The sequence below is a fragment of the Cryptomeria japonica genome, chromosome 3 (genome assembly GCF_030272615.1).
Source record: "Cryptomeria japonica chromosome 3, Sugi_1.0, whole genome shotgun sequence".
Classification (NCBI taxonomy): domain Eukaryota; kingdom Viridiplantae; phylum Streptophyta; class Pinopsida; order Cupressales; family Cupressaceae; genus Cryptomeria; species Cryptomeria japonica.
Window position 1 is genome coordinate 650543991 of NC_081407.1, and position 72089 is coordinate 650616079.

The following is a 72089-nucleotide window of genomic DNA, read 5'->3' on the forward strand; positions in this document are numbered from 1 at the left end:
TCATCACAAAGTACTTTATCTTGGTACTCACTGTTCATCACAAAGTGCCTTGATCTATCCTAGTCTTCCTAGAGGACCTGTTTGAGTGTATCCTCTCAGCAGCTTATCCAATCGACAGCGTATGTTCATCACAGAACTGCCGATTTGACCTAGAAGATGCAAATTCATACTTTTCAAATGCAAACGCGCTTTCCTGACATAAACGTGCATTTATTACATTACCTAAACATGCATTTATGACAAAACTTGAAATGCGTGAAAGTACGAGGAGGTTTTCGGGTACTTACCGGCTCTCCTGCATCGGCTGGTCGCTGGAATCGGCGAACACAGTCGAATCTATGAATGGAAGCCATCGCTGCTGACTGCTGCTGCTCTTTTCTCACTCTGCACTGTGATCTTGTAAGGGCGTGGATGACAATGAGGATGTCTTTTGCCCGTGGTCTATCTTATAGCCTACCCTAGCCCTCGCCTTCATTTCCCGAGTCAGTATTCTTCATCCTGTGACTTTGTCACTTTATTCGGTCAATCCCTTCTAGCCTTTCTTTCTTATCGAGAGATTGTCTTCAATCTTTTCCGACATTTTCATCCAATCTCTCGAGGGGGCATATCATTCCCATCTTGGGGCAACTCTATATTAGTTCATCTTATCTTCTTTGAAACAACGCGACAAGCCGCATTGTCTCAAAGAGGGGCAAAATGTAGACACCTAAAATTGTCATGTCTAATTAAATAAATATTTTATTTATTTAATTATCTAAGCCTAATTCTTCTATTAATTAAATAAATTTTTATTTATTAATTAATTCATTTATCCTCTTCTAGCCTTATTTCTCATTTAAATAAATACATTTATTTATTTAAATTATCCCTTTCCTAAATTAAATAAATATTTTATTTATTTAATTGTCCTACTTCTTCTATTAATTAAATAAATCTTTATTTATTTAATTAATTCATTATCTTTTTCTACACATGACACATGTCATTCATCTCTTAATTCATACACTACCTACCTCTTTCATTATTTTGGTATTTCTTCTACCTACCCTCTAATCCTAGCCGACCTCTCTTTTTACACCTCTCAATCTTAACCCTCCATTTCTTATTGTGTCTTCTATTTAAGGAGATGCTTTCTTCATTGTCAAACCCTAATGACTAATGACTAATGACTAATGACTGATTTTGGAGTACTTGGCTACACTACGATCCTACTTGCAACCACATTCCGTTCTTTGTTGAGCTCTTGTGCATACAAAAATCTGAGAGCAAGCATATCAAACAAGATCAATGGAGATAGGAAGAATGGAGATCAAAACCCTATTGGACATGTGATGGTATAATCTTTGTGATTTTGAGTTATTTTGCATTGTCTTAGGTTATCTTCATATGTTATGGTGGATCTTTGTTCATTGTTAGGCTAGGGTTTGGTGGTTGAATTCATTTAGCCTTTCAATATTGTTATTATTGTTATCCATTTTCACCATATACAGTCCATATGCGGCAAGCCTCCGATACCTTCGAACACGCTCAAATCGATGTGTAGAATACGGAATAGGCATTTTGTCTTCTCTCCAAAAGTCTCTCTCTCCAAGATCAACAAGCACAAATGAGACAAAACAATGCACTTTTCCCCTTTTATAGGGTAAAATAAAATTAGGGTTAGGGGATTGAGCATGTAATTCGCTCGTGGTCTTCCTCGTACCCTCACACACATCAATATCGGTAGATGAATCAATTTTAGCATTCCACATAGCCAAAATTTTACAATGCAAACACAATTATCAAATCAAATCAAATCTTCCAAATTTTGATTCATCTCCCGAGGGGGCATTATCAAACATCGTTTATCAAATCTGGGGCATCGCGCATCAAATCTGGGCACGACATGAAAATCTAAAAACAACACTAATCATGATCAAATTTTAGCGACACATCATTTTCTTTGAATTAACATGTGCACACACGTCACTTCAAAGAGGGGCAAAATGTAGACATATAAAAATGACCATATTCCTAAATGAATATTTTATGTTCATTCCTCTATTTAATTGTAAGTGATTTAATTAAATCCAATTTAATTAAATCACTTACATTCCTCTATTTAATTAAATAAATTACTCAATTTATTTAAATTAAATTCACCAAGTCTCTTTTACCATTTAATGGGATAAATCATTTTATTCAATTAAATCTCTTCTACCCACTTTTTAATTAAATTCAAATTTAATTAATAGTTTACCCTAAATTGAATAAATCTAGTTTATTCAATTTCCCCAATTGCAACCAAATTGAATTAAATTAACTTTATTTCAATTAAATCCTATTATCTCTCCATCCACTTGCAAAATCCTACATCCCCCACTTGCCTCCTAAACCCTATTCCTAACCCCCTTCTAGACTCTTCTAATCACTTCTAAATTAGCCTAACCCATCTCCTAAATATTGTCACATCCCTAAGCAAGGGGAAGTCACTTCTCAAATCCTCAAAGTCTTTGATAACCATTAAAAGCTTCAAGTCTCCAACAACTTTCTCTTCCAAACCATTAATGGTTAACTCAACCCTCCAGCATGATTAAAGACTTTCTTTAAACTCAACCTCCATGTAACCCAAGGGTCTCATCAAGCATTTATTGCTTTGACCATGGTTAGTCCTTAATCCTTTGCACAAGAGTTTATCCTTTGGCTAAAACCTTTATCCATTGGGTGACCCTAACCTAACCTTAACCTAACCTTAACTCTTACCTCTTAAGGTAACTATGAGGTCTTCTCAAGCATTTAATGCTTCCTACCTCTCTTCTCAACCCAACCTTATGTTGACAATTGTCACCATTTCATTGGTGCAAATTGCAAACATGGATTGAGCAACTTTCAAGCTCAACCCTTGATTAACTCTTTCAATCCTAGCCACCCATTGCCCTATTTTTGCTATCAATAGAGCTCTCATTCCTCCATTTTAAAAAATCCAAGTCTTTAGGATCATACTTATACTCAAATCCATCCAAGCTTAAATATCTCATTTATGCTCATCATTTAGCCTCTCTTTTAAATAGGAATTAATCTAAATATGCATGTTTAGAGTATTTTCCTTATCATTTAGCTTAATCATAGACTAGTATATCATGCTAGGATAGTCTTGCTACTAATCTTGTCATCTTATAATCTAGTTTATTGCATTTGTAAGATCATGCATAGCTTAGGATGAATTTCATAATAAATTCAACCAAAGCATCCCTCATTCTTGCATTTGTCATCCCTAAACCACTTTGCTCAGTGATCTGAGAGCAAAGACATTGGTTTGAGGGACCTTGTGAGATAGAGAACCATAGAACCAACCTTGGGAAGCTGAGTCATCTTTCGTGACTCCATAGCTTGCACCAAGAAGTCCTATGGGTGTGTGGACAAGGCTCCTTAGGCTTCATTTTTCACATTTTAAGTTCTATTGACCCGCTTTTCCCGCACACAGTAATATATGATGTTTAGATGAGGGAAATATGTCTTGAGATTTAAAATAGGGTAGGACTTATGATAAATCGAGATAATTGAAATATAAAGGGCACACCTAAGATTATGGGCTCAAATGAGAGTGTGATGATGTAAAATCAAGAAAGGACTCATATTTAAATTAATTGTTAATTAAGTGCATATGATAGTTCTATAATGCATAATATAATGAGACATAGTAAAATAAGTGCTAACGAAGTGTGGAATTGGACACCCTAAATAAAGGTGCACAATTTACGATGCTACACAACATTACCAAGGTGATTAGTTAGAAGGCTAATCTCTTTGAAGAATCGTTGGATGACCATGTCATCAAGTTGATTCACGTTCAACCAAAATTGAAGTAATATTTTTCCAGTCTTCTAATCCTACTACCTTTTCTATTTTAATGCATTAATAATTATGAGTGAATCTCCTTATATAATGATTTTCTTTGTGCCTTTAATAAATTCCATTTTGGTAATGGAAATTAGAGCCAAGTTTTCACCCTTAAATTATTCATGACCTCCATTAGTTTGTGTTAGGTTGCCACAATGACATCTCTATTATGGTTTGTGACTAGGCAACCTACTTTTAATCTTCCTAGATTTCCATAAGAATATCCATCAAAATTGGACTTCAAATAGCCTCTCAACTTAGGTGAAATTATCTTTTGATCTCGATAATTTTATATCTAAAAACCCATGAATTAGAGATAAATCCTTTAGGAATGACAATTTCTTCATTGTTATAATGTCCTAGAAGGAAAGGGATATATTAAAATGATTTAACCTTGCCAATAAAAATATTATTATAATCAAAATTACAAAATACTTTTAAATAATTAATGATGTTTATATTAAAAATAATATCTTTTTAATTTTTTATAATAATAAAAATAATAAATATTATTTATCACAAAAAATATTTAAATAAAAAATAATAATTTTTATTACAATATAAATATTAATTATACAGATTTAAGAATAATTTTCACAATTCATAATAATAAATTATCATATTTTTAAATCCAATTCAATATATTTTTTCATCTCTAACATTTCAATTCACGATCAAAATAAAATACTTAATATTCATACTCCAATATTCTTTTTCCAGAAATTTTCATTCTGAACTCTTCTTCCTCGAAATGTCTCAGCAATGTCCTCTCGAATCTTTTTAGTGCTGTCAAAATCCGCACATATTTTCTTTGGTGGTCCATATTCTTCTTCTAAGAAATATCTCAGCAATTTCCGTGTAAGACTCTGTGTATTTTTCCCAGGTTGCGTTGGAATATTTAGTCGTAATGATGAGATGTTCGCGGCTTTAAATCTTTTTTTCCAGATTTGTGGGGACCGCTCCCCACTGACATCTTTCAAAGGAAACCGCGTAGAGAAATTTGTGCGGTTAAATCTGAGCCCATCTTTTCTACCCGTAAGAAGAAATTTCCTCTACTTAAATCTTTTTGCCTCTTGTCTTACTCCTTTTCTACCCGTGCGTGGAGAAATTTCCTCTACTTAAATCTTTTTGCCTCCTGTCGTACATCCTTTATTTCTATTAATCAAATCTCTTTCGCCCCGTCTTCCATCCTTCCTACCCCTGCGTTCGATTCACTCCAATGGCAAGCACAGATGAGATTACTAATTCTCCCAAGGCAGAAATTATGGCATCGTCTTCAACTCCAACAAAGATCGTGCGGTACGATGTATTCATAAACCATTGTGGCCCTGACACCAAGCAAATCCTAGCCGCCACAATCTACCGTGCCCTAAAACTCATGGGACTTGAAGTTTTCTTAGATGAACCAGTAGATGAACCAGAGCTCGATCTTGGCGATTCCATACCGTCTCAAATACAACACGCCATCACTACTTCTTTCCTTCATATTGCTATCTTTTCACCCAAATATGCAGAATCCCCTTGGATTCTGGAAGAGTTGTCTCTTATGCTCAAAACTGGCCAGGCAATCATTCCTGTGTTTTACAATGTTGAACCCAGTGATATCCATTGGATTTGTAAAGGAAAAGGAGTCTATGCTGAAGCATTTTTAGAGCTTTAAGCCAAGAAGAGATATACTTCACAAAAGCTTGAGGATTGGAAGTCGGCGCTGCAAAAGTTTTCATATCTTAAAGGCCACATTGTCAACAGTCACGAGTGAGTACTGTTTATTTTTATCACATGTTTTGAAATATAGTTGCTGTTTAGAATGGATTTTCTTCTCTTTTTAACAGAAATCGGAAAGATATATTATCATCGAAATCTGATTTGAAACTTTCCTCTTGGTCTGCCTAATTAAATAGCACTTTTAATAAGGGGCAACCTGTGCATTCTGTCCCAAAATAGCACTTTTAATAAGCGGCGCCCTGTGCATTCTGTCCCATGGACCTTATTATAACATTTTATTAATTTTTTTCATTTACAAGGTTAATGTTAGTGTTTTAGTTATTTCAAATTTATAAAAACCCTTGCGATTCTAAGTAAGTCAGCCAAGGAAAAAAAACCAAACAACCAGTTTTGTAAGGCTTCTCATAACCTTTTTCTTGAAGGACATCCTTTGACGAAGACATGCTCTGAAGAAAAGAGAGACCACAAAAGAGAAGACGACAAACTGATTGGACATCCCTAAATACTTGCAACAATGAAATTACCAAGCCATTCCAACGAACCACAATACAGAAAGATAAAAGAATGGACCAAAGCAAGGATGTCCTCAGGGATTTGAAAGGCAATCCAGAACTTTTTTTTCTTTTTCAAAAGGCCTAAAAAACAGAAGTAATGAAAAACCTCAATAGGTCCAAGAACAAAACCATACACCATTGTATGAAGACCTGCCTCAGAAAGTATATATTTATCCACCATAACACGAACAAAGCAGAGAAGCACCAAGGAAGTACAAATTCAGGAAGAGCCCACCTCCATAGGGCCTCCGAGCAGAGCCGAAACAACAGAACCTAGAGAGTTTAACCTCCATAAAGTAATGGCAATGGAGACCAATCTCTGGATCCCAATCTCTGGATCCCAACGAAACGAACAAGGGGGAGAGGCAAATCCCCAAAACAAGGAAGCTTTGAAGAAACCCACCAAGGAAAAGTGGTGGAAGTTAACAAAGAGCTTGAACTGCCCACAGAGACCAATGGAGCACCACTCCGTAAAACATCTGATGTGGAGGCAGATCAACGAATGAAGGTTCTAAAATGGAAGCAGGGCAGAAAACTGTACCATGGGTAAGGCTGAAACAAACCCCAGGCATCGAACAAGCACTGCAACACCTGGAAATGCTAGCCCAAGGACGGAGGCCATCCAATTGTCGAGGACTCAGGGTGAGGACAGGTCGAAAGGGGAAGCACATGGGCAGCCACACTATAACCCAAAAACAACAACATCCCATCAACCCATAAAGAACCACACACAAGATCCCCCAAAACATAGCGCACAAAAGAGAGTAAAAATCGCACCGCCAGGAACACTTTGCATCCCCAAATTGACACCATCATTGCATCCTTAGAAGACCTTGCACGAGATCTCAACACAAGATCACAGTAGAAGAAAAGGCACCAAGGGCATGTGACAAACCACTTAGAAACGCTCGAAAAGGGAGCGATTTGCATTCGTCCCCAAATAGGGGAGCAAGGAAAATGTAGGCACCACACAAATGAGCAACCCAAAGAATAGGTGTCCCACAAATGGGCCTCACCAAAGGAGAGGAGGCCATCAAAACCATCCTCATCTATTTTTCCATCATAATGGTAAAATAGTGCCACTATAATCCCTCTTCTAGGAAGAGTTTTTTCTATAGAAAAAGCTTATTCATGTTAATTATTTCCCACCTTTTTCTAAAGAGATTTTATGGTGGCTGTTATCTAAAAATTTGGGAGCATTGAATCCTTGAAATAATCTTAGCAAGTTTCAAGATGTTCTATCCAACATGGCCAACCATTTAGTGGCATAGTTATCAATTTATTTCTAGATACTAGAACCAACATATCTTGATCTATAAGAAAGTCCTTCATTTTAACTTACCATAATTCAAAATTAGTTTTTTTGAAATTTTACTCTTTAATCATGTTAAGCTTGTTTTCTTTCCATGAACAAAGACCACGTTTGTGTGTATAGCTACCACTTAAACTAAAACCTAAGATCTAAGTTGATTAGGCTTTGATATTGAATGAAAGGAAGCAAGATGGTGGAAATGTGCCCCACGTTAATCTATGAGGAAACATGATGAAGGTAGGCATGTATTAAAAGTCATTGACTTTTAAATAAAATGTAACTCATACTTAAATAGTTGACATAGTAAATTTTCCCTACAAAAAACCTTTTGAAAAGAAACTTAGCCTCCAAATCTTGAACAAAGTTTACGTATAGCAATTATAATGGCTAGAAAATAATGATAGGCTCAAGCCTTTGGGAGAGAGTAAATACGATAATCTACTCAAGGAAAATTTGATAGCATAATAATATATACAAATACATATGATAAAAGATTCATCAAATGCATCCAATATATAACCAAGATAAAAACCATTAATCACAAATGATTTCTAAAACCATGTACTAAAACGATGGGTTAAATTAGGCATCCAATTCTAACACAACATTCAATGCCCAATAGCATTATTAGTGAAATCATGATAAAATAGGAGTGACTTCTACCCACTTGAGTGCTCCATTTTGGTTGTGTACTTTTTTGGTAACATGCTTATGACATAAAAAGTCTTTCATGTTTTCTCCTAGTCCACACCTAACAAATCCTTTTTTATATGATCTTTCCATTTTAACAACTCTTGCACACCTTACAAGTTTTCATAGTTGTATTTAACAACTTGGACCACGACACTTTATGCCACTCCAATTTACTTATTTACAAATAATAGGTGCTACATAGTGCCACTCAAAATGGGACAACTCAAACATTACCTCTAATTGAAAGAGGTTCGAGATAGTTGATCATCCATGCATGTTGACATGCATACATAGTCAAAGTTGCAATAAATGATCTCCAACATTACCTCTAGAGAAGTCTTTGGATTTAAAGCATTGTCTAATTCTCCATTATTATTATTATGATTCTTCATTGCAATCTTTTTTTGATGTGGTTGTTCTTGCCACAATTCTTATATTTCATTTTTGACCTCCTAGAGGACCTAGATCTAGCTCTATATTTGGATTTCTAGTTCTTGTTCTTTCCCTTTTTTGTTTTGGTTTGACCTTCCATGGGAAACCAACACATCTTTGGTAACTTCAATGGTATTGAGTGAAACCAAGGGCATCAAATATAACTTTCTAGATGGCTTAAGATGGTGATTCAAATTTAGATATATATTTTTATCTCCCAAATCAAATTCTTGATTTTTATTGTCTCCTTTGTCATGAAATTGAATCTGCAATGAGTATCTTTAAAAACCATAACTAAGAACGTGCCAATGAAATGTGTGATAAGTTAGTTTAAAACAATTAGTGAAAGCAGGTGAGAATTTCAGAATTTGAATTTGAATGTTTGAAGGTAAGGAGTTAGACCCATGTAGCTTGTGATTGATCTAGGTCAATCCTATGAACCACAAATCTAATCTATGAGGATAAATAGATGAACATAGAATGAGTGCATGAATATCTAAGAGCTAGCGCACATAGGGGTGTTATAGGACCATATAGTGGTAAAATATGTGTAAGAACACGAGAAAAAATAGACAAGAGTGCACCTATTTAAATCGTTATCTTCTTGTGGAAGACTAAGAGTCACAACTTTGAATTCCATATTAGATGTCACTTTGGGATTTGAACTTTGATCTCCACAATGAGAACTCAATGCTTTAACCAATAGAACACAACCCCTTGGACTATTTTAAGTTTATTTTTAAAGGGCATAAAACATTGCTTGTATGTGAAACATGTCATTTTTTTAGTTTTAACCACATTCTTCACCTTATATGAACAATTGATATTTGTCTATGAGTTAAAAATGTGTTAAATAAATAATATTAATTTTATATATTTTTTTTAGAGAAAACTAATTTGGGTGTTTTTATTGAAAAATGCATTTTTGTACAGTGATCAAGAAGTGTTGAAGATTATTGCAAATCTTGTTCTAAAGAAGATTAAAAAGACTTCATTTGTGGTGGCCAAACATCCTGTTGGTCTTGATAAAACCTTACGGGCCTTTGAAAGAAGTGTGTTGGAATCTTCTAAAAATGTAAAAATTGTGGGGATCATAGGTATGAGTGGCTGTGGAAAAACTACATTGGAAAAAGAACACTACAACAAGATGATACAGTCCTATAGATGTAGTTTTGTTTGTGATGTACGAGATACACCAACTAAATATATGTATGAAAAGCAGAAAAAAAATGTTCCAAGACCTTGGTGGCTCAAAAGATATATCGTTTAATAATGTAGAAGAAGGAAAAGCAAATCTTATCCGAGTATTTGAGTCATGTTCAAGTATTTATTACCTTGGACAATGTAGATCATCAAGATCAATTGGAATCTCTCGTGCCAACAAAAAACAGTCTTATAAAAGATAGTGTTGTTGTGGTTACAAGTCGAGATCCTGGTGTTCTTATATCATGGGGAATCCCTTCTATTTCTATTTATAAGATGAAAGATTTAAATCCTCAACATACTACGGAACTATTTTGTTGGCATGCTTTTGAAAAACCCTCTCCGATATATGAATTTGAATATCTTGTTAAAAAGTTTCTAATAGTCTGCAAGGGATTGCCATTATCCCTTAAGGTTTTAGGAGAGCTTGTGTGTGGAAAGTCCAAGGAAAATTGGAATGGTCAATTAGAGAAGTTCTCCAGATAATTGCACAAAGACATTAAAACCATACTTATGGTGAACTTTGATGCACTAGATGATGAAGAAGAGAAGGAGATATTTTTAGATATATCATGTTTCTTCATAGGAACAGAAAAGGATTTGGCCATCACAGTGTGGGAGGAGTCTGGATGGAGTGGGGCGGGTAGTTTGGGAACACTCATGGATAAGTCTCTGGTTGAGGTGGATGAGAAAAACTGCTTAAGAATGCATGATCTGTTGAGAGATTTGGGAAGGGACATTTCAAAGACAAGGTCACCGTACCGCCTTTGGTCACCAGAGCAAATTACCCATATTCAGCAACAGGGAAAGGTGAGTTTAACATCATGTTTTTTAATTGTATCCGATATTTCAATGAGTAAATGTTCGCACATCATTGTTCTATAAGCTTTCTGATTTTTTAATTTTTCCATTTAGGGAAATGTTCTGATTCGGGGAATTAAAGCCCGAATAGATGAATTTTATGAAGAGTTTGTGGAGCTTGTCAGAGAATCAAGTAGAGGAATCAAGCGGAAGTGGGGTTTAAAAATCTTGGACGTTGAAAAGAATTATTTTACAGAAGAACTAGCAACACTATCAGGAGGCCTTGTCTCGCTGCGATGGGCCAAGTTTCCACATCGAGCTATTCCGTCATGGATTTCATTGAAGAAGTTGAGAGTTTTAAAGCTTTGTGATGCTTCTAAATTAGAAGAATCGTGGAATGAGATTGCTGATGTAAGTATCGTCCTCTTCTTAACTGTTATTTATATTTGTTTGACAACCTTGCCTAATTAAAGAGGAACGTGGGTCCAGCCTCCTGTGCAGGAGTGCTTAATATCATTCATGCTAGAAATTTCCAGAGATTTCCCAAGTCAATAGGATTTCTAAAACATTTCAAAAGATATCCTTTGACGGCAAAGGAGCTCCTATTGAAGGTCTATCAGATGAGTTTTGTTGTCTCCAATCGCTGCAGTGCCTCGAGTTAGTCAGATGTCCTAAGCTAAAATTGTTACCTAGCAACATCGGCGATTTGACAAATCTGGAGCATCTAAGATTGAAAGAATGTAGGGGGATCGAATGTCTTCCGGAAGAGTTTGGCCGCCTCCAATCGCTGGACTACCTTGTGTTAGATGGATGTGATCAGCTAAAATCGCTGCCTAGCAAGATCGGCGATCTAACAAATCTGCGGCGTCTAGAGTTAAGTGGATGTGGGATCGAAGATCTATCGAAAGAGATTGTCCGCCTCCAATCACTGCACTACCTCAAGATAAGTGAATGTCATGAGCTAAAATCGCTGTCGAGCAAGTTTGGCGATTTGGCAAACCTAAAAGAACTAGAATTATTGGAATGCGGGAAGTTGATGATCCCGTCAGAAGCACTTGTGCAGCTTACTAGCCTTTACTGTCTTTATATTGCCGCTTGCCCTGGGCTCACAGAATTTGTAACTCAGCCAGGGTGCCTGTCTTCTTTATTTTGCAGCCTCGAATATCAGGATTTAACAATAATTATGACTTAGTAGAGAGATAGATAGCTTGCAAAATCTATTGATTTACAAATTCTAGTCTAGTCAACTTAGAAAATTGTAGTTCATTAGAGGCGTTGGTATTAGATATTTGTGGTGTGAGAGTTTGAGGAGGGTGAACATCATAGCAGCATGTTGTTGTTTGTAAGTAGGGATGGCGGATTCCAATTGTCCTAGGCAACATTGGAATCCCCCTAAGGGTCTGGTCCCTCCTTTAGCGTGTAGGGCTGAGCCCTCTCTTACGACACACTCTAAACCACACGCCTCATTCTAAAGTGCACCCACAAATAGGACCTACCCTATTTTGTTAAGGCATTTCAATAAAAGGGGAAATTAATAAATAAAAGGTTAAATATAAAAGTGAGGCCGACCTAACTAATCAACCTTGCTCATATAAATGAATATCAAATTCATTTCATTATATACGACAACTTGCCATGCGAAATATATATACATCTGCCCAATGAAGGTTGAAGTAGCGATTACCTATATACATCAGCAAGCATCTTTGAATTCAGCAAATTATATTTAGAAGGTAGCAGATCACCATTAGAAGTCAGCGAACCATTGTAGGTGCACAACGAATTCCCTTGAAGGCTCAACAAACCCTATTGAAGGACTGCGAACTAGTTCAAGGTGCAACAAATATCATTCAAGTGGCAGCAATCATCATCTCTGTGTCAGTGAGATAATCTTGTGGATTGCAACCTCAAATCTGCCATCCTTCTTGTGACAACATCTGTACACCAGATAAGTGTGTATTTATCATATGAATCTAATCCATAATCAGATCTGAGGATCTTTTCTGGCTGTGTTTTTTCTCCTAGGAGGTTTTCCCAGGGTAATTGTGTCTTGTACTAATTGTGTTCTTTTCTTGGTTATGCTTAAATCTGGAAAACTATAAACTATTCATTTAATCAGTTTAGTTAGTAATTAAATTCTGATTTTCTGAGTTTACATTAATCTGAAAGTGTTAAAATCAACATGGTATCAAAGCTATAGGCTAGATCAACTTTCAGTTTTCAGAATTAAGTACTCCTTTATTTCCCGATTGCTGTCTCATTTACAGGTCAGGTTAATGGGGCTGAAAGTTGAAGATAGGCTTGATAGAAATATCAATTTTGCTGCATGGAAGGTTCGAATCATGTTGGCTCTAGAAGAAGAAGACTTTCTCCATTTCATAGAAGCGAAAGAGCTAACCGAACCTACAGATGCTGTTGAGCTAAAACAATTCAAAAAGGATGCTGTCAAGACCAGAAAACTCCTCATTGATTCAGTTAAAGACCACCTTGTCACCTCCATTGCCTCATTTACTAATGCAAGGGAAATGTTCAGCCATCTACAAGGTACATATGAAATTAACAATCTCAGTAGGGCAATTACTTTAAGACAACTACTTAATATCAAAATGTCAAAAGAAGATTCTATTGTGTCTTATTTTATGAGAATTTCATAACTAAAGAATCAACTAGGTACAATTGGTCATAACATGGAAGATAAAGACCTTGTCATGATTGCCCTAAATGGTTTACCACACTCATGGGAGTCATTTATTCAAACCATAAGTGGTAGAACTGAGTTACTTACTCTTGATCGCCTTAAGATTGATTGCATCCAAGAAGAGTCTCGCCTTATCACAAGAGGGCAAACCAAAAGTTTTCATGTAGATGATCAACACATGCTTGTAGCCCAATGCAAGAAAGGTGAAAATTGGAAGAAGCCTTATCTAAAGAGAAATAGGGAATTCAGACCATCTAGTTCTCAGCACTCTTGGAAGAAACCAAGAGATTTCTCTCGTGTTCGATGTTTCAGATGTGACAAGTTTGTTCACTATGCTAAAGAATGTCAGAATGACCTTACGCAAAGAGAAGTCAACCTAAATGAAGTCTCAGAACAAAATGATGACTTCTTATTCATCTATGCTCTATCTAGCAGCATACCTAAAAATAGTAATACATGGTTGATTGACAGTGGTGCTTCCAGACACATCATAGGCTACCGTGATCATCTTTTAGACTTAGTAGAAAAGGATACCAGCCTTCATGTGGTAATTGGTGATGATGCTTGTTATTCGGTAAGAGGTTCTAGCATTTCTTCTTTAAATTTAGACTTTGGTATTTCATTGCACCTTAGTGACATCTTGTTTGTTCTTGGAATTAAAAGAAACTTAATTTCCATTTCTGCTCTAGAAGATAAAGGTTATCAAATTGCATTTTCTGTGCTTGCTTGGCTTAAGAAATCTAGTTTTAAATTTGCTCGTGTAATTGGTAATAGATATGATAGTCTTTATAAGCTCTCTACTAACCCTGTTCAAGCCCTCATTAATAAGGCTCCCGAATGCCGTGAGCTATGGCATAGAAGACTTGGACACTTACACTATCAAGCACTTCCCTCTCTTGAAAAGTTAGTCAAAGGTATGCCTAAACTTAGTCAAATTCATGATAAAACTTGCAAAGGTTGTGCTATAGGTAAAAATGTTAAAAGTCTTTTTCATAAAAGTGAAAATAGAGCTAAAGATAAACTAGAACTTGTTCACTCTGATTTATGTGGTCCTATGTCTATAGTATCTCCTAGTGGATTTCTTTATTACGTAATCTTCATAGATGATTTCTCTAGGAAAACTTGGATCTACTTCTTGAAATCTAAAGAATCTGATGAAGTCTTAAGTAAATTTAAAGAGTTTAAAGCATTAACTGAAAACACCTCTGGTAAAAGAATTAAATGTTTAAGATCTGACAATGGAGGTGAGTACACCTCCGGTAGCTTTTATGATTTTTGTGTTGAGTCAGGAATTAAGAGGCAGTTTTGTGTTCCATACAATCCTCAGCAATATGAAGTTGCTGAAAGGAAGAATAGAATTATTGTTGAGGCTGCAAAGGCTATGATTCATGATCAAGATTTGCAGACCTTTCTATGGGCTGAGTCTTCTAGAACAACAGTATATATCCAGAATAGATGTCCTCATCGTGTTCTAAAGAACATGACCCCTGAAGAAGCCTTCACAGGATCCAAACCAGACATCAGTCACCTCAGAATCTTTGGAAGTCCCGTTTATGTTCATGTGCCCAAGGAAAAGCGAACCAAGTTGGAACCCTCCGGGAAGAAAGGCATGTTAGTCGGATACAGTGAATCCTCCAAGGCATTCAGAATATATATCCCTGGTCAAAGGTATGTTGAGGTAAGTAGAGATGTTACCTTTGAAGAAGATATTGCATTTAAGAAATCAAAAGGTTCTTCTGTTATTGATGAAGCTAATGACAATCCAGACATGAATGTTGATACTAACCCTGAGATTCAGAGGGAGTCTGTTGAACCTCCACCTCAAGAAGAACATAATGATCCACCAAAGCCTATGAATTCCATTGACATTCCTAGTGACATTGTTGTTACCAAAAAGAGGTCACTTTGGGTAAGAAACACCATTCAAAAAGCCGAAAGATTTGCTGCTCCCAGTGGCACCTTCCGTGAAACCAAGAGACTTCAAGTATTCTTCAACTACATTGCATTGATGAACAATCTCATTGAATCTGAACCTTGCAATGTTGAAGAAGCCTTGAACCATCATGCCTGGAAGCTTGCTATGGATGAAGAGTATTAGTCAATCATCAAGAATGATGTTTGGGATATTGTGCCCAGACCCAAAGGTAAATTTGTTGTTTCCTCTAAATGCTTATTTAAAAATTAAACATAATGCTGATGGTAGTATTGAAAAGTATAAGGCTAGATTTGTAGCTCATGGTTTTTCTCAAAAGGAAGGCATAGGCTATGAAGAAACATTTGCTCCTGTTGATAGATATACTTTTATTAGAACTATAATAGCTATTGCTGCTACTAGAGGTTGGAAGCTACATCAAATGGATGTTAAGATTGCCTTCCTTAATGGTGTCATTGAAGAAGAGGTCTATATTGAACAACCTGAGGGTTATGAGATTCAGGATAGAATAACTCATGTGTGCAGGTTGAAGAAAGCTCTGTATGGCCTCAAACAGACTCCTTGTGCTTGGTATGAAAGAATTGATAAATACTTGTTAAGTTTAGGTTTTTGTAAAAATGATGCCGACTCTAACATCTACTTAAAGTTATCCAATAATGAAATGTTAATTCTAGTTCTATATGTGGATGGTTTATTTCTTACTTGTAAAGATGAACTTATCATTAGATGTAAGAAAGAACTAGTTTCAGAATTTGAAATGAAAGACTTAGGTCTAATGCATTATTTTCTAGGTCTAGAAGTATGACAAAGATCTAACGAAATTTTTCCAAGTCAATGAAAGTATACTATTGATATTTTGAAAAGATTTAGAATGGTGGATTGTAAATTTATGTCTACTCCTATGGAATCTAACTTAAAGAAGTTAAGTGTTTCTGCAGCTAACTCTGATTTTGCAGATCCATCAGAGTACAGGCAGTTAATTGGATCACTGATGTATCTAGTTAACACTAGACCAGTCATATGTTTTGCAGTGAATGCTCTCAGTCAGTTTATGAGCAAGCCCAAACATGTTCATCTTGTGGTAGCCAAGCACATCCTAAAATACTTGCGAGGGATAGTTGGTTATGGGCTGAAGTATCCACTTAACACTTCAATAACCTTGGAAGGTTATTCAGATGCAGATTGGGCTGAAAGCATCAAAGACAGAAAAAGCACTTCCGGTATTTGTTTCAGCTTAGAATCTACAGTGATCTCTTGGGCTTGTAGAAAACAATCCTCAGTAGCACTGAGTACTGCTGAAGCTGAGTATATTGCAGCAAGTGTAGCTTCTAGAGAAGCAGTGTGGCTTCATAAGCTTCTTGCTGGGTTGTTTGGTCAGCCTTGGGATCCTACAGTTATTCATTGTGATAATCAGAGTTGTATCAAAATGTCTATCAAGCCAGTGTTTCATGACACATCAAAACATGTGGAAACTCATTATCACTTCATTCGAGATATGATGCAAAGAGACGCCATTCAACTGAAGTATGCCAGCATTGATGAGCAGGTTGCAGATATTCTTACCAAGCCTTTGTCCAAAGTAAAGTTTGTGTACTTCAGGGACAGACTCGATGTTGTGGAAAATGAAACCCTGATTGAGAGGGTGTCTCAACCTCAGTGATACATTGTGTTGTATCAAACCACCCTTTGCGGGCAATGTAAGGTGGTATGGTAATCTTCTCAGGGAGAATAGTAATTGTTAACCATCCTTTGCGGGCAATGTAAGATGGTATTGTAATCTTCTCAGGGAGAAGAGTAATTGTTAACCATCCTCTGCGGGCAATGTAAGATGGTAGAAAAGATCCTCTCCACCCTCTACGAGCAATGTAAGGTGGATCCAGTCTATGCTTGTGTGCGAGCTGGAATATTATATTATGTAGCTCCATTATATGCTTGTGTGCAAGATGGAAGACTACAATGTTCTGATTATGTAATCCATTCTTTGCTTGAGTGCAAGATGGAAGATTATGGTTATGATTCTCCTCCCTAATTAAGAGGGAGTGTTGTTTGTAATTAGGGATGACGGATTCCAATTGCCTTAGGCAACATTGGAATCCGCCTAAGGGTCTGGTCCCTCCTTTAGCATGTAGGGCTGAGCCCTCTCTCTGTTGGTGTAGCGACTATATACACGATGAGATCCCTCTCAACCAATAGTACGTGCTTTTGGTGTGATGGCAAAATCTACATGGTATCAGAGCGCTGGTCATCGATTCGAGTCCCTCGAGCCCTAGACCCTTCATCCACGTAAGCTTGGCTTATCGACGTGGTACGTAGTGGGTATGAATCCTACATGGTACGTGGTTGTATCCGGCTCTATCGTGTGGGGGGGTGTTGGCGTAGCGACTATATACACGATGAGATCCCTCTCAACCAATAGTACGTGTTTTTGGTGTGATGGCAAAATCTACAAAAATGTCTATCAAGCCAGTGTTTCATGACAGAATATTAAAATATGTTAATTTTAGTATTAATGCTCATTCAGTGTACATTCTATTTTAGAAAGATCGTCTTCGATCTTCTCAGCAGTTTCTTTTTAGAAACTTGCTATTCTTGTAAATAACTTGTATTATTTATGAGCGTTTTGCTCATTCTGTTCATTCAATCAATTCTTTGAAATCCATTGCGTGTTTTCGCATTGTTTTATGGTATCAGAGCCACAGGAATTTTTTTCGAAAATTTTTTAATCCTAGTGGAAATTTTCGAAATTATTTGTTTGAAAAATTTATCACTGTTTTTCTTGGCTGGGGCGGAATCGTCGATTTTTTTTTTTCGATTTTTTGGCGTTCGCATTGTGTTAGCGGCGGAATCGTCGAATTTTTTCGGCGTTCGCACTGTGTTCACGGCTCTGTGCAACAACTGGGCGCGTTTTTGACTTCGGCTCCCGCGACCTCCGCCTGCAACGTCACCTGTTCGCGTGATCTGTTCGCGTCGTGACTGTTCGGCTCCCGCGACCTCCGCCTGCAACGTCACCTGTTCGCGCGATCTGTTCGCGTCGTGACTGTTCGGCTCGGTGACTAGTTGCAGGGAAACGAACTTGTTTTCTTTCTGCTCGCCTCGGTGACTGCTCGGCTCGGTGACCTGCAACTCGTCATTTTTGCATTATACCTTCTGTCTGCAAACAATGGCATCGCCGTCTGCAAACTTCGATTGAAGTTCTTACCTTCAATTTTCATCGCAGTTCAGTTTTTCTTGCAGAATCGTGGTGGGTTTTTCAAACTCTCATTTGGGTTGTTGTCCATTTTTTCTGGGTGCCTCGATTTTCGTGCCTCAATTTTCGAGCCCGCGAATCCAGATTTTGATAGGAGAATCCTTCTGGGTTTTTTGCACACTTTTCTGGGTTGTTGTTGGTTTTTTTTTTTGGGTCAGCCAGGAATTTTTTCTTGGGAAACGTGCAAATGGCTTCTCTCACAAATCTGATGTTAGAAGGCAGTCAACGCTTTAATGGTCACAACTACAACATCTGGAAACAGCGTATGTTGACCATTTTTGAATATAGGCGTCTTGACCAGCTTGTTTTGGGCAAAGAACTCAGTCCTGGTACACCTGGTGCAGATCAAGATAAGTTTGATGAACGCAATCGGGAGGTAGTCATGCTTCTCAAACTCTCAGTAACTGATGATCAGTTACCGCAGATTCCTTCCGGCAAGACAGCTTCTGACATCTGGAAGCATCTGAAGGAATTGCATGAGACATCCGACAAGAGCCGAGCATTCTTTCTGAAGAATCAGTTGTTCTCCATTATGATGGACGAACGTATGTCCTTACAGGAGCACCTCACGAGGATTAAGGACATTCGAGATCAACTCGAAGCTATTGGTCGGACTATGGAGGAAGAAGACATGGTTGTAATCACTTTGAAAAGTCTTCCGAAATCGTATGAACACTTCATTGAAACTCTCAATATTACTTCCACTAATGTTGATCTGAAGTTTTCAGAACTGTGCACCAAACTTCTACAGCAGGATCGCTGGAAACAACAATTTGGTAGTAGTACTACATCAGCCTCCTCGGAAAATGCCTTCACAGCTCAATCCTTTCAGAAGGATAAAGGCAAATTTCAGTCCTCTCAGTCTTCTCAGCAGAAAGGCTCTTCTCAGACACAGGATGGAGCTAAGAAGAAAAATGTGCAGTGCAATTACTGTCACAAGTACGGCCATATGAAGAAAGATTGCCGTCAGAGGCTCGCTTTTGAACAAAAGAAGCAGGGAGGGTCACACCAGAAGGCGCATGTTGCGGAACATTCCGAGCAGAAGGAGTCTGCCTTTTATGCTTTTATGGCTAAGAGGTCTTCAGATCATGCCAGGTCTTCTGCTTGGTACATCGATTCTGGTGCATCACGTCACTTTTCTCATCGGCGTGACTGGTTTACAGACTTCTCACCTTTCAGTGATTCCGTTGTATTTGGCGGAGGTGAGGAGTATACAGTTGTTGGCAGAGGCACTGTTCAGATACAGTCTGGTGGCAGGACTCTTCTTTTTCTGAATGTGTATTATGTTCCTGGAATGGAACTTAATCTGCTCTCTGTCAGCCAGATTATGAGGAATTCTCCTCAACTAGATGTGGTGTTCAGTGCTCACAAGTGCTCCATCACTGATCGGGAGACTCGTCTTACTGTTGCTGTTGGTCTAGAGGATCATGGCCTATATAGGCTCCTTGACACTGGTGATTCTCCTGAAGTGGCTCTGGCAGCTTGTGTTTCTCCTCTTAGCACTTTGTGGCATCAGAGATATGGACATCTCAACATTCAGTATCTCTCTCAGCTGTCTCGGGAGGGACTTGTTTCAGGGTTACTTGATATTCAGACTCAGCATCTTGGAGTATGCGGCGCCTGTCAAGCTGGCAAACAGCATCGGACTTCATTCCCACATGGAAAGTCTTGGCGCGCATCTAAGGTACTTCAATTACTTCATGCTGATATTTGTGGTCCTATGAATACATCTTCTGTTACTGGTTGCAAATATTTTTTGCTTATTGTAGATGATTTTAGTAGAAAGATGTGGGTGTACTTTCTTAAACATAAATCAGATGTATTTAGTATCTTTCAGAAGTTTAAGTCCTTTGTTGAAAAAGAGTTTGGACAAAGTATCATTACTCTTAGGACAGATAACGGGGGGGAATTTTGTTCTTCTGCATTCTCCAACTTCTGTGATACCCATTGCATCAAACGCCAGTTGACTACACCCTACACTCCTCAGCAAAACAGTGTTGTCGAGCGTCGCAATCGTACAGTTGTTGAGATGGCTCGTTCTATGTTACAACACAGGAGTGTTCCGAATAAGTATTGGGCTGAAGCAGTATTTACTGCTGTCTACCTTCTTAACCGCTCTCCTACTCAGGCTGTTAAGGGGAAGACTCCAGAAGAGGTTTGGTCTGGTCGGAAGCCTCAGATCAGCCACCTGAAGGTTTTTGGCTCTGTTGCCTATGTTTGGATTCCAAAAGCCAGAAACTCATGATGACAGGATACAGTGATCACCATAAGGCCTACAGACTGATAGATATAGACACTGAACGTCTTATCTTCAGTCGTGATGTTGTATTTGATGAAGACAGAGGATTCTTTCAGTCCCCTTCTTCTGAGCAGATTTCTGATGGTCAGCCTCACAGTGTTCTTATTCCATTAGGTTCGCCTGATGGGAGGGATGATGCAGAATCTATTTTCGATGATGCACTACCTGAGTTCCCTCCGGAGAATAATCCTCCTCTTGCTGCTCCTGTTCCTGATCCTGAGCCTCTTCCAGCTCCTCCAGATGTTAGCACTTCTACTCTTCGGCCTAAATGGTGGGCCAAGACCATTGGTGATCTCAGGGATACTGAGCTCATTGAGGGTAGAACCTCCCGTAATAAGAGCAAACAGCAGCATACAGTCAATTTTGCCCTCATGGCTAACATACACAGTGTTTTTGAACCTCAGACATATTCAGAGGCTAAAGGTATACCTGAGTGGGAACAGGCTATGGAAGCTGAGTTCCAGAGTCTTCAGAAGAATCACACTTGGGCCCTTTCTGATCTTCCTTCAGGGAAGAAGCCCATTAGCTGCAAATGGGTGTACAAAGTAAAATACAAAGCTGATGGAACCCTAGACAAGTATAAGGCTCGTCTTGTTGCTCGTGGGTTTTCACAGAAAGAAGGCATTGACTACGAGGAGACTTTTGCTCCTACAGCCAAAATGAGTACCATACGGCTCGTTCTTGCCTTGGCAGCTCAGTTCAGTTGGAAAGTCCATCAGATGGACGTAAAGAGTGCTTTTTTGAATGGTGACTTACAGGAAGAAGTCTACATGACGCAACCCCCAGGATTCAAGGTTGCTGGTCAAGAACAGAAGGTCTGTAGACTAGTCAAAGCACTCTATGGTCTGAAACAAGCTCCTCGAGCTTGGTACATGAAAATTGATAAGTACCTGACAGATCATGGCTTTCAGCGGAGTCCATCTGATGCAAACCTGTATATCAAACATACTAGTAATGATATTCTGTTTGTGGTTGTCTATGTGGATGACTTAATCATTACTGGCAGTTCAGCACATTTGATCACTGGGATCAAACAGGATTTGTGCCGCACTTTTGATATGACAGATTTGGGACTTCTACATTACTGCTTAGGAGTTGAAGTTTGGCAGACTGAGACCAGTATCTTTCTCTCTCAGTCCAAGTATGCCAGAAGTCTTGTGGACAGGTTCAGAATGCAGGATTGCAAACCTGCCTCTACTCCTATGGAACCCGGGCTCAAACTTTCAGCTCAGTCATCCTCACCAGTTGTGGATGAATCTCTGTTCAGGCAACTAGTGGGCAGTCTCATCTATCTTACTGCTACTAGACCTGACATCAGTTTTGCAGTGAGCTACATTTCACGCTTCATGACAGCTCCCAAGGCTGATCATTGGTTAGCAGCGAAGCGTGTGCTGCGTTATGTGAGTGGCACTTTTGATTATGGACTTCTGTACACTCGAAGTTCTGATCCTATACTCAGTGGTTACACAGATTCTGATTGGGCAGGTTCGGTTGATGACCGTAAGTCTACAGCAGGGTATGTGTTTAGTTTGGGATCTGGTGCTGTCACATGGACTAGTAAGAAGCAGCAGGCAGTGGCTCTCTCCTCGACGGAAGCAGAGTATCGGGGAGCAGTTAAGGCATCTTGTGAGGCGGTTTGGCTTCGGCGAATGCTTGCGGATATGCATGTCTCCCAGGCAGGTCCTACTCCCTTGTTCTGTGATAATCAGGGAGTGCTCAAACTCGCCAAAAATCCAGTCTTCCATGAAAGAACCAAGCATGTGGAAACGCATTGTCACTATATTCGACAGCTGGTTGAAGACGGATCCATCCAGTTGCTGTATGTTCCTACCTCGGAGCAGCCAACAGACATATTCACCAAGCCCCTTGGTCCTGATAAATTTGTAAAATTCAGGGGGACTATAGGTGTAGTTAATAGATTGAGCATTAAGGGAGGGTAATAGAATATTAAAATATGTTAATTTTAGTATTAATGCTCATTCAGTGTACATTCTATTTTAGAAAGATCGTCTTCGATCTTCTCAGCAGTTTCTTTTTAGAAACTTGCTATTCTTGTAAATAACTTGTATTATTTATGAGCGTTTTGCTCATTCTGTTCATTCAATCAATTCTTTGAAATCCATTGCGTGTTTTCGCATTGTTTTACTCTCACGGCACACTCTAAACCACACGCCTCATTCTAAAGTGCACCCACAAATAGGACCTACCCTCTTTTGTTAAGGCATTTCGATAAAAGGGGAAATTAATAAATAAAAGGTTAAATATAATAGTGAGGCCGACCTAACTAATCAACCTTGCTCCTCATATAAATGAATATCAAATTCATTTCATTATATACTAAAACTTGCCATGCGAAATATATATACATCTGCTCAATGAAGGTTGAAGTAGCAATTACCTATATACATCAGCAAGCATCTGTGAATTCAGCGAATTATATTTAGAAGGCAGCAGATCACCATTAGAAGTCAGCGAACCATTGTAGGTGCACAGCGAATTCCCTTGAAGGCTCAACAAACCCTATTGAAGGACTGCGAACTAGTTCAAACTGCAGCAAATATCATTCAAGTGGCAGCAATCATCATCTTTGTGTCAGTGAGATAATCTTGTGGACTGCAACCTCAAATCTGCCATCCTTCTTGTGACAGCAACATCTGTACTCCAGATAAGTGTGTAATCATCATACGAATCTAATCCATAATCAGATCTGAGGATCTTTTCTGGCTTGGTTTTTCCTCCTAGGGGGTTTTCCCAGGGTAATTGTGTCTTGTACTTATCATGTTCTTTTCTTGGTTATGCTTAAATCTGGAAAACTATAAACTATTCTCTTAATCAATTTAGTTAGTAATTAAATTCTGATTTTCTGAGTTTACATTAATTTGAAAGTGTTAAAATCAAGACATGTCACATATCTACATTTGAAGCTTGCCTTTAAACTTTAAATAGAGAATAATAATTGTTTTAAGATAATTGGGTTTATTACTATGTAATTAGCCGATAGGCTATTCCCTGTGGGGGTACACCGCCATCGGAATTGTCTCATGTCGGATTTTTTGGGTTTATCGGTGCGTATTTAATTTTTACAGTATTGCGTAATAATTCCTGACGGCAAATTATCTCACGCTTCCCTTTGTCAATAGTCTTTGCGCCAAGGAAAGATTGTGTTGGTCGGAAAAGATGCAGCTCGCGGAACAAAACTCGGGAAACATGTGGGTAGGGTTTGTGTTCTTACGGGTGGCAGCGGTTCCCCAGCTAACGCGTGGTGAAATGGTTGCCGCTATGGTGGATATGGTTGTGGCTTTCCACGTGATCCCTACATCCCATGCGTTCACAACATCCCTTGCAACCTCGCTGGCAGTTAGCTCCCTCCCCTGCATAGCTCCTGCAGGTGCGCTTTTATTTTATTTGGCTCTAGGTTCTGCAAGTTTTTGTTTGATTGGAGTTTGTAGGGCATTCATTATTGATCCTAACATTCATACTTAATTACTGATGTCATATCCCATCATCCTCGCTTGATCTATGTGGATGGATTCTCATTTATATAGCTAAATTTTAAGAGTCGAATCCATTGGAACGATCCATAGAATGTACAGGATATAGGTCAACAGATGAATAAATAAGAAAGAGGTCATCACAGGTTAACATTTTTCAGCTGTCTGCTTGTGTTCATGGATAACTATGCAATTATATTTTGGGTTGAAAATATCGATGATTTAAGGCATTACCCATATGATGATTAGGTTGAATAACTATCAAATTTATTGAAGAGATGACTTCTGACAGCCTTCCTCTTCTAACAGACTCGTCGACGTCTGTTGACGGTAATGTTGCAGAGCTTCAGAGGCTCAATTTTCATTCGAAGACCTCCAGCCGTCATCTAAGGGACCTTCATGCTCTGAGCTTTACGTTTCTCTTTGTATTCTTGGCTTATTCTGCAGCGCAGAATTTACAAAGTTATTTACATTCTGTCGAGGGCTTTTCTTTTTCTCTTTAAATTTTGCTTGAAAATTGCTTAATAATTTTTTTATTGACAAAAGTTGTGTGGCAATTTTTGTGTGAGAGAATTATCCTGTGCTGTTGAAAAATGTAGCGGGTTATTATTTGATCATGAAAATTAACGGATTGCCCTTTGTCCGAAAGAAAATTAGTGGGCTAGTAGTTTTTGGTGATAATTTGATCTGTTATTGTTGTTTTGTTTTAGAACTTCATGATTTTGGATTGCAGGATGGAAACTTAGGAACTACGTCATTGGGTATTCTTTATACATCACTCATTGTATGCTCATTTATAGCAGCACCTGTAGCTAGAAGGCTCGGTTCGAAGAATTCACTTGTTCTTGGGACTTAAGGCTACTGGTTATTCATTGCAGCCAATCTGTATCCACTATGGTATGCATTTGAACTTATGGACTTTGTTTACAATCGTTGGGTCTTTTATAAGTAGCTTCATGTAAACGTTTCTCAGCGCTAAAACACTAAAGTGTGCTAATGAATACTTCTTATAAATGCCTATAGGTTTTTGCTAAGTGCTTTTTTAATAAACTCACTTTGGTGAATGGTGGGTGTTCACATGCTTCAAAATTAATCTGTGTGACAGAGAATTAGGAAAACAAATGGTTAGGTTCTCGAAGTAGTTTTTCTTATGATGAAAATGTAAGAAATTGGCCAACATTGTTTGTTACCATACATCACATATTACTCAATGGAATAACTAAGTTACACAAATCTAAGTACAGGTAAATTTTCAAAGATTGAAAAGCTGATATCCCACCCCAAATAGACAAAGTCCTCGCTTATGGAAACAATTGAATTTAACTTTCATAATCGAAGTCCATTCCTGTTTGAATTGCTTGAATATCAACTCACTAAGCTTGCATTGTTGCAATTAGACTAGCTTGTTTGGTTGCAATTCAGTTTAGTCGAGTGTGGAGAGACCCTCCTATGATGTACTAGTGCGTGTAGAGATGCAAATAAAATATACAGATTACGGTAGAGCTTGCTAGAAGGTGGCAAATAGTTCTAATTGCTGATGTTGCTTATAACAGGTAAACTATGGTGCCAGCGTCTCTATATCTTGGATTTACAGCTTCTATAATATGGGTTGTAGAGGTAGGGGTGCTCTTTCATGTATGATTTTGTTTGCTTTCTTAGGGTGCTTGGGGAATCACTATGCCCCAACCTGCGGATGACACTTTCACAACTTATACTGTATTATTCTGTTGTGGCACTATTTCTGCTCACAACTTAAACTGCATTATCAAAGCCCCCATTGATGGAAATGTATCTCCTCTAGAAGTAATGATTTCCATAATGTGGGTGGGGATTTAGATTTGGGTCTCCTTTGTGAGAGATCTCTGTTTTAAATTTTAACTGTTGCACCACACCCGTGATATGTTATTTATTTTAATTTCAACACAGAAAAATAAAATAGATTTTTGAGATAAATTACGATATCGTTAAGCATGATCATGATGCTCTCATTTTTTTTTTACAGGGAACATACCTTACTTCTGTTGCAAGGAGCCATGCAATTGAATGTAACCTTCCTGAAGGCAAAGTTCTTGGGAACTTCAACGAGGAATTTTGGGGAGCATTTGCTAGTACTCACATTTTTTGAAACTCGAATACTAAATCTTAAATTTCATTCATAGAATAAGGGGTCTGCATGTGTGTATCAAACTTGTAGGAGAGAGAGAGAGAGAGAGAGATTCACCATTTTGTATTCATTTTTGCAATTTAGATAATCTAATTGCTTCTGATTTCTTTATAGGTTATTGGTAACCTGCTTTCACTTCTTCTGCTCAAGACTGGACCAATGAGTGCTCTTATCTCAAATCTATTGTTGATTGTGTTATTGATTTTTAATAAGTTGGTCCATGGGTACTTATCTTGCTCTTGTTTGTTCAAATACACACATATCAGTCATTTTGAAACCCTATGTTATACTTATCATTGTAGGAAGGCACAAGTAACTCAGGCACTACATTGTTGTTTGCAATATTTCTTGGAAGCATGATATTGGGAACCATTTTAGCATTCTTTTTAAGTAATCAAAGCAGGTCAAAAGCAGGGCTTGGCATACACCATGAAAATTCTTCACAATTTTTACTAAAGATGACCTTTGTTCTTCTACTTGACAAAAGGATGCTATTATTAATCCCTCTGCTTGCATACTCAGGCCTTGAACAAGCATTTGTATGGTATGTATCTGCTAGAATCTTCATGGACATTTTCTTCCCCTACAACAATACTTTGTCCATTATTGAAGCTTGTCATTTTACCATCAACTTGTATTGATTACTATTTGCGGCTTTGTTGTTTTACAATTTTAGGGCCAAGTTTACAAAATTTGTAGTCAAACCTGCAATTGGCGTAGCAGGAGTTGGAGGTGCTATGGCCATTTTTGGAGCAGCTGATGCTATTGTAAGTGGGCCACGTTTACCCCACAAAAAACATGGTGTGAAAATATGTTGTGGTACTTCTTTCAATATTCAAAACCAGCCAAACACAAAGTTTGGTGGGTTTTTTAGATCTAGAAAATTTGGCAATGACATTGATATCTTGTTGTATGTGTGGTCTTCTAATTTTCTCTCAAAAATTGATAATATGACTGTCCATTCAGTAGATGGACTGGTTCCTTAATTTAAATCATTAGATTAGAAAATCAAGAAACTTTGGAAAGAGCACATTAGCCAATATTATTTGTGCTTGTAGTTTTAACCATAGACAAGGCACCTGAACTCTTCGATAGAGCCAACAAACAGTAATGGAGTTACATTATCAAATGATCAATCATTTAATTCTTGCAGCAAATTTGAAATTTTGTGGTCCATTCTAAACCTACCTATCATCATCTATTTTAACGAAAGGCTACAACACAACCAAACATTGCATAGCTGAAGATAGAGACTTTTGATGACTGCAGAGATGCCTAAATTGGATGATATATGTATAATATAAACTATATACATCATCTAAGTAAGTATACGTAAAAGGTGTTGGACTTGAAACAGTGTTGTATAAGCTTAAATAGTTACAAAAATGAGAGATAAGAAATGTTGTAATTACTGGCTTCTTGTGATAAAGACATAATGTTCAGTCTCTGTAGCCATTATTCTTTTCTTTCATTAACACTCATAAACTCACCATATGGGATGAGATATGATGTCTGTTGTCAATCTAAACTCACCATGAGCATCAATTTCTTTATTAGCCAATAAGCTATATCTGCCAACATCTACCTCATGCATTGAGCCATTTTGGGGGTAATTTTGTTGTGTTGCAGATCATTCATACATATGGAGCATTATGCTCACATATACTTCATATTTTGAAGCATTTAGAGGCTTGGAGCAGCATGCTATCCTATCACACCACATCACCTTTATCTGACAATGTGTAGAGATCTAAGCTCATCCAATGAGAAGTTTCCAAGGTGAAGCTCTCAAAAGGAAAAATCAGGTTGAAAGCGAGAAAGAAAATTCTACCCGCGCTTTAATTTGTGTGTAAAGTGTTGCAAAGAATAGGTTGCATGACTGTTGGAGCATGAAAATTTGTATTATCTCAGGCCACACAAAGTGAGGTAAACGCTACATTTCTTTTTCTAGCGACCCTTTTCTGTTTCAGTTTGTCATATCTAAATGTTATATTGTCTGCAGGATATTTTTTAATATTAAAATGTTTTAGCTTTGTGGTTTCGTCATCATGAATAATGATACAATTGAAACGGCAATACCTTTGAAAATTAACTCATGACCTCTAGAACATCTATCATCCTAACTCACTCATCCAAGTGGCCTATATATCCGTATCTTACTCATGTATTGTGGCTAAGTAGCTTAGTCATCATCAATTAAATTTTCTACAAACAAGTACCTTGCTTTCATTAAGCTAAGTCCTAGCATTTGATTTATGTAAGGAAGCTGATAATGGCTTCTGCATTTGGGGATTTATTTTCTTCCTTACAGTCCTCTATTATGTGGGCACAAACGAAGAAAAAATTCATGGCGGATCCAAGCGCAAAGATAGAGCGGCTAGAAATAGAAGCCCTTAGATCTGAGAATATGGAGCTGCAAAGCATGGTGGAGGAGAATCATCAAAGTTTGTCTGGGCATTCCACACAAATATTTTCCACATACCCACATACCTATCGCCGTTACACATTGGACATTCGCCAGGTCCAACCGCTAGTATAACTGTTTATTGATTGATTATTAGCGATGGGTGTGGAAAATAGAGTCGTGGATGCTTTTCATGAATTAGTGAAATATTTGGGAAAAAGCAGGTGGTATTTGTGAGGCTCAATAATAAATATTATGTTAATCCTAATATTTATAATACAAAGATAGGTGATTGAAAAACTAGATTGTAAATATTATAAATTTTATTTTGTATAATATTTGTAATCAAATTATTTTTTATTGAAGAATATTTATGTTATATATTGAAAGTTAGTAGTATAAACACAAATAATGTTATTGGTATAAATACATGAGAAGATAATTTAATATTTTTAATGTAACGATTTTTTAAGAGTAGCATGGTTACTTTTATAAGAGTAGTTGTAAAGGCATCAAGTTTTTTGTTATTAATAATATTTGTAAAATATCTATACATTAGTGCAGTTGCTATGAATTTGTCTAATAATATAAGAGTTGCATTTCTTAAACATGGTGAATAAGTAATAACATCTTCTAATTCATCTTATGAAAATATACACAATTTTATTTGAAAATAGAATACTTGATTGTCAATGGAAAGAGGTAAGTCTAAATCCACCAAAAATCGTTGATCCCATGTATCATTTTCCAAGAAATCATATCTATTATCTTGATATTAACACGAACCATGCAATAGAAAGTGCAACAAGACATACGGTAGTAAGACAATTAATCCAATATTTTGATGATGAAGCAAGCCACATGAACTCCAAAATTGTTAATACAATATAATGAGATTGAATGTATTGGATTCTAAGATGCTCAAGTGCGAGCACGTGATGAGCATATATAGGATACACTAATAAGTGAGAAATACCTATAACAAATGTGTGATAAAATTTATCTAGCACAAGTTTCCACCAAAATAGGAAAAAATACAACCACATACGAGGCATAATAAATTTGCATCTTCTGAAGTAATCTTATCCTAGGTGCATAATAAAAAATAGAGAATATAAGTAAATGAAAGAAAATAAAATATGCACGAATAGGGGCAGCAAAGTTGGAACTTAAAATTTGATGTTTGAATGTATGGGGTCAAAATCAAGCAACTTGAGGTTGAATGTGGTTTAAGGTTAACTAGGAAAATTTCAATTGGACGATCAAACAAATGGAGACACAAAATATAGAGACAAATCTATGGGAATGTGTGCTAAAGAAAGTAAAATAAGAATGAATGGGTATATGTGTGAATGGGGATATGTGCATGGAACCATGAGCCCAATATGTGAATGGGGATATGTGCCCAATATTTGTATATTATTGCATTAAGTCATTACCATTAAAATAGGCTTAAAATTAAATGGGAAATGATGTGGGTATGCCAATTTATCCATTACAAGAGAAAGTTTGGTAATAAAAAGATGCTTAATACTTATCATATTCAATAGATGTAATTTATAACCAAGGAAGCTTTAAATGAATGTACATGTTTTCCATAATGGAGTAAATGACCTAAACAACTCAAGGAAAGTATCTTCATGTGTTATTTGAATTAATACTAGTTTGACTATTACACAATAATAGAATTATAAAAAGCATCAATGAAAATATCAAGCAAGTAGGAAATTAATTAATCTTTAACATATTGAGATACATAAAGAACAAAATGACATCTCTATTAACAATCACTAGCCCACTCTAATGCATTGAAACTGTTGGTGTGGCCTTATGAGGTGTGGAAGGAAAAATATGGCTGTTAGCAGCTTTGTTTTGCTCTCAAAATAGGTTTTTGCAAGAATGCATCTATTTTCAACATGATCAAATGGTCCAAAGTTGAAAAAAACTAATCCTCTTGTAGGCATAGGCGATGCATTCCTTTATGCCATACATTTTGAGAATTGTTGTGTCAACAATTGACAACTTTTTGTTATTAGGCCTCTTAAGGGAGTCTTGCGATCAAATCTAACCTAGAAGGATTAGCAGACCTAGTGAATTAAATGAGGCTTCCAATAGCATTCACTAGTCCACTCTAATGTGTTGGCCCTATTGGTTTGGTTCCACAAAGTGTGTAAATTTTTTTGGCTATTGATAACTTTGATTTTTTTTCAAATAAGTTATTTGCAAGAATGCACCCATTGTCAACATATTCAAATAGTCTATAGTTAAAGAATGGAGATCAAACATTTTAGGTAAGATTGACATCTAGCTACATGCACAAATGAGACATTCCTATGCGCCATTGATTTCAATAATTACTTTGTTTAAGTTTGACAAAAAATTTCTCTTAGGTCTCTAAAGAGACCCTCTTAGTCTAATGTAGCCTAGAAGGACTGGAAGATGTTGGGAATGAAACATTTGAGGCCTCCACTAACATTCACTAGCTCACCCTAATGTGTTGGCACTATTGGCTTGGTGCCACAACATGTGGAAGAAAAAATATGGCTATTGGGAACTTCATATTACTATCAAATGAGGCATTTTGAAAGAATGCATTCATTGTCGACATGGTGAAATGGTCTAGAGTTGACAAGAACTTTGAAAATTGAAGATAAGCTTGGATTTTAGCTATAAACATAAGTGAGATATTCCAAGGCAATATATATTCCAATAATTTGTTACAAAAATGGTGTCTCAACCTTGCGATTATAAAAGGTTATTGTTGATAAATGAGTGTGGAGATTGCAAGTGGGTTACCCCATTGTGTCAACATACTATGTTATCATTGATCTATCAACCTTCAGTGTGTTGTGATGTCTCTGATGCTTGCACTTTTGTGTTGATGATGTGAAGTGTTGATACTGAAATTCATGGTTGGGTTTCATGCTTTATTTGAGGCAAGCGAAGGTGGTATTATGTATATTTGTTGTCAACAAGAGTTGGTATCATGATGATATATTAAGATGATGATTAGAAGCATTAAGATGAGGATCATAAGAATTCAAATGAGGATTATAAGTATCAATCTATGAATACAAGAAAATGTACTGATGGTTGCCTAGGAGAATACTCTACATTTATCTACAAATGAAGATATGGACCTATATTTTAGATATTAACTTGTATGTACTATGAAATACATATCTCTCCTTTTTCACAATACAGTAGTTATCATATATATTTTTTGTGATTATTGTATATAGACAGTTTGGTTATATGACAAAAGCTACCTAGGAAATGCTCTACATTTTTCCACTTTCATCTGTTTGTTCCTATAGATTGGTGTATGTTCTTATGGTGTCTATACTTCACTTTTCATGAATTTTCAAGTGTTCAAGTGTATTGCAAGTATGGATCAAATAATTATTTTACTTTACTAAGTTACCTGGCATACATGTGATGATTGGTTTATGTACTAAGTGTTAACAGATCAATTAAATGTGACAATATGAAAGAATGATGCAGAAGTAATATTGAAAGACATATGATGTTGTCTTGTGCTCTGCATTGATGTTCTTGATAATTCTACGATCGTTTGATAACTAGATTGGATGTGTTAAAAGAGTAAGTGGTTGTTTGGCCAACCTAGGATACTTGTGCTAATGCATTGCGGTTTGTGCTGGCATGAGGAAGTGTGTTAAAAGTGATTTGGATCTAGTTTATCTGTTGCCTTGGTCCACATTTGCTTCTCTTCCACCACAAAAGTGTTTGGGCCAACCTCCTTAGGAGATGCACATTTCATGCCTCTACATGTTTCATCCTAGCCAGCTTGGAGTATGTGCACCATTTTTTATGATGTTTTGCAAGCATGGAAATATGTTTAAAGATTGAATTAGGTCATGACCATCCCTTGGATTTGACCACAATTGTTCTCTTTTCCTTATTGACGATTGTTAGGGCCAACCTCTTGTATACTTCATGTTTCATCATACTCAGTTGACCTAGAGATGGTTATTGATTCTTCTGAAGGATATAAATGAAAGATCAAATCGGTTACAATGTGATGCTATGTGTGGTGATAGTGGTAGTTGTAAAGTGTGCACATAAATTATTTATGCATACTAGAAACAGTAAGTTGAAGGTATCTACATTTAGACAAGTCTAGTAGGCTTCATGAGGCAGTGAGGTTATGTCGTCCAATTGTGCAAGAGTGTTGTGGTGGGAATTCATCAATCATTCATGATACTAAGATGTTATTGCCTCTTCTGTAAGTGTTGTGATATTCAGGGAGTAGTGAACTTCCTTTGGTCGTGATATCTCAAAGTGGATATTATGTGTTCTTTTCTTAGCCTAGAAGGCAACCCTACTTTATGTGGGTATTGTATAATGATTGTCTATTGTGATGTATTATAAGATTTTGATAGCTATTGAGCTACCTCTAGACCTTCGTTGGTGATACTCCCTTTATAAGATTTCGCTGCATGTATATTTCAATCTTTTGTTGATTTTTGAATAACGTATTAGGTGGCTTTTGAAGTGTGGGGTTTTTCTCCTAAAAGGGTTTTCCCCACATAAATCACTATTCTATGTTATGGATATTATTTGTGTTATTTCTATTTATATTTTGAAACTTTTGTTAAGATCTGAAAAAAAATTCATAACCATCCTCTCAAGGTTAGTGTAGGAATTTCTTTTGTTACCTTAACTTCCTTACATAATTGTTACATAATTGTCGTGTCAAATTTGACAACTTTTTTCTCTTAGGTCTATTAAGAAACCCTCTCATCTAATGTAACTCAAACAGATAAAGCGTTAGGAAACAAAATGAGGCCTCTGCTAACTTTCATTATCCCACCTTAAAATGTTGGAAGTATTGGCTTTGTCCCATCAGGTGGGAAGAAAAAAAAATGGCTATTCATACCATTACATTAAATGACACTTAGGCATTTTACAAAAATGTATTTATTGTCAACATGACCAGCTAATCTTGAGTTAATATAATTTGAGAGAGGTTGTTGTATAAAAGCTCAAAATCTACTTGTATGCATACATGAGACGTTCTTAGGTGCCATTAATTTTGAGAATTTTTATACTAAAGTTTGATTTTTTCTCTTAAGTCTCTTAAGAGACTCTCTCAGTCCAGTGTAGCTGAAATTGATTTTTTAACATGTATCTTATTTGTTTAATATGTAATATGATAAATTATCTATGATTGTCATATTAAGTCTAGTAGTTTCTATATCAAATCTAATAGTTTTACATAATTTGATTGTTATGATATTTGTCTAAGAATTGAATGCATCTTACAAGATGTTATCAAGTCTAGATTCAAATGTATCTAATACATGTTATGATTATTAAAACTAACTATCCATGTAATAATTAAGCTTTAAGGCTTGATCATTTGGCATTTTATCCTAGATCTTTTATGAGAATTCATTTATTTGATGTCTCTTAGAAGGTATAAAAGCCACATATGGATGAATAAGACCTCATCTATTGTTAAACATCCCACCTCAAAAAATTTGCATGGTAAATTTTGTACCATGACATGTTATTTCTAAATTTACACTCTTGATTCCTTAATATTGTACCCTATTAATTTAATTTTGTAACTTTTGAAATAGCCGTCTGATACCGAAGAATTTGAAGTGCCAGAAAGCTTGTGAAGCATTCTATCAAGATATAACTACTTTGTTAGTTACAACCAATTTCAAGCCATTTTAGAGCCTTCTAGGCCTTCAAAATTGACTTCAAAACATTCATTCACAAATTTAAAAAATTGAAACATTAATGCGTTCAAATCCAGACATGATCTTTTAACAAAATTTATTGACATGCTTATTTAGCCAATCTATAGATTTGGGGAAAATTTTGAACCAAGTCATGCTCAAATGTAAACATACTATAATAATAACCTTATGTAAATGCAAGGTTGAGAAACCATCAATAATTTTGAAACAAAAATTGAATTAGGAATCATTATTCTATTTAGGATAGAATCCCAAAGGACCAAGCTCATAGCGTTGGAGACTAGATACCTATTAACTTGAGTAGGCAAACCCTAAGACAAAGGCTCTCAACAAAACAAGGCCATACAATACCTTTCTTTTGAAGTAAAAATGAAACACCAATAGATCCTACAAAATTATACTTTACCTCAATAGAAGAAGAAAAAATGACAGAAAGGAAAGTGGAGTCCCATAGCAAAAGTACCCTATCCTCGAATATAGGGGAGTCTAGAAGAAACCCCACCCATCACCAAAGGACAATCAAGAGCAATAGAAAAACCACTCATCACCTCTTTTGCAATAGTAGAACAAACAACAAAATATCCCCTTCATAGAAGACAAATAGAGAATCTGTTGGCAACAAAACAACAAATTGAGAGGGGGCCGTGAATCAATTTGCGCAAAAACTTTATACAACTTAAACACAAATTCAGATATGATAATTATAGTTAAAGCACAAATTAACACCACATCAATAACACACATAACACCGATATTTTTTACGTGGAAAACTCGATTAAGGGAAAAACCATGGTGGGAACCTACCCACAATGAGATAATACCCTATTAGGAGTACCTGAAATATCACAGTGGGGAATGCACATGCATTCAAGCACACTGTCTAGAGCTCACTGCTCAAATCATAAAACAAGAAGGGCTACAACCCTTCGAAAGGCTTACTACCTTATAAAAACATTCAGATTACATCCAAAGAATCATGAACTGATGAAATAGCATCTACTCATGCCTGGTTACAGTTCCGATTAAGCACAATATGATTTGCTCTGCCATACACTCTTCTTTACACTTCTGAAAGATCAAAACACTTTCTCGCACATATATTCGATCACACGCTCACAGATACCATGCAAATACATCTCACAAATGAATATTACATATATTTGCAGAAACGGGTCAACCTATATTTCAGGGTTGGCTCAACCCTTAACACAAATTTCAAAATCATAAACTCACACACTATAATAATATATGTGAACCAAAACAATGTCAGATAAGACATAGTATGGACCCAAATCAACTCCTCGAACATGCAACACCAACAAGAATTACACCTCGATCATCTGCAACACGCTACACTCATCATGAATATTGCATAACATGAAGAACACCATCGAATCAAGAAAATGATCAATAACGTGCACAACGATCAATGCGAACCATCAACAAGAATAGAACACGATCTAGAAACATCCACAAGCAACATGAATCACACCAGAAATGACCGCATCATCACAACTTATTAGAATCTCCATCATAATTATATCAAACCTCAAGAACACCAACTCAACTAACTAATAAACTAAAAGATTCACTTGCGGACTTCCAAATCACAAACCATGGGATAGAGGGCCCAAAAACGTGTGGCCTTGGACATCTTATTGTAGGCATAAATGGTCGTAGGTGTAGGGTGTAGTTACCAACATGGTGGCCCTCTTTTGTGTCGAGGGTTGTTTACGTGGCAATCTATTGTTGAGATTTTTGTTTGTAAGTATGATGGCAGGCCTCAGATGACCGTAAAACTTATCCTTTTATTTTGTTCATGTGGGCACGCATAAGTTCTGCTTGGGGCCCACTATTGTGCATGTCGCTAGATTCTAAACCTGTTATGAACAACTGGTGAACTATATGGTCGTACTTGTTTGACTCCTTTGTTCAATACTTGTTGTTTTCAATATATATATATATATTAATCAAATATTAACCAGAATATGGCCAAATTTAGGCTGATTCATTTGTGGGTTTAAAAAAGTGATTATTAGTAAATCTAGACACGTACTGGGTGGTTAGGCATGCCTTAGTGGGTCCCTAACTACCCATGTATTATAACATGTAAAGGACCCTGCACACGTATTGGGGTCTCTCCCTTAGTATTCTTGAAAAGGCTTTTGAAAATTCCAAGAAAATGTTATTGGCTAAAGTAAAGCCATCTCCACTACTCGTATCCTACATCTTTATGCTTGTACAGATATGAGAGCTTTGTAACAAGGCATAGACATCCATTAAAACATATAAAAGTAGGGGACTTTTATCAAATATTGTAGCTGGACATGTATGGAAAGTGTAGAATCACGAACAAGGTAAGTGACAGGGATAACTTTAAGAAACCACACCCTGGGCAAAAGTGTAAAATCTTGGCGAATCAAACATTATTTTTTGGGGGAAATTTTCATATTGATGGCGAATTTTTTTTTCAAAATAGGAAAAAAAAATATTTTGTATTGGCGATAGTTTTCTTGGGTACGAAAATTCCATAAATTTCTGGCGAATAATACCTTGTTCTATGGGGAAAATATATATTGTAGGAGACGAATATTTTTCACTTAATGGAACAAATATATAGTTGTATGGGCGAAAAATTTTACTCCGAAGGAAAAATTATTTAAGTGTATTGGTGATTTTAATCCACCGCTTGAAAATTATTTAATGTGTTTGGCTAATCTTTGGCTATTTATAGAAAAATATATATTTTATTGGCAATTTTATGAATTCATTGCCATTAATAGACAAGGCTTATCACATCACATCAGTACATCACATTGAGTTTGGACTCTGCACGATGTATCAATAAGTGTGGCCTCTTTGACACGTGAAGGGTGACACACACCTAAAATCCATCAATGATTTTAAACTGTTCGATGATTGTAGATCAATGGCTAAAGTTTTATTTCGACCCAATTTTCTGAAGAGAACATAGTTCACCAGAAAGTGTCCAAAACATAATGTTGGTCATTTAATATATGTCTTGTCACTAACTGCAATCCACTCTGTCCCCATGACTTCCAATGTGGTATTTGCCAACTTGGTACTAGTTTATAGTTGTTTCTAATGTCGCACACTAGTGCATTTATTGGAAAGATTTGCAGAGATATACGAAAGATTCAAAAAAAATTAAAGGAATTAATAAGATTAGAGAAGTAATTATTACAATCAAGAGCTTCAACTATTTATATATGATCTTTGCTTCTTTCAACTTCAATTAGCCTTTTCCATGTGATAGATAAATCATCGGAGGTCACAAAATTTAAATTCTACCTCTGGTTTAGGTCTATAGGCTCAGGTTGTTTAATTTGGTAATTTGATTTGTGAAGATGGACACTCCTATCCACTTGAGAAGCATTTTTACATAGGACCAGAGGGCCTTTTTGGGCTCCATTAAAGACCCAACCCTCCAATCAGTCTGCAAGGAGGTTGAGATGTTCACCAATGAGGTTGTTAGGATGGTACTGGGCAGAGACTTTCTGTGTAACGAAAAATAGATATCGTGTTAACACAAACATTACATCCCAGTTCTTGGCGTCTCTTCTAAACTTCAGAGGAGACAAGGTGGACATGTTGATGTTGTTAAGGAGGGTGTTTAAGGAAGACATCCTTGGAGACGACGTCACTATTGTCATCCTTGCAGAAGTAGGGGTGGGGATCCCTTGGGTGAGTGAATTAACCAAGCTTCTCCTCCCTGACCAAACAGTGCCAGTGGCCAGGAAACTGTTTCTTTTAAACCCGAATGCGGAGCAGTTGATGCGTCATAGGAAATGGGCACGGATTGACAGGGACTTTCTCTGGAAATGGTTGCTCCTGGATGACTTTCCAAACTATAGTTGGCTTGAATAATTCTCTCAGCTTATGTTGTTTGAAGAATTCTACATGGAAGGAGGGCCAAATTCTTAGGGTAAACCATTCACTACCTGTGCCATAGCCCCGACCCCCTAGTAGTTTTTTTTTTTGGCTATGTCCTCACTCCTCGTAACCTCACACGCTGAGTGGCTCACTCATTTTGTCTTTAAAGTTTTTGAGGGACTCAAGTCTCAAACATGTAAAAATTATAAATTTTTGAAACATAAATATTAATGATAATTTTGCAAATTCCACTTCTTTTCAGTTTGCCTCTTATGGATATAAAAATGCTTTCTATTTCATTTTATTAATGATAGTTTTGAAAATGCTTTTTGTCTATGAGCTACGTTATTTCAATATTTTCTTAAACAATGGAAATAAATTTAATACTGTGATCTTTTTTATGTAATACTTCTTCCTCTATATTTAATATAAAAAAAAATAATCCAGTTTGTTCCATTAATTATTTGTACATTGATTATGGTTGATTATAATTTTATAAATATATAAAAAAAGATGTTTATCTCGCGAAAACAAGTGAATTAAAAGTCCAAAATAAATTACTTGTTGTTGAAGTTCTGAACTAGTGCATGCATGAGTTGGTACATGCTATGATTTATAGTTAAGATTTTGTCATTATGAAGAAATTTGAGATATTTATGAACGGTAGATGGAATCGCTTTCATGGAAGAGAACCATGTGAATATATTATTAGAACAGTTTCAAAAAATAGAATTGAGAAGCGGATATATTTTATCATTTATATGTATCAATATACAATGTGGTAATTGGTCCCATTTGTTTTGTATCAAACAAATTAAAGTAATTAATTACTTTACAAAACACCCAATGAATTAGGTATTTTACGAAGAAAGACACGTTCGCTTATTTGGTCCTATCACTCATTTGATCTTATAATCTATCTTTGTAATAGAAGAAAAAGACTATTTAATATACTTTTGATACGACAATCAACTTTGATATGATAATCGACAACTTACCCTCTTTTTGAGTCCCTTTGGTGGGCTTGTTTTTTCCAGCAATTACATTATACAATGCATTTTCTTTTTTTCTATATTCAAGATGATGAAATTTTATGAATCTGATCAATATATCATACATATATATATTGGAACGGATCATGCGAGTATGTCTTTGATCTTTGTAGTGAGATATAGTGGGCCATCAGGTGTTTCAATAGTCTCACTAGGATTAAAGGTAATGCATATTGCATAGGTCCTTAAGAGATGCAGGTTTATCAATAAGATTCACCATATTATTAGACTCAAGGCCAAGGTCATTAGAATTGAACGTTTTACATTTAATTAAATATAATTAAGTCTATAAAGCTCTATTTCGAGCGGTAGTTAAAAATGATTAAACAGACTTAAAAAACAGTCTGGAAAGTGACTCGAGTGTGGTGATGTGCCCGAAAAATGGCAAAATTCATGGGACCCACAACAACTGACAACAAATACCATCGTCTGTTGGATGAGCATAGATCAACGGTTAGGGTGGATTTCGGCCCGAATGTCAAACATAAACACATTTGTGAGAACTTCCCCTGGAATTGAACGTTTTACATTTAATTAAATATAATTAAGTCTATAAAGCTCTATTTCGGGCGGAAGTTGAAAATGATTAAACAGAGTTTAAAAATAGTCCGGAAAAGTGACTCGAGTGTGGTGACGTGCCCGAAAAATGGCAAAATTCATGGGACCCACGACAATTGACAATATATATCATCGTTCGTTGGATGAGCACAAATCAACAACTTAGGGTGGATTTCAGCCCAAATGTGGGAAGTAAACACATTTGTGAGAACTTCGCCGAGAATTGAACATTTTACATTTAATCAAATAGAATTAAGTGACCTATCATTTATAAAGCTCTATTTCGGGTGGAAGTTGAAGGATTAAAAAGACATAAAAAACAGTCCGAAAAAGTGACTCGAGTGTGGTGACGTGCCTGAAAAATGGCAAAATTCATGGGACCCATGACAACTGACAACAGATATAATCGTTCGTTGGATGAGCACAGATCAACAACTTAGGGTAGATTTCGACGATTTCAAGCTATTTTCAAACCATAAAAAAAATATATTGGCACCTAAACAGTCCCCGTCAAGTCATTAAAACACGTGGCACACAGTCGTCAACCCTCTACCTGAAAGACTGCCCATTAGAAAATCTCATAACCTAGCGACAAACATGAGAGCTAGCGACGACTGTGGTGGCAAGCTAATATGTACGAGGAATTTTTAAGGCTTGGATGCCGACTAATTCCCGAGGGACTAGTTTGAAGGTTTCTCCTAAGTCGAGGTTGATTAGACAAGAAAGGACGATGGTTTCAGAGGCATAAAAGGATAGGATAACTTCTAAGTTAGAGATGGGAGATCACAGATTTCTCTGAGAAATCAAAGGTTGCTTGTTGTCAGGGATTCTGAAGCAGAATTTGTACAATCAAGGAGGAATAAAATTAGAACAAAATCGTCAAGCTTTGTGCAGGTTCTTGAAGGAGTTATATGTATATCTATTTTGTGACAGAAGTAGTAATTTTATTCAATAGAAATTAAATTCTAATCTATTTCTCATTGGTGTATAATTCTATCATCTTTAAAATGAACATAATCAAGACTTTTTTCATTCGTTGCATTGTTATGGTGTATGTAATTTTTCATTTAATTCTTCCTATTATGCCTAGGAATGCGGAATTTCTGTTAGTCTAGAATCATATTAAGGATGCACCACATTGTAATTGGTGGGCGGATTACTTAAGGGAAGAGGGTTTTGAGGTCCCATAAAACTTGTCGAACATAATGATGGATAAGATACAATAAATCTTGAATGTTCACAGAGGAATATATATATTATAATTTATATTCATATATACAAATATTTTACGAAGAAAGGCACGTCTGCTTATTTGGTCCTATCGGCTATCACTCATTTGATCTTATAATCTATCTTTGTAATAGAAGAAAAATACTATTTAATATACTTTTGATATGATAATCAACTTTGATATGATAATTGACAGCTTACCCTCTTTTTTAGTCCCTTTGGTGGGCTTTTTTTTTCCAGCAATTACTCGAGTGACTTGAGTGTGGTGACGTACTAACGTGTCCAAAAAATGGCAAAAGTCATGGGACCCACGACAACTGACAACAGATACCATCACTCGTTGGATGAGCACAGATCAATGACTTAGGGTGGATTTTAGCCCGAATGTGAGAAGTAAACACATTTGCGAGAACTTCCCCCGGAATTGAACGTTTTACATTTAATTAAATATAATTAAGTCTATAAAGCTCTATTTTGGGCGGAAGTTGAAAATGATTAAACAAACTTTAAAAAAAGTCCAAAAAAGTGACTCGAGTGTGGTGACATGCCTGAAAAATGGCAAAATTCATGGGACCCACGACAATTAACAACAGATAGCATCGTCCGTTGGATGAGCATAGATCAATGACTTAGGGTGGATTTTGGCCCGAATGTGGGAAGTAAACACATTTGTGAGAACTTCCCCCGGAATTGAACGTTTTACATTTAATTAAATATAATTAAGTCTGTAAAGCTCTATTTCGAGCGGAAGTTGAAAATGATTACACAAACTTTAAAAAAAGTTCAGAAAAGTGACTTGAGTGTGGTGACATGCCTAAAAAATGACAAAATTCATGGGACTTGCGACAACTGACAACAGATACCATCGTTCGTTGGATGAGCACAGATCAGTGACTTAGGGTGGATTTCAGCCCGAATTTGGGAAGTGAACACATTTGTGAGAACTTCGCCCAGAATTTAACATTTTACATTTAGTGTTCTCATAATTTATATTGAAGCAATGAATGTTTTGTCCTTCGGCGGCGAATAGATATTAATAATAATTAATAAAATTACAAGAGGCTTCTAGATATTTTGCCCTTTAGGTATTACTTTTGTACTTTTTAGTGTTTTCAAAATAAGTGACTCATAAATCATAATCGTATTTCATTTCATGGACAAACTAGTAAATCAAGAGAGATTCAGAAATGGCTACTAGATTGAGGAATGCAAGTTGCAACAAACTGTCTGTGCCAATCTAGTGAAATAGAAATTTCAGGTAAAATCTAGAACACCTACATCCCGCCTTTTTTACTTTTTTTAATCTCGTGGTTCAATTTGAGGGTTACCATTTTCAGGCTTGTATCTAGCATTATTTTGAATTGTTAACAATAACAACGATGGGGAAACCGGGAAACAATAGTTCAACAGGAAGCCAATTGAAAAAAAAATGTACCTAACCGAATTGGTTAAAACACTAGGTTTCACTGATGAATACCATGATATTTATGACCCTGCTATCCATGGTGAAAACAGTCTCATAGATATTAGTTATGCATTGTCTAATAAGGTGACAGATCCAAGCAAGACAAAATTTATTGTTTTCAACACAATGTTAAAACAAAGAACAAATAAAATTGCATCGCGGGATGCTGGATTGGGAAGCATGGTGTTACCGGAAGTATTCCCTTGCCCTGATTTTGTCATGGTCTGCACCAAAAATTATGATGAAGATAAAAAAAAATTGTCAATAAAAATACAAAAGAGGAAATTCTATACATAAACATGGGACAATTTGCTCGTTTGATGAACTTAGGGTTTGAAGCACAAAACTCAAATGTCAACATTGACCTAGGAAAGCTGGCAGAGAATTACGAGTCTCGATGAAGGTTGTAGAGATTCATTTATCAGAGCTCTAATAATGCGTGGTACTCTATTGGATCAGAATCATAAGCCTCCTTATGATTCTAACATTTTTGTTCCATGGGTTCGGGATACTATTTCCTTGCAAACATTTTGCCTGGGATTGGAAAATGATAGGGAAGTGGGTGCTAGCCTTCTTCAAATGATTTTAATATCCATTGTGTAACTCATCCAGTGAGATATAATTTTGTTGAACACGTTGTTCAATCAATGCAAAAACAATTACTACTAATCAAAAAAGGTTATTGTAAGACATTTAGATTCTTATCCTTCTTGTGCTATCTCCTTCTATCCAAGTATTGTGCAATATTCGAGACCAACAATCTTCACATTGTGAACTATAAGATTGATGAGAAGAATCAGAACGGAATAGTGTCAAATATATGAATGGACACCAAAGATAAGGATGCATGATAACATCAAGAACTACAACCATTTTGTAGACTTCTTTTTGGCACCAATGTATAATGAAATTACAAGCACTCCAATGCCTAGATTGCATGTGTCTTGTAGAGATTTCATTCAACTCGGAAGTCAAATACAATTGGCTGACTGGTTCTTCATGGAAGAATACACTATGTTAAGGTTTTACGGATCATCAGTAAAACCCTACAAACTTCCAATACATGTGACAGAGAGGGTATTTGCATTGGAATATGTACGATAGTTGGACAACACAGATAGGCACTTCCATGGTCAGTGAAAAGAAGAGCATATTTCCTTCCTCGCCTTTCTCATGTGGAGGGTTCACATTTGATAGAAAAGCATTCAATGTGGCACATGATTTTTTGACAGTTTTTAGCTTTGGTGATGAGGGTCTCTGGCAGTATGATCCAATCGGTGTAGTTCAAGAAAGACTTAAGAAAAATGGGAACTCTTCAGCGTTATGTCAACATGAAATTAAACCATTGCTAGAAGAGCTTAGAAACATGGACTCCTGGGATGAGGTAAAAAAAGAGATGGAGAAAATTGCCACTGATAATAATATTTCAACAAAAGAAATATCATCATAAATTATGACATTGCACACATAGAGGACAACAGAGGAGGGCATCCAAAATAGGAGGTCCTACAATTTCTACCAAAAATCTGCTAATCCATCTAACAAATCTATTCCGAAAACAATTTTGCAAGAATGTAAAGAAAGTTATTGGACTCGAACCAAAATAAATGATTTTTGGACTATGAGGAAGAATCTCGGTGAACCAAAGACCACTGTAGAATTTGAGTCCATCGACGAGGATGAAGAGTTTAGCAAATTGTAGAATATGGAGCATCCCACAACAACATATGACAAGAGTGAAGATGATAATGAGTATGAGGTTGAGCCTACTCCAACAACTACTATAGTTTCTAAAATATTAGGTGGAGTCAATGAGTCCATAAAAGAAAAATATAGCAAAGGGGCAAACATTGTGGAAAAAATGGGTTTTGAAGGTGGGTGGTATAGGTCCCAAAGGAGAAGGCATTTGGTATCCACTTGAGGCACAACTTCCATCAAATTAAAAATCAAAAGCTCCTGTAAAACCAGTCATTGGACTTGATTCTTTAGATTCATCACAGAAAGGTACTACTCATTACCCTCAAGGTCCACCTACATTTGTTTTCGGTTCAAATCCACAACAACCACCACATCATGGTATTCCCATTGGTGGTGAAACAAGTGCCACTGCCACTGGTGGGGAATCTGGGGATAGTATTCCTATTAGTGTTTAGTCAGGTGCCACTGCGATTGGTGGGGTTGGCATGAGTACTACTACTGATACTAGTTGTCTTGGTGTTGGACAAGGGTAACAACAAAATATCTTTCACAAGAGGCCACTAGTGGTAGATACTCATACTATTCAGAATCCTATATCAAGTGCTACTGACACTACAAATCTATCATTTCTAGCTTTAGATCAGACCCGTCAAAAGGCTATAAAAACTTCACATGAAAGTGACAGTGGGACAGGATCAGGAATGGTTGTTGGTAATCCTCGTAATGCATTAGTTAAAACCACAAGCATAGGTGGAGCTGGAGCCTCTGCTATGTCACCTTTCAAACATTCAATCGCTTCAGCAAGCCCATATTTTCAATTTCATGATTACTATGAAAAATATGAACACACAACAAATGCAAATAAAGAGAAAAAAAAGCATTGCATAGGGTTGCTCTGACTGAAGTTTTAGACGAACAACCAACAGGGAACAGGGTATTTCCAACATATGACCCACACAAAGATATGATGGAGTTCATGGTTGTTATGCCCCCAACTAAAGATAAAAATCCATCACACAATCAGATAGATCCCTCTGAATTTCAAGTTAGCACCCTCAAAATGGATTTTTCCAAAGTACATAATGTGGACAAAATTAGTGTGTCAAAAAGGACTAATGAAGTGGTCTACACTTCACTGGTAAAGGTGGAGAGAGAGAAAAATAAACTGGAGAAACAAATTGAAAAGTTATAGGCAAACTTGGCAAACAAAAAATCAAAGAGGAAAGCAATAGATAACAAGTGCAATGATTTATAGAAAAGGATAAAAAATTTGAGCTCTGCAGTAGAAATTGCAGAGCAGGAAAAGATGGATGCAGAATTGAAGGACCTGAGAGAAAAATTGGCTAAAAGCAGTAAAAAAAATTGATGAAGAAAGAGCCAGTTTTCAAAAATTATACAAAACTTATGAGTCTGCTGTTGCCAAGATAAGAAAATTACAAGACTTATTGGATCATGAGAAGGAAAAAGAAAAACATTTGGAAGAGGAAGTAGAGGAAGAAAGAAAAAAATGTGCACAAATGAAAGAAGACCTGCACAATGCAAATGATAAAATTAAAACTTCAGAGGATAGATTGAAAGATAATATGAAAAATACAATGAGGTATATACAAGAAAACATTTAGGGGCAAATAATGTAGAGGAGTGACAAGTTGTGTGAATGGTTTGAATTGAATGAAAGTCTGAGATTAATTTATATGAAAATCAAAGGGCACATTGAGAAGAGCATACATGTTTATTCAAAAGAGGATATGGCAAAACAAATTTTGCAAGTAGTCTATAGTACCAATGACAACTATTTGGCATCCAAGGGAATTAAGAGCCACATTGATACCACAGTTAAGACATCATCTATCCTTAAAAAATACCAGAAACTAAGGGAAACATCAGAAGTTATGGATAAATGTGGCAAAAATATATTGAAGCTGCAAGAAAAGACAACTACCACTAATACATTTGGACTAGATTTCCGACGGAGGTTTCCGATGACAATTTGCCATTTGGTTTCGATGAAGAAGGCATTAGTAATGAAAATTGTTTTATTTTTCAAAAAAGTGCTCGAGTTCGTCGTAATTTTGACGACAACAATCATTACTTTAAAAAAAAGAAGAGGGAAAATCATTAGTGCATTGCAATCCCGCGTAGGCGTCCGTGGTGACTTCAACCCCCAACAAGATCAAACTCATGTCAAAGGCATTTGTGCATTGCTTGCAATCCCATGCAGGAGGTAGATTCTTCACCTTAATTTCATGTTGCAAAAAATTACACCATTCAAGAGGTTCTACAACTTTTTCTTTTATACATGCTAGCTATGCCTGCATTCTTGTGGGATATTGACCGATTATGGAAGCAACTCTTGGAGTATGAGAGATTCCTTTTTTATGAAAAAGATGTTAGGAAATGAGACATGTGGTGGTTAATTGCCCAAGTTTTAGATACAAATTGGTCAATCTCGTATTCATATTGATTATCCAATCTCAGGCCGGATGGCTCCTAGTCAAAGGTGTGGTTCCCTGAATGCGTAATCCCTATAGGAATCCACTCCTCGTAAAACCATAGAACTGTTATTGATGAGTGAGCGTTCAATTTTGTTGGAGCAATCCCTTCCTCCCGTATACGTGTTGATTAATCATTATTGTACGAGCTAATATATAGGGCGGTGTCTGCCTCTAGCTGCTGAATCGACGGAGATCAAACTAACACACAAGAAAATAATGGGAATGAATATTATTCAAGTGATTTGCAACCTTCATTTAGTGTTGTTCGGACAAGCCTTTCTTTCTCTTGCCAGCCAACCTAACACACCCAACCTGAAAGCCCTAGGGAGATACAATTGTGTTCGGTTCAGCACAATCCTAACCTAGAAGGGGTGGACTAAAAATCTCTAACCACACAACTTATCACTTTGTAATTAACATACAATATAAAGCTAGTCTATATGACCCCCAAACCATTTTCTTACTGTCTCGGGTTACCCTAGTTTAGGGTATTGGCAGTTTTTACTAAATCTTCTCTATTTTAGGGTATTGGCAACTATCTCTCCTTTTGCATAGTTTTAGGTGGCATACAAAGTCATTGCCTTCTTTGGCTTCCTTGCGGCCTCAACCTCAACGATCATCTTTTGCAAACTTACTTTCTTCAATACTCTCTTCTTTATCCTTTCAAAGTTGAATTGTAGCCACTTAGGAACATCTAGATTCTCATCACTTTGGATGGATGGGTTCATGGTAGTTACAACCTACTTTGGCCTTTGTTCTTCATCTTGTTGCTTGTGCACCTAAGTTTAAAATTTTGAAGGAGTCATCTTGGGGGTGGGGGCCTAGATAGGTCCTCTTTTTCTTGTTCTCCATGCTTCTTTGACTCCATATTCTAAGTTCCTTCTGACTTATATTTCATTTTCATGAGTCAACTTATAGTTCTTAATTCAGTTATTGGCTAGTATCTTGTGTGTTGATTGTGCCTCTTAGTTTGATAAGGTTTTGGGTGGAATTTAATCTCTAATTTTGAGGAAAAAGTTTCCCTATAAATGTAATTTCAAAATTCATTTTGAGGGTCTAATAATTGATTATTTAAGGTCCAAGTTTAGTAACACTCATTAGTGTGTTTTCTTTCAAAATACATTTAGCAATAGGGTGTAGTGTGTCATCAAGGGTATCATCATGTGCAAGCAAGAGAGATATCCACTCATAAACATATCTACCACTATCTGCAGTAGAGAAAGTAGATATACTGTGTCAACCGGTGAGAGACCAAAGAGCCAAAGGTGAAAGGATCTCACCTGATGAAGAGAAGTATAAACACAAAGGTTAACCAACAAAGTGATAACCAGTAAATGTGATGCTCTGATAGTGCAGGAGACTATATGGCAAGATGGTTAACTGACAAAGTGAGACATACCGACAGGGTTAGAGAACCGGTAGGGAAGAAGGACTGGTTATGTGCATGATAGCCATGATCATGTCTGGACTGACACAGAGGTCTTTGTTGAGATGGATGTTGACAAAGATGCCATGTAGAGTTGAATTGGGATGCATGCACAGGTCGGTGAAGTGTGTTGGTGAGATAGTTGGTGGTAGATCGACATTAATGTCGACAACGTATTTCACGGATCAGTTGCAGAGGGTTCATGGCTTGAAGTAGATTGGTGAGTTGATCAAGGAAGGACGATCCAATCTTTGTGCTCATTTGTCAAAGGAAACAACTGAGACATTTATGACATTTGATAGAAGCAGGTTAACAGACAGGGTTGTGGTTGATAAAAATAGAAGACGTGTACTGGAAGACATGATAATGGAGTTTTTATGCACGCAACCATAAATGAGACATGATTTGATAAAATTCGATGGTATCTGGTATGCCAAATTGGTCAGTAAGAAAACCCTAAGATGCCAAGTTCAAATTCAAGTTTTGGTGGGAAAACTCAGAGATATTTATATACAGGCCAAAGACAGGAAGTTGAGGGATGATGCTGCCAGAAGGTGTGATGCCTGTTAAGAGAAAAGAGTGATTACAAACGAATGATCTAACAGTGAGGGTAAAGAAACTGAGCATTTGGTGGTGAACTAGTAAGCAGGGAGCAACCAACAAGAAGGTCTAACATAAGGTTAAACCGGTGAGGGCAAAGGTTGGTCGATAAGCTGTTGAGAGAGGTTTAGTCAAATGAACCGGTAGTGCTAGAATCGACAGGAAGTCAGCTAAGAGTGGAATGAGATGAGTGAGTAATTGAGGAGATACGACTAACATGAAACAGTGCAGAGATAAACCGACAAGCAGATAAATCAACATCAAGTGTATGGTCTAACAATTCATCCTAGAGGCAAAGTCAGAACAGGTGTGTTAGTAGCAGCAGGTGAAGATGAGCAGAGAGAGAGAGTAAATGAGAAGAAGAAAGGAGAGGACAAATAATTGGAAAAGAGAAGAGCAAAGAATGACGAGTACAAAAAAGTGAACTAGTAGAATGTAAGTGTTGCAAAACTCATTTGCAACAAGGTGCTATCAGTGTAATAAGTTGTACATCATTGTAATCACTAAGCTAGATCTCACTATAGTGGTTGGTGCTCCTTTGGGTTGGTTTCTATAAACTATCAGGGGTTGGTGCTCCTTGGGTTGGTGCCCTAAAAGTTGTAATCAGAGTTTTGATTGTGAGGCTGGATTGGAGCAGTAGACTCTAGGAGCGTTTCACACAAAGGTTTTTCCCATCTTGGGCTTTCCTCATATATACTGGTTTTATGTGTTGTGCCCTTTTGTGTGGTCTTGCCTTTATTGGCATAACTGGTGGTGTCGCACTAATACATTTGGACTAGATTTCCGATTGAGGTTTCCAACGGAGAAGGTATATTGTGACCAAATTTGATTTTTTTTTTTAAATGGCCGAATTTGTTGTAATTCCGACGACAATTTGCCATTTGGTTTCACTAAAGAAGGCATTAGCAATGAAAATTTTCTTTTTTTCAAAAAAGTGCTCGAGTTCGTCGTAATTCCAATGACAACGACCATTACTTAAAAAATAAGAAGAGGGCAATTCATTTGTGCATTGCAATCCCGCGTAGGCGTCCGTGGCGACTTCAACCCCCAACAAGATCAAACCCGCGTCGAAGGCATTTGTGCATTGCTTGCAATCCCACACAGGAGGTAGATTCTTCACCTTAATTTCATGTTGCAAAAAATATACCATTCAAGAGATTCTACAACTTTTGCTTGCTTTTATACATGCTAGCTATTCCTGCATTCTTGTGGGATATTGATCGATTGTGGAAGCAACTCTTGAAGTATGAGAGATTCCTTTTTTATGCAAAATATGTTAGGAAATGAGACATGTGGTGGTTAATTGTCCTAGTTTTTTATGCAAATTGGTCAATCTCGTATTCATATTGATTATCCAATCTCAGACCGGATAGCTCCTAGTCAAAGGTGTGGTTCCCTGAAAGTGTAATACCCTATAGGAATCAACTCCTCGTAAAACCATAGAACTATGATTGAGGAGTGAGCGTTCAATTTTGTTGTAGCAATCCCTTCCTCCCGTATACATGTTGATTGATCACTATTGTACGAGCTAATATATAGGGTGGTGTCTGCCTCTGGCTGCTAAATCGATGGAGATCAAACCAATGCACAAGAAAAGAATGAGAATGAATATTATTCAGGTGATTTGCAACCTTCATTCAGTGTTGTTCAGGCAAGCCTTTCTTTCTCTTGCCAGCCAACCTAACACACCCGACTCGGAAGCCCTAGGGAGATACAATTGTGTTCGGTTCAGCACAATCCTAACCTAGAAGGGGTGGACTGAAAATCTCCAACCACACAACTTATCACTTTGTAATTAACATACAATATAAAGCTAGTCTATATGACCCCCGAACCATTTTCTTACTGTCTCAGGTTACCCCAGTTTAGGGTATTGGCAGTTTTTACTAAATCTTCTCTATTTTGGGGTATTGACAACTATCTCTCCTTTTGCATAGTTTTAGGTGGCATACAAAGTCATTGCCTTCTTTGGCTTTCTTGCGGCCTCAACCTCAATGATCATCTTTTGCAAACTCACTTTCTTCAATACTCTCTTCTTTATCCTTTCAAAGTTGAATTGTAGCCACTTAGGAACATCTAGATTCTCATCACTTTGGATGGACGGGTTCATGGTCTTTACAACCTACTTTGGCCTTTGTTCTTCATCTTGTTGCTTGTGCACCTAGGTTTAAAATTTTGGAGGAGTCATCTTGGGGGTGGGGGCCTAGATAGATCCTCCTTTTCTTGTTCTCCATGCTTCTTTGACTCCATATTCTAAGTTCCTTCTTACTTATATTTCATTTTCATGAGTCAACTTATAGTTCTTAATTCAGTTATAGGCTAGTATCTTGTGTGTTGATTGTACCTCTTAGTTTGATAAGGTTTGGGGTGGAATTTAATCTCTAATTTTGAGGAAAAAGTTTCCTTATAAATGTAATTTGAAAATTCATTTTGAGGGTCTAATAATTGATTATTTAAGGTCCAAGTTTAGTAACACTCATTAGTGTGTTTTCTTTCAAAAGACATTTAGCAATAGGTTGTAGATTGAATACTTGTTCTTTGCTAGTGTATTTTGAAGAATTAATGGAAATGAAGTTCATAGTTTGCAACGATATTGGTAGTCTTTTTTGATTGCTTGGTATTCTTTTATTTGTTTCATTTTCCTTAGTCCTGAATTAATATTTGCATTTATGAAACATCTTCTTTGTTATAATCAATTTGTGCATATTTAATGGTGATTGAGGTTAATAAGGAACATGTGAATGAATAGTAGTAGTTGTTCTAGAGCTTTCCTTGGTCTCATTTTCATGTTATAATTGGCAATTTTGGCATGATAAATTATTTACGTACAAGGTTATTTCTAGATTTTGTTGATAATGTGGATTTAGGTAATACTGATGATTCCTTTTATCGTAACCTTGTTCTATCTTTTGCAATTTATTTTAACCTTTTACCTTAGGCAGATTGAGAAATTGACATTTCAACTTGATTAGTGACATTTTCCCCTCGAACAACTTGATTAGGAATGATAAATTCTAAAGGTAAGCTAACTTAACTCAAGGGATTGAGATGGTATCCTACCATGAAAGATGATAGTTCTAAGCAAAAGACTACCTAGTGATATGAAAGTTGATGCAAGATAGTAAGGACAACAAGGAAATTTATTTTGAACTTTGACAAGATTGAATCTTTGGGTGGAAGTTTGAATGGATTGATAGCGAAAAGGCATGCTGATGCAGAGAATCCAATAAACTGAACCAACAAGGGAGATATTTCTCCCAACTCACGTATTCAATTAGGTGTCAACCCTTCACTTACTCACAAGACCCCTCACAAGGCCACAAGTTACTCAAAAGGATTCAATACCCCAAAACACACCCATACTTACCAACCCTCACCCAACCATTGAATCACACTCAAATAGGACAAATAAATATGTCTAAGTCACAATCCAACTCTCCAACATTCAATCACCACCAACACCCTCAACCCTTATTCACACAAATCCTTCGTCAACTGGGTCTTCTGATCCCCCCTGGTACTCAACTCACAAAATGTACTAGATATCCAAAAACTAATGTACTTTCAGATACTCTTACAAGAACCACTAAACATATACCACCATGGGTCTTTACCCTCCTAACCACCCAAAGGTCAAAGGAAGATTCACTGCTGCAACACTCAGTTTTTGTGATAGTATCAAGCACTTAGGATAGTCACTCCTTTTATGACCGTATCAAGATCAGATCGATACTGGACTGGGTAATAACGAAACCGCCAGCAATGTATTTCTCATCTCAAATAATAAAAGGAATATAGGGCTGCATCTATGAAGAAAACAAATGTTGGAAAAGACTATTTCCACCAACTTGGCCACCAGAGTGATTTTTGAGGTGTATTCAAAGCTTTTACTCCTTTCGTTGCATTTTCACTTGAAATATGGTTGAATTGGCTTTGTAAGCTCCTAGATACTTGGTACATGTTCTAATCGAGTTAAAAGAGTCTCAAGACTACCCTATAGTCATGCTCTACCTTATCCAGCTACTCAATTAGCTTCCCAAACTTATAGGACATATGGTTTTATTCCTTACTTTGAGTTGAAATTGTCTTGGGTTAGATATAACTAAAATAAGCCATTCCTTCAACTACTTCAAAACTTGTCAAAAAGACTTCATACTACTATCTACATGTGTTTCTGTCCTTAAGAAGTCTAATTTATGCAAGTGAAAAAATACCTAAGAGGTCATAGCTACTCCTTTTCACTTGGTAATATTCATGGTTTTTCTTTGTCTACTTAACTTCATTCCTTGCATCTTACCCCGTATCTTGTAGCATACCCTGTTTTCTTTTTTAGTGAATTGCATTTAGTGGACTGTTGTGCATAATGTTTGCAATGATTGTTCCAGGTATTTTATCATTTAAACATAGTCGTCTAAATTTAATTATAAATATTGCAGTAAAATGGTCATAATAAATATGTAATGTTTTTGTTCATTTGATTAGGTAAGTACGAAGTTAAAGATATGAATGCATATATTGAGCCTCTTATAGACAAGTTGCTGAAGTTATGGAATGGTGTCACTATGTATGACGTCTCTAGACCAATAGGACAAAGACAATTTCAATTCCATGCAATGCTTCTATGGACAATACACGATGCCCCAGGGCTAACACATTTTTGTGGTATGTTATAGTGTTTAAGTTGTGCACGAACATTATAATTCAAAAAATTATCATATTTAATCCAATTATACATTATCTTGTAGGTCTTCAAACATAGGGAAAATTTGCATGTCCTGTTTGTGGTCCAAAGATGAAATCTCGTCATTCAAAAAGTTTAGGAAAGCAGGTGTTTGATGAGTATAGGCACTTTATCCACAAAAATTATGTATCAAAATACTGAAAAACATCTTTTCAATGGGAAAGAAGAGAATACATCAAAGCCATGAAGAATGACACCTCACCTGTGGAAGTTGGAATATAATAGAATTAATCGTCAAGGTAATGCCATTTCATCTATTGGTTTGTCATAAAATATATTTTCTATTTTGTTTTGTTTATTGATGATGTGATTGATGACCATGAAGGTCGTGAAGGCATAAATGACCACCTTCCTAAGGGACTAAAAAGTTATCCCCGACAATTTAGTAGGTTTCCCTACTACGAGCTGTTACAAATTGTTCATTTGTTTGAGAGTATGCATATTGGAAAGAATATAATAGAGACAGTATGGAAAATATTGGATGGAAGGCGTGACAAAGAAAAAATTCTCAAAATATGTAGTGACATTCAAGATTCCAATCATGCAATGATAAATGTCATTCAATCAAATAGCCATGGAGACCAGATTAATATAAGTGAGCTTCCTTGGTTATTAACGGACTAGCAAAGCAATGCTATAAAAGAAGTCATACGAAAAATTCGATTTCCCACAGGATTTGCTGCGAACATAAACAATCTCATATCAAAGAAAAGTGAATTTGGGCCAGGGATGAAAACAAATGATTGGCATACCTTCATTAAGGTAATTCATGTTTTTGTGTTTTTAGTATGTATTTAAGTACTGCGCGTACATGTACTTTTCAATGTATTATGTTACAAAAAAATGAAAAGATAATTTTATAATTGTTGCAGTACGTTCTACCTCTATCTCTCCCAGACGACTTCGACAATAATGTCAAGCAAGTCATATACGATCTTGGAAAATACATGAGGTAAGTAGTGATATTTGTTCAGTTCGTTGTATAGATATTATATTTGCTATTTGTTTTACTTGTTATGCAATATATTTTTTTGCATCTTGAATATCTTGTAGGTGGTTGTCATGTAAAGAAATCCATAAAGACGATATAAGATATTGGAAGAGAAAAATTCCTCATTTAATGTGTGAAATGCAAAAGTGTCTGCCTCCAGCTTTTTTCAATGCACAAGAACACTACCTCACACACCAAGTTGAGGAGATTGAATTGTGTGGACCTGTACACACTAGGTCAATGTGGATGGTTGAGAGGCACTTGAAATTTTTGAAGGCTTTGGTTTGACAAAGAGCACATCCTGAGGGTTCTATGGTGGAGGGATATACGATATACCAGACTATGGTGTACATTTCTGAATATCTTCCTAAGTTTGCAACAAAGATCCACGTGGATCGCATTTGGGATCCCAACCCCATTAACAAATTCGAAGGGGAGTACTTGACAGGGAAAGGTAGATTGAGGAAAGTGAGAGGTAATTATAAGATGTTATTGTAGTTAATTAATTCTTAATCTTCAAAATAAATCGATTGTAAGACGTCTATTTATTTTTTGTACAATTGGTCGAGAGTGGGATGCACTACATTTGTATATTGCAAACAATCTTGATTGGATGACGGTATGGATTGGACGTTGTCAACATTCTGGACGGACGTTAACATGGGAAGGTGTGACTACATTGGTTAAAGAAGCTCATCGTAATGGAGATTCCAATGTTACGCAAAGGGAAATTGATTTAGCATATGATTTAAGAGATAAACAGGTACGTATAGATTTATTAATCATCCATATGTTTATCAACTCACAATGCAATAAATTTTACATGTTTGACATATCGCAGGTCAAACACCACAACGTTATGTGTTGCAATGGTCATAAATTTCACATAAAAAAGTTGGATGACACGAAGAAAACTTGTGATTCTGGCATCACTGCAATCTTTGAGGTGACAAATATTTCATCAAGAAATGACATACATCCCCAACAGTCTCAAAATCGATACTATGGCATTTTGGATGATATACTTGAGTGTGACTTTAATTCCTTCAAATTAGTTTTGTTCGTCGTCAAATGGTACAAGCTATGATTGAATAAAAATGATCCTGATAGAACTGTTATTGAACATGATAATGGTTTTACAATGCTAAATACAAGGTCATTTGAACCAGTTGGGGATGAGCCCTATGTTCTTCCAAGCCAATGTGAGCAAGTATTTTACTCAAAGGTTCCACATAAACCGGGTTGGTCATTTGTTGTTAGACATGATCCAAGAGGAAGGCCAATAAAGTATAATGTGATGGAAGAAGAAGATACCAAAGAAGAAGATACCGAAGAAGTAGAAGATGAAGTGGATGATGATCACGATCGACAGTTTCTCAATGATGATGGTGATGGTGATGGTGATGATGATGGCGAAGACGTTGATGGTGATGATGATGATGATGATGATGATGATGATGATGATGATGATGATGATGATGATGATGATGATGATGATGGCGGCGATGATGACCTTGATGTTCATGATGTTCATGATGATGAATGAAATGTATGAGGTATGTGATTAGTATATTATCTATTTAATATTGACTTCTTGATAGAATTTTTTTTACATAATTAATTCATTATGTTTTGAATTCTAATGCCATTACATAATTAATTCATGAGGCACCTTTTAATATGGAGATGGAGATAGGGAGAGTGACTATTTATGTGACATTTTTTAAACTGTGTTTATTTATGGAAATTGGATTGTTTATTAGCTATGTGATGGATGTTGATTCAAAATACATATGTGATGGATCACATGTTTATGATGATGCATGTGACATTTTTTGAACTTTGTGTTTATTTATAGAATGTGGATTGTTTATTACCTATGTGATGGATGGTTATTTATGATACATATGTGATGGATTACATGTTTATGATGACACATATGTGATGCTAATTGTGATGCTCAATTACATATATGATGACACATCATGTGATGCTTATGATACGTATGTATTTATTGTTTATCAACTTACAAATGTAGTAATGCTTATGATGCTCAATTGATGGTGTTGATTTCAGGTATAGTCCCTGTGTGATGTTGTCACCCTTGGTGGGAACAGGTCGTTGACTACAGACATCGTCAACCATTTAGTTGAGGATCCTGCATAGTCTACATAAAGTAAAGGTAAGGAATTAAAAAATTTACAATGATTTTGATGACACCATCTTTTTATTATTCAATACTCTTTTTGTCTACAAAGTTCATGTTGTTCATGTTGTGTACTATGTAATTTTTAGCTAACATAAGATAATTGAATTACATTGTACAAGACCCTGAACCCCTTTGACGAGGATCCTGCACAATCTCATGGATGGACAGGTATAACTAGTCAATACACCCTATAGAAATAGTTTATTTTTTTAAATTACTTGGAAAACAAACTTCCTCAATTTTTGAAACCTCGACATTAGCAACAAATCTAATACAGTTATCAACACTTGAGGTCCTAGTTGGACTTATTCCAATTTTAATCCCAAAATCAACTTTAGGGCTGACTTCTTCATCAACATTACCCTCATTTGCAAAATTTCTCTCTCATTACCAATTAACTCTCTCATTTCATGGAGTGCAGGTACCCCCAAATAGGTATTTTTTAGATCTGTCTTTGTTGAGCGAGGAAAATGCAGGAATAGAAAATGAAAGTGACACATGTAGTAGGTCTACAATAGGGAGATCAACAAGAGGTCAAAAGATTAGAAGAAAATTCAATAAATGCATGAAATTTTTCCTTTCTCAAGGGGGGTCATGTTCTTATGATGATGAGACCAAAGATGACATTGAGGTGCCACTGAGGTACAAACATCTACAGAAACAATGGGTGCCCAAGGAACTTCCTCCAATAAACATCAATTTTTGTATTAACGATAGGATATATCGCATAGCACCTCCGTCGTTACACTCTTTATATTTATATAATCTAACATATTTCAAACTTTTTATAGACTGAGTGACACGTCAAAGGCAACCAAGGCAAGACAAGAAAAGCACAGGCAACACAAACTCGGCTCTGGTGGTTACATGAAACTTGTTGCACGAATTGTAAGTATCTCATGTAAACGAAATATTGCATCAAAATATTAATAAATTGTAAACATTTTTTTTTTATTATCAAACAATGCAAGCAAAATTCACGGTACCAAGCAAAAATGTAGGGCTCTGAATTCAATAGAGCACTCAAAGAAGATGACAAGAGAATTGCCTACCAGCAAGGTTATTCAGTCGTGGCTGATCGGCTTTGAGAATTGAGTGGGCATACACAACATTCGAGTGCATCCGTCACATAGGTAAATATGCTAAATGGAAATTGTTTCAAATTGAATACTTTACCAATAATCTAATTGATGTTGAGTTCCAATATAAGGTGACTATATTTGTTTTAAATAACCAAGCAATGATAACAATATGCATGACATTGGAATGCACCCTGCTAATCGTGAAACACCACTTGCACATGAAGGTCCGGATGTGCATCCCAGTAGTGAAGGTATTCATTTGCTATTCAAATTTATTTATTTAGCTATTAATACAATTAAACATCTTAATTTGTAATTAGATTAGTAATTAATGTAACCTTTTTTGTTAATATTTTAGAGCATGTAGTTGGTGGTGAGCAAGTGGAGCATGATCTGGGTACACAACATCAGGAACGTGATGTTCCCCGCTCAGGTAAAGAGGACCATTTTTATTCCTTTAAACAAATATAATTGCAATTGGTGTTCAACATTAATGTGACCTTTAATATTTCAACTCTAGATGATCTAGAGGGTGTTCAACATGTTGAGGTTGAGGCTACACAAAATGATGTGGCCCCATCAGGTAAAGAGCACAACAGTTATGTTCTCTAAATTAATGAAATACTGGTAACAATAATAATTTTTTTTTTTGAATTTAACCCATTTCTTTGTTATTGCAGAGGACCCCCCTTCGCTTCAGTGTCCTCGTCCTCAGTATAGGACTAGGCATACATAGAGATTAGGAGCAGTTGACAGAACATCTGCAGAGGGGGGAAATGATGAAGAAACCGATGTTCCACTTAGTCTTTTCATAGCTTCAAAGAAAAAACAAAGAAAAAAATAATTGTAATCTAACTTGTTTGATAATGACTGATTTTTATGTGTTAGTGAATGTAATTATGTGTTAATTAATATTGATGAATGTTGTGTGTTAATTAATGTTAATCAATGTTATGTGTTAATGAACATTATGTAATATTAATGAATGAATGCTATATTTTATTAATGGTAGAAAGAATGAATGAGTGAATGTTATAAGATGTTAACGAGAAATTTAGAGTGATGTTAGGGGGGGGGAGGGGCCAAATGAGCTTCCACCTTCACGTGGTTGGCCCTATTAAGTAGAGAATATTAAACTATTATCGAAACCAAGCAAAGCTCAACAAGATAACACACTTTTCAATATTTCATTATGTTGCACAGTTAATCTTATTGAACAATGCATATTGAATCTTAATTGCAGGGTCCAACAGAGCCAACATGAACAACAACACCACAAGTTGTTGGGTATAATGAACTCCCATATTGTCTTGTCTGTACACGAACAATATGAGTTGCTTCTAGTGTTGATATCCAAGGCGGGATTGCAAAAGTTATGAATATGCCTCATCCTTGTAAGTTTTTTTATTACTGGTCATTTTCTTTAGCATTTTGTTACTTCATGAATGAGATGTTTTCAGATGTCTATTCCATGAATACCTCTCTATTGTATGCTTCATGATCTCGCTTCTGATTCAACTCTTTATATGTCCTAAAATTGTATGAGCCTAATAGCTTCTACTCTTGTTGATAGTTCGGTGGCTTTGAACAATGGCTCCTTCGAAGAAGCGCGATCCTTGTAATTTTGGCCTTCTATGATGTGAAAAAGAGGTTATGTTATGAATAATGGTCCAGATGATTAGATATTTTTTATTATGTTGAGTATGAGTAAATTTGGGATTCCCTGGCTATGGTCACTATTTTGTACTAACTATTGTCATTTAGTGTGATTTGAGAATGGACTTCAAGTAATCATGAGGGTGGAAACAATATTCAAGTGTAAGGGGGTATGCGGCCTTGACCAAGGGATGAAACTATCGGGAAAGTACAAGTGATTCATGTGTAGATCAATGTATCATTCACCTATTAATTCCTAGCAACATTCTCAAATAAACAAGCAAAGAGGTATGTTGAGTGCATATATACATTTTATGTTGCCATGATATAAGTAAGATATCAAACATGTAACTTATATTGTTTTGCAATTTCATTCATAAATATTAGATCTTCCTTGCAATTTCATTCTTGGTATCTCTATCAATCATGTTGCTAAATGAAAATCCTAAACCTCTCTCATTGATGCATGGACATATAGAACGTTGTTGTTTCTACACAAAGGATTGTAGGAATTGCTTTCAAAAACTATCAAAAAATTGTTAAACCTTAATAGTCCAAGAATCCCTAAATTCATTGGTGAGAGACCTTCTCAAGTGAAAAATTCTAGTGAAGGTTGTGTAACATTATTTTGAGAATGTATGGCAGTGCATGAAGGTTGTATAATAGTGTTGGGAGAATTGACAGATGATTAACAACAATGACTGTGACAGCCAAGTCACTTAGGACAATCGGCAAGATATGATTTGTTTCCACTTATTAGGGCCTCCAAACCCCTTTAAAAGTTTCCAAGGATCACTACAACCAACAAGGCCAACATCACCGTAAATTTGTCAACCTTTCCTTCATTTAAACCAAGTAAACCTTTATGTATATTTGCCCAGTTGGCTTTGTTTGTCATTATTCTTTATTGGGTGTGTGATTGGGTTTTGATTCCAATGCATTCCAATAATTTCCACAAAATTGATGTATTAATGGCATAATTTTTAATAATTTTACTAAGGTTGTTAAAAATTAATTAAAATATTAAAAATGCACCTTAGTGTTATAGCTCTCTAGAACCGAGGTGAAAAGTTTTAAATCATGGGCACATATAATAGGGACATTAAGCTTCTAGTTTCATATTATTCTAAGGGAGTTCTAAGCGTAGAAATCTCTTCTTCCTGGATGTGAGCATTAACTCAGACCCGGGCAAGTTCAAAGATAAATTACCCATATTGAGTGATTATCTATGTATTTGGGATCTTGCTGGAAGACGTGGAGCTTTTAGGTGCTGGATGTGGAGAAAATTATGAGCAATATCATTAAACTAGTTGCTACTAGGAGTTTGGTGAAGATTTGGGAACCATCAAAGCTTCCAGTTTGCTATTTGTGTGGAGGCATTGGATATCATTAACTTCATTACGGGATGGTTTAATCCCAGAAAACAATATCTCTGCATTTGTATTATTGTTGCAAATCAAGTTTAATTGCGGCTATGATTCCTGAACAAGCACATTCTAGATTCAGACTATATTTTGTGTTGGACACTACTTATTTTTCTAAGCTTGTAATACCAGTACAGTTTGATTGCTATAAGAGGCCAGCTATTTGTATTTCTGTTCACACTAATTTTCAGTTTGGCTTGATAAAAAAATATATTGCTCTTTAGTTGATTAAAATCATTTCAGTGAATGCAAATCTTGATTATTATAAAGTGATATCTGCACTATCAATATCAACTCCAAATTGAAACCCTTTCAGTGCATGCATGTTGTTTGCAAAAATGCCATCTCAAAGTATCAGCAAACAAAAATAGGAGGCAGTTTTATAAAGTTGGTGGGGTTTGGGTGGGGCCCATAGGCTGTGAGGGTTTGACCTTGGGCATGGAGTTTGAAAAAAAGTTCTGATTTTTTAAAAATCACTTATGGGCTGTTTGGCCATGGGAGATGCTTGGATGTCCCTGAGATGGTCAGGAGGCTCTTGGGAGTCCCTCAAACATCTCAAGGATGTCCTAGAGATGTCTCAAAGATGATGGAATTGGATTGCACTGGGGCGGCAGGGGGACGTCCCATCCAAGTCCCTGTATTCTGAAGGTGTCCCCATTTCAAAAACAAACAGTTTTGGGGGAGAAAATGTCCTTGTGGAACACTAGTTCCAGTACATACGTCTTGGTATGATTTTTTAAATAAGACACCAGAATTCATAAAAGAATATCTTTATAATCTATATTAATCAATAAAAGATGTTTCTAATTCAATGTATGTACCAAACCCTATTACCAACAATATAACAACCCTAGCCTACAAATTGGACTGGTTAATTTTCTCCAATCAAACAAACATGTAATCACTCCATAAACTAGGTACATTAAGCACATATCGAATTATAACATAACTAACTGTGATACATCAATATGTGAAAGTTTAATGACCTAGATATTAGGACTATAAAATACTATATCGTATCCTAATTCCTAAAATAACCCTTTTTGTGTGATGTGTGAAGTACAATACACAACTAGGAATTATGTTGAGTCAAATGCAAAATCGGTACTAACCATCGAAGCTGAGGATAAATCATGAACAACATATCTGAAGCAACACAGGAATGACTCAAGTGCAGGTGAATGCTAGGAAATAAGTAGAAAACAATACAAAATTAGGTAAGAAACTAGGTGACAATAAACCATGAACAACTTGAAATAATCTATAATTAATGATCTATGTGATCCATCAACCTGTGAGTATGAAACGTAATCTGCAAACAGTAAACTTGTGGACCATTAAGAACAAGAATAAACTTGTTAGTAGATCTGCCATTTCTTGTCAATCAATCATTAAAGAACTTGTGATCTGCCATGCACCATGTATGTCGTATACCATATCTATATACAAACATTTTGTATCGAGTAAACTACATTTATTGATTCATTGAACTTGTTTTGCTTGGATCCAAACACCATGGAACCATAACCATTAATCCTAATAACCCGTGAACCATGGAGTGCAAACTAAATGGAATCATGTCCAAGATTTTGGTTAAAACAATCTAGGGAAAATAGTGGGATTCCAATTATCCATCTCAAAACACCATCATTGAAACTTCCATGTTTAATATACAGAAAAAACTCTATTTTTTTTACCATTTTACTCATCAATATATTTTTTTGCTAAATAAAAGTTGGATTTATATTAAAAGAGCTAAATATTACAAAACCATTTCAGCACAGTTTATATCCCTATCATTTATCACTGTTTCTTTTTGACAGATTGCTGCCTTTTTAAAGTGGTAGTGTTGTAGTATTGATTAATGTGCTACATCATAATGTGATCAACTTAAAAGAAGTACTAAATTTAACCTATATTTCTTTTAAATTGAGGGGTGAATTAGCTATATCCTCTAAACCAAACATTATTGTATCATATTTATTGTCAGCATTCCTTCAATACCTGTTTGTGAATATTTAGGGTGACATGATTAGCATCCTCCCCTTTGTACAAAATTATTGATTACATAAATGGATTTTTAATGTCATTTTGCAATATACAATGGTTGTATATGTTTATACATAAATTTATGAATCCAAAATTGTCAAATAGATGTTACATAGATAACAATCTTTCCTTCTTGCTATTTATTATAGACAATGGAAAAGTCATTGTCCTTTAATTCTCGTATACATTACTTGAACCCAGTCTATGTGTCTTTATGGTCGAAGTCATGGAATTTCAGCAATTTAATTCTTAGTATATAGCAATAGCTTATTAGCAAGCTAACTCTAGCGAAGACAAATTTGAAAGAAATCATAAAACAGGAGTTGTCAATGACATATGCTGACGCTTGAGTTTTATGTTTCTTTTGTTATAGGCTCCTTTGATGTAAGGGATAAAGAGGATCGATGGATATGAATATGGGTTAACAAGGGGGATATGATTATCCTCCTAGGAGGAATCTATCATCGATTTACCCTTGACTCAAACAACTACATTAATGTAAATGCTCTTTTATCTCAAGGATTCTCACTATAAATCATTTCTTATATGAACTAGAGGACATTATTATTGTTTCTTTGACTTTTATTGTAGATCCTGAGGATTTTCCAGGTTGAGCCAGTCTAGACAACATACAATCATCCTTGTGAGGAGCATCCTGCTAGGTAAGAACCCTAATACTTGTAAGACCAAGATGAGAATTTCAATTTGATTGTTTTCAAGAAAACCTGAACATTCTAGTTTTACATATAAAAATGACATATTTTTGTGATGGGATGTTCCAATATGTATTTTCTTTTGATAGATTGGTTGTAGGTTCTAGAGAGGACCCACTTCCAAAGAGATAAAGTTGTTATAAATAGGCTATTGGTAAAGAATAACTGAAGAAAATCAATGAAAAACCACATCAACAATAACCAACACAGTTAGAAACATTAATCTAAATATTCTTTTTAGCCCTCACCTTTCTTGACAACTTATTTATCTTTTAACAACACCAAACTGCTTGAGAAGGATCTTCTTACTCAAAGAAAAAATATGATAAAAAACAATTGTCCAATCACTCGCATCAACATCAACCATGCCAGAATTTGATGTTGCAAGATCCAAGATGGATATTGCATAACATAGAGAAGACGTCATTTGAAGGAAACAGGAACCCAATGAAGACATTAAGAGGGCATGAAGGCACAACCAAGAGCCATTAAGTAGAAGGCAAAGGAAAAATATTGGAAACAAGAGGAAGAGCACTTGGAGAAGAAGGTAGGGAAAATAGCAGTCCGACCAATAGAGAAGCTGAACTCTGAGGGCAAACTACTAGAGATAGCAAGAAACTCTCCAGCCAAAGGAGGGGAGACAAAACCAACAATCTCTGCTTAGGGAGGAGCTCTAGACCCCAAATATTAGGAAAGAAATAGAGCTAAAGTAAGAGAATTGGATGACAACAAGAATGTAAAGTGCACCCCTGATTTGCTAACCAATTTTTTTTCACTTTTTCGTGATTTAGTTTTCAGACATTATAACAAACCCTTGATATGTAAATTACTCAAATAGTATGCTCTGCAAAATTCTGCAGCCAACCCTTTTTTCCAAAATACAAAGAACAAGCATTACATTAAATAGTTTGCTTGCAATTCAGATCATAGTGTTTCTGATTTGAAACAAGTTTATTGATGTCTGAGTTCTAATGATATTGCATGTACTGAATTCGAAATTGTAAACCTAAATATCATTCATGGATAAAAACTGTTAGGAAATATATTATTAGTGTGAATTTTGTTACAATGGTTATGAGTTGTTTTAAACAACTGACTAATTCTAGAGTCAGGTAAAACTACATGGAGAAATTTGTAAACCTTTCCTTCATTTAAACACACTTGGGACAATTTTGTTACAAAGGTTTACTTGGTTTAAATGAAGGAAAGGTTGACGAATTTACGGTGATCTCTTGGTGACCACACCACAATTAGGACAATGATCTCAAACACGGTTTTTACCATTCTCTTGGTGATTGTGCCCAATTGTGTATGTCTTGCTTATGTATTAAAATGGCATTTTGTAGCTTTCCACCGACGATGTATTTGAGATGTCTTTCATTTAGATATGACATGAGCTTATTCCTAGAGTGAGACTAGGGAATTGGACCATCTCAACCATGGTACGCTTGATCATATTAGATTGAAACCAATGCGCCTCATATTAGCCTCAAACCTATGCCCCCTACTGGTAGGTGGTGGGGATAGAATATCATTCGCTGTACATATCAATGATTGGATAATAATATTTTTTATTTTATCATCATCGGAATTATGACAAATACCAAGCTTTCCATTGACGATGAAATTGATGGACATATAGCATTCTCGTCGGTGAAAAGGTTCTATAGTCGTCGCACTTCCGACTCAAACTAAACAAACATCCGACGAGGATGTTGTACGTGTGACGATACTTCGTAGTCGGAGGGTCGTCGATGCCTCCAAATGGACCGACGACACAAGCGTCGGAAAAACAGCATCACCATCGGTGTGAAGTTCCAAATTACCGTCGATTTTGCGATGCAATCTACTGCAGCATCCGACGGGGATGCTGCATGTCTGACGAATTTTTTGACCGGAAGAGCGATCATGCCCACCGTTGGCAGAGTCCATGGGATTGTCGTATTTCCAACGGTCAGGGCATCATTGACAAATCCGACGATGAGTTTTCGACGGCTACTTTTGTTGGCACTCCGAAAAAAAATTGTCGCAATTCCGACAATCGGCCGTCAGAAATTAGCTCCAAATGTACTAGTGTACTTTGATTAAACTTGGTTTGCCTAAGACCGTTGACCCTTCAAATAAATTCATTGGAAAAGAAGCTTATAAAAAAAACATGGAGATAAAAATGAAGTCTGATTTAGACTTGCTTCCTAAGAACACAACTCCCCAAAGCTTTCTGGAATTCATCCAACCATTTACAACTCTGAATGCGGTATTGGGTGAAATAGTGATGTCAATTCACTCTTCTAAATATGGATTGTTGACGAAGTTGCAGTTGACTTTCCATAGTTTAAAGAATATTGACCTTCCATCAGACAAAGAGTGGAGCACCCTACAAAAACTGGCACAAAAATCTTAAGAATCATAGTATGTATTGCACAATTTTATGCTTTTACTCTTAACTTCAAAGTTTTATGTTTTTTTTCTGTTTGGAATTTGGCATCGCTTGAAATACTTCTGTTTTATGAATAGGAAAAAGCCAACACTCGCTATTGCTAATCCAGCCTATGAATCTATGGTGCACAGTGCAAACCTTCAACCTGCAAATTTGTATTCTCAAATTCTCCCAAGTTTCTCCATTTCTGCATTTCACCATTTCTGATTACTAGGTTTTGGGCATTGCTATTAATATTAAATTTTGAACTCTGTTTTTTGAACAGGAGACATCAGATATGTAGCAGTTGTTAAATTGCCAATCCGGCCTGTGATGGCCATGTAAATTTGTGCTGAGTTTGTGATTTTGATGTTGAGTCTTCACATGTTGCAAATCGACCTAAAGTTGTTGTTGCTCCCTTGTTTCTATAAAAGGGAATTTAGGGTCACTTGCAAAGGGTTCTGAAACTTTGTACAAACTTTTGCATGGAGAATCACACAAAGTGGTGTATTGAATGAATTGTATCATATGACTATATTTTGAAAGAATTAATGAAAATCTAAGTTCTCAAACATGTCTAAATAAACATCTTTGTATCAATAAACACATTATGGTCTTTTGTTATGCTATTTTAAATCTAGAAATAGAAAGTTGAAAATACAATTACAAATCAATATTAAATTCTAATTTCAAAAAGTTGACAGACTCATAAAATATTATCAAGTTATCAACCATAATAATATGCTTTTGTAATATGAATGATGAGATACATTAATAAGATTAATAAATACCAATCTCTTACAATTGCCATTCATCCTCATCAAATTCAGAGCTTTCTTCATTCTTGTCTGTGTTTTCTTCACTCTAAGTCTGCATACCTTCGTTGAACTGCATCTCAATGCTACCAGTAGGTCCAGTAAATGAGTCAATAATCCCATTGGCAGTGACACTTTGACTTGAAGTGTTGCCCAAACCTCTTCTTTCACATTTGGACCTCCATATTTGCAGTGCCCCATCGTAAGGAAAAGTATGGATGTCATACCTAGATGTATAGAGCCTCAAACAATTTTCTAATTTTTTGTCTAGTTTGTTTCTTAGCTTAGATTTTAGGAACCCCAAAGCATTGAAAACTCTCTCATCTTGCACCTAACCCAATATCACATGTGGTAAGACATAAATCAACAAGCTTCAAATATTCTGGCATTGAATCACGCAACGCTGCATTCTCAGCTATATATTTCCAAAGCCTTGTTATTGATCCCTCTTCATAGGGGTTCTCCATTGTGCCATATTGTTCCCTCATAGAGTATGCAAAATGAGATGATTTCTCTCTAAGACGATTTTCATCTAATATTCAATTTATAGTTACTCCATTCAATTCTCTGGATATGCAAAATTGTTTTATCAAAGTTAGTAGCTTACTTCGAAAATCAACTGCACTGTTGAGACTCCAATATTGAGGAAATACAATAGACATGGCTTTGAGTAGGTTGCCAAGAGGGAATCTGCTTCTAATTTGTGAGGAAAGATAATAGGCAATTTTCTTCACAAAAGTAGTTACAGACTCAACAATCTTGTCAAAATATTCCCTTGTAACTCTTGCTAGTTCCTTCTTGGGGCGCTTTCCTGGTTCCTCGGGGTCAACCATGACATAGAAGTGCAATGGTATCTAAACTCCCCGTACATTGGCACATACCTCCTCGTTTGCACCAATTTGTAAAAAGTTATCAGGATTGTTCAAATTTGTGAGTGTCCGCCACTTAAAAAACAATCATCAGATAGTGTTGGTTTCAATTTTCATAGAGATTGTCGAGGGTCATGCATACCATCTTACGTAGCATAGCATATTATATAATATACAGAGCTCTTTTTTGGGCAGCCTTCATAATATTCCTCATTTCCTCTAGCATGGGCAAAAGAGTTGCTAAAGCTAAGAGTGTCTCTAGATTACTTAACCTCTGAAGAAGGTTAGGAAATTTTGGTTGATCTGATTCGTCGCGAGTTGTGTGAAATAGTCCAATCAAGGATGGATATTTTGAATAAACTCGATGTGCTGGACCATCCAAAGAGATCCATCTAGTATCATTATCCTTGAGAAGCTTGTTCCCATCAGTTATTCCATCAGCAAAGTGTTGAAATTCCATAAATCGTTTGGGACTTTGATAGAAGTGTGAGTAGAGCTCTCTAATTAAAATTTCATTTTTTTTACCGAAGCATACTTGCTCACAATTCCAAAAGCTAGATTCATTCTGTGAGCCATGCAGTGAATTACAGTAATGTACGATGCAAATGAAGTTTCAATCTTTGTACAAAGACCGTTCCTGTGACCTTGCATTACTGAAGCTCCATCTACTCCAACACACGCCAATTTTTTGGCAACCGTCATGTCATCCATACCTCCATATTCAATTAAACTTCTCTTTACTAGTTGAAATAAAAATTTCGTTGTCACACTCTCCTTCATTTTAGCAATAGATAGTAGATGAGGTTGGCGGGAATGATTCTGTATAGTATAAACATGCATGCATACCCATGAAGTATTGTCTACTGTCGTAACTTCGTCTAAACAAAATAAAATAAAGTTTGACTCTCTTATTTTTTCCTTTACATCTTCTTTTTCAACCTCAGCTAGACAACTTGCCCATTCTCATCCACTGTTTACTGACCAGTGTCTATTAGGATAGTTAGGAACTTTCAAAAAGTGTAATAAACCACTAATTGATGGGAAATCTGTCATAGCATGCCCTCTACTCAAAATATAAAAAACAATGCTTAACTGACAACTTTTCCCAGTTATTCTATTTGCATTGCTTTTCCAAAACTAGCTTCAATATAACCTTTAACTTCAGCATGCTTCGTCCATATTTTCTCATGAAAATAATACTCTTCAGAATTCCTCACATGCTTACATTCCTCCTTTGTTTTCCATCCTATCACTGATTTTTCAACTCCGTCTATTATTTGTTTTTCATACACTTTACCCATATGCTTTTCTATGGTGTCAAATTTTTGCTGCAACCTAATTTCCTTGTTATATTTCCAAGTGCAAATCTTACACCTCCATTCTATTAGAGGCTTGCCTTCAATTGGATTCTCCACTAGTTCAATGAATGGATACTTTGATGCCCAATTAATTTGAAAATTCCTCACTAACATATCTCACTCCCGATCCTTTTTTGATTGTGGTTGATCCTTTTTTGATCTGGCTTTTCTTTTCCCCTTTCGTGCATTATCATCAATAGCATTATCACCCAAGTTGATTATATCATCCCGACTAACTTGGGCATCTACCAGACAATCTTCTTCAAGATCATCCTGATCTGAGATATCGGGTTCGCCACCATCTCCAACATGCGGTGTAGGTTGCAAATTTTGTACTTGTACTTGTGATGATGTACCTTCCTGATTTTCACCACAATCTTTTCCAAAGCTAAAGAACGAAGACAACGTTCTTTTTTTGTTGGCCTCTCATGGCCTTCCCCACATTCAGGTTTCCTACCCTTCTTCCTGTTCGACATCTCCAACGAAATAAAGGCTACCAAAAAAATATCAATTTGTTGAAGAAGCAATAATAGACTATAAAGTATAAGATATGTTTCATTGGCCCTACGACCTACAATCTAGATGTCTGAGGTCTGAATCTCCCGGCTGACCACTTGGCACTGACAGGTCCCCATTGAATAAGAATGAACTCAACAATGCAAACAAATATAGATAAATTCATAATAATATTATAACACATCAAAAATATGATCGCTCACCTTTATATCACTAGTAGTCGCCAATGCAGTCAACAACAATGATTTTCCTTGGTCTGAAACTTCGCTATTGGTCAGAATTCAAAGCCTAGAACCCTCGAGATTGTGTAGAGATAGATTTGATCTTTGAGTGTATTTATACCAATCCTTATATGGCAAATATTGCAGGAATTTTATATGGTATACAAATATTTGGTGAATCTCGCGTCACTATAACACGACTTATGTAATTTTCGAGGTGATTATGGGCCGTCCAAATAATTGGAAAATAAAATATAGTTGGTGAAAGTTGTGGTGAATGGAGACACGCATCGACAAAATGTCGAGTGAATTGGGTCCTCCTGGCTAACAAATCTTCATATGCCTATAGGCGAATTATGGTCCTCTATTAAGGCAACCTCAAAGAGTGTAAGCGAAAAAATTAAATTTACCGTGTGTCCACCGTATATTATATTGGTGAAATCCTTGCATAGAAACATTTAATTACATAAAACATATGGCGATCGGGCCATGAATCTGATGAAAATTGATAATGTTTTGGCAACATGGCCACCCCCAGTCGGTACAAAATATTTGCCATTTCCCAGGTCGCCGACGTGAAGAATTCGCCATTGGCGAATATTCACCATTGAAGTAATCTCTACAGTGAACTGTTTGACAGTTTGCCTCAAAGAAATATGTGCTCCTGGCCTACTATGATTGTAGGATGCACACAAACATGGATTAATTGAGAAGGCTGAAATCTTTATAAGCTCTAAGAAAATGCAAATGATGGGCATAAACCCAAATTATTTTCCAGTGTCCTCTTGGCTTGTGCCAAAATGAGAACTTTAGAAATAGGGTGTGGGCAGGCATCAGAGCATATAGAACGAAGATTTTAATCAGATGTTATGATTGGAAATGCTTTTGTAGACGTGTAAGGGAAATGTGGAAATATAAGCAAGGCACTTAAATTTGTTTGACAAAACACCTCAAAGAGATGTTATCTCATGGAATGCAATCATTGCTAGAGTTTTAGAAAAATAAATTTCATCGAAAGGCTTTATAAGCATACACACAAATGGGGTTGGCGAGTATCCAACCAGACTAGGAAAATCATGGATTTACTGAAACTTTAAGCAAAACTGTTATTGGAAGGTGTAAAGCCTTCTTTTTCTTCTATTTCTTCTCTACAACTCATGTTCTCCACTTTCCTCTCTTTCTCACCCATTCCTACCTTCACCCCTCTTCTTGAAATTGCATACTGGTACCTTCTCTTCCAATCTCCTTGTGTAGTTCATCTACCCTTCCTCGTAGTCTTTTCTTTTTCCTCACCTCCTTCCATACACCTCCCAACATCCTCCTCTTCCAAACTCTTACACTCTTTTCCCATTTTCCTAGACAAAGTGCAAATGCTCTCCTTTCAATGCCTTTTATTTCATATCCTTGTAACTATTTCCTCTTTTCCTTTTGTAACTTGCAACTTATAAAGTGTATAAAGGGGTACGCCCCCTATCCCTCGCCCTTTAGTGGCATCGTGCCGATCTCTACCAATCGTGTTCACTTAAATATTTCAATGCCATCACAAGATGGGAACCTATAACGCCACATACCCACACCATCTGCTCTTTAAATGTGACTACAAGTCGTCCTACCCACAGACACTCTCTTGTCACAATTTTAAAAGTTCTTTTATATCACATTATTTAATTTTTTTATTATTTTTTTATGTTTCTTTTCATGTACGCATTCCAGTATAGATGTGGCTAATGTGGGATGTGACAAAAATTTAGTACAAACACAATGAAAATTTTAGTTAAAATACATAGTACATATTCTTGACATTGAAAAATCAATAGATCATAGAAACCACCAAAAAGGTATACATAATTTTGTTGTAAGAAAATGGTATTCAGAAAAAAGCTAGTAGAATAGCTAGCTTATGGCATGTCATAAACTAGCAATTGCACCTTGGTGTGCAAAGGGTACGTCGAAGAGGTGCGAAAGGTCAATTTGGGAAACTTTTAATATTTATTTTGCATACATGTGTGTTGTATATGAGGTCAATTCATTGGCCATTTAGCAA

The 72089-nt window shown here is 36.2% G+C and overlaps 3 protein-coding genes across 6 annotated transcripts; all 3 read left to right on the top strand.

The window, feature by feature from the left end:
- The first annotated feature begins 4616 nt into the window (after positions 1 to 4616).
- On the top strand, positions 4617 to 26542 carry LOC131874659 (TMV resistance protein N-like). Of its 4 annotated transcripts, XR_009372067.1 has the most exons (7): positions 4617 to 5634; positions 9529 to 10608; positions 10714 to 11010; positions 23917 to 24743; positions 25001 to 25164; positions 25821 to 25884; positions 26270 to 26542. XR_009372067.1 is itself a non-coding variant. In XM_059218494.1 (5 exons), exons 2-5 carry the CDS (start codon positions 10312 to 10314, stop codon positions 26308 to 26310), a joined length of 699 nt encoding a protein of 232 aa, XP_059074477.1. In that variant the 5' UTR covers positions 4618 to 5634; positions 9529 to 10311; the 3' UTR covers positions 26311 to 26542. The 4 variants fall into 4 exon arrangements, 1 of the variants encoding a protein (XP_059074477.1); XR_009372069.1 differs by lacking the exon at positions 23917 to 24743 and having other exon boundaries at positions 25071 to 25164; XR_009372068.1 differs by lacking the exon at positions 23917 to 24743 and having other exon boundaries at positions 4619 to 5634.
- LOC131874303 (probable 2' cyclic ADP-D-ribose synthase BdTIR) lies at positions 5099 to 5539 on the top strand. The gene has a single exon (XM_059217605.1). The coding sequence runs from the start codon at positions 5099 to 5101 to the stop codon at positions 5537 to 5539; it is 441 nt and encodes a 146-aa protein (XP_059073588.1).
- Positions 26543 to 26545: 3 nt separating the features above from the next.
- Positions 26546 to 27570, top strand: LOC131874660 (UNC93-like protein 3). Its single transcript, XM_059218495.1, has 2 exons — positions 26546 to 26975; positions 27108 to 27570. Exons 1-2 carry the CDS (start codon positions 26788 to 26790, stop codon positions 27415 to 27417), a joined length of 498 nt encoding a protein of 165 aa, XP_059074478.1. The 5' UTR covers positions 26546 to 26787; the 3' UTR covers positions 27418 to 27570.
- The last annotated feature ends 44519 nt before the right edge of the window (positions 27571 to 72089 follow it).

What these genes read in the sequence shown, in the direction of transcription:
- LOC131874303 (XM_059217605.1), top strand. Translation starts at nt 5,099, where the DNA reads ATGGCAAGCACAGATGAGATTACTAATTCTCCCAAGGCAGAAATTATG.
- LOC131874659 (XM_059218494.1), top strand. Translation starts at nt 10,312, where the DNA reads ATGGTGAACTTTGATGCACTAGATGATGAAGAAGAGAAGGAGATATTT. An exon ending in ATATTCAGCAACAGGGAAAG is followed by an intron (nt 10,609 to 10,713) that starts GTGAGTTTAACA and finishes TTTTCCATTTAG; the next exon opens with GGAAATGTTCTGATTCGGGG. An exon ending in CTATAATATGGGTTGTAGAG is followed by an intron (nt 25,885 to 26,269) that starts GTAGGGGTGCTC and finishes TTTTTTTTACAG; the next exon opens with GGAACATACCTTACTTCTGT.
- LOC131874660 (XM_059218495.1), top strand. Translation starts at nt 26,788, where the DNA reads ATGATATTGGGAACCATTTTAGCATTCTTTTTAAGTAATCAAAGCAGG. An exon ending in CTTGAACAAGCATTTGTATG is followed by an intron (nt 26,976 to 27,107) that starts GTATGTATCTGC and finishes TTACAATTTTAG; the next exon opens with GGCCAAGTTTACAAAATTTG.